Genomic DNA, 72089 nt, shown 5'->3' with positions numbered 1-72089 from the left:
CAATAAATCATAAAGGTGTGTCAAGAGAATAGCCAATAAATACCTCGTTTAATTTGTCGAGGGTTGTTACAGCGCTAGCGTTAGCTTCTTGCTTAGGTTTCCCAAACATTCGCGAAAACATTTTCACCTGATGCGATCCGATCAAAAGCAAGACACTTTAAATCGATTTGAGAGAAGGATACCTGCTTGTGAGACAAAATAAATAATAGAAAAGAGATTGAAAAGGGAGGGGTTTTTGATGAACGAACGATGGAATCCGATTATTATTATTATTATTATTATTATTATTATTATTATTATTGATGATAGGGAGGGGGGTGGGTTTGCTTAGGCGTATTTGTTGGTTCTCTCTAAAGTCCACACACGCTTTACTCAATAGCGTTTTTCTCTTTCTAGGTAATTTCCTTACTATACACACAAAATCTAACAAAATAAATATAAATACTATGATGATATGATATTATCTAAACCCACGTATAGGTGTTTTCTAATAAAAGACAACTAGACAATGAAAAGTTATACATGAAGAATAATAAACATTATCAAAGTACGAAACACAATAAAACAAACTCTCACTTAATATCAACGGAATCACATTTTACATTGCAGTGTTATATATGAAATATTACACTAATAAGTCACATATAAGTAGCCTATTGGTAAAGATAAAGCCTTTAAAATGTCAAACAGTTGAGAGATTTTGGATTCAAATTTCCTGTCAATTAAACACAATAAAATAACTGCATATAAGTTAAAATTTCTTATTAGTGATGTTAGACTTTTGATAATATTGCGAATGCACCGATGATCCCTTTCTCATTGATTTTTGTAAATAAATACAATGTTTACAATCTCCTATATTAGGATGAAGATATACAATGAATGATACAGGTCTATTACACCTCCGCAGTAGAAGCTGAAGGAGAACAGATGCTGAGGCTGGTAAAATCTTCAAACAAGCATGTGGGAGACATTTGGTGAAGATATCCGCAATCTGATATGGAAAAGGGACATGAAGTATGCGTACTGCACCCCGCTGAACTTGTTCACGAACAAAGTGAATGCCAAGGTCAGTGTTTTTCATCTGTTGATGTTGAACAGGAGTTCTAGGGAGATTTATGGCACTAACGTTATCACAATAAACAAGACTGGCCTGAGACAAAAAGCGATGAAGTTCGAAAAGAAGATTACGAAGCCAATATATTTCAGCAACCGCATTGGCTACCCCTCTATATTTTGCTTTGGTGCTCGATCTAGAAATAGTTGGTTGTCATTTGGATCACCAAGAGATGAGGTTGGACCCACAGTAAATACAATACCCCGATGTTGAACGACATGCATCCGGGCAACCCGCCCAGTCGGCATCAGTTTATGCAAGGATAGCCAGGTTAACTGATTTACCGAGTCTAAGACCAGGAAGCATTGTACCTTTAATGCAACGTATGATGCCTTTCAAAGCATCCCAATGTGTAGTCATTAGGGTATGCATAATATTATCAAATGTCTAACATGGTAAAATCCAAACATTTCTTTGTATACCACTCGGTTGTATACTCATACGTTTGAAATACATCACCCCCTCTCTAATACTTATTAGCCACCAAGTTTATAGTTGAATTGAGTAGCGCGGTTGTAGCAAGGGTCAAGTGTCTTCTCAAGTGTACATAATTTTACGTTTCAAAAATGTCGTGTGACTGTCCCTAAGGGAATTGGCCTTTCGTCTGGGGGCTAAAGTTGTTAACTTCTATGGTATTCGTTGAGCGATTACGAGTGAGCAAGGGTTTGATCCAAACTTCGATCTTTGAGAAGCGCAACACGTTCACAACCAATTAAACATCCAAAACCTTTTGATTTTGAGATTTCGTACTATTACACTTGCCAGAATTTCAGGTCAACTTGAATATTTATAAACTAGAGGTATTTAGTTGTAAGTAAGCCAAATTACAAGTTCATGGGTTAAAGGTGAAAATATTGAATGATATAGCAATTATCCCAAGCCTTGATGTTAGAGCATGCAATGCAACATGACAATATAGTTGAGAAAGACCCAAAAATTAATATAGGCATATATTAGGAAATGAGTTATGGGGTATAATAAATGAATTTGGATGTCTCGGCGAATTATAATCCAAAAAAAGGGCTTAAAGAACCGCTAGCTCTAAGCCTAGAAGTTTGCTAGGGGTGGATAAGGACGAAACGAGGTGCTAACATGCGTTATATGATTCAGCATTGCTAAGTGTCTGCTAGCGCTTAACTTAGTGGTTTTCTATGCCCATACCTCAACATGTGTCCAGATTTTGATGCCCATAGGTTGGAAACCGTCATCCTTAATCTTAGGATAGTCTGTGTGGTTGGTGCCACGTTTATCATTATTATCATCATTATCATGTTAGGCTTGATTTTATACTTAAAACATGCTTGATACTAGCTTTGTATGTTTATAATACCTTATCTTGATATGGGGAAACGTATAATATTTTCAAAATCGTTTTGAAAACCTATGTTTTTCACCACCTTTTTAGTTGACCCGTTTAACAACATATTTAATGAAATTGAGTATACTCGAAGTTGGATTAGTCTTAGGGATGGACCTAGTCAAGCCAATAAAAATATTATTATGCTACTTTTGCCATGTGTGGCGTATTTTTTATATGAAAACAATGTAATCGTATGATATAAGGCTAAATATATATAAATCCCTTGTATATTTAATATAACATTTTATTAGTTTTCGTTCAGTTTTTATTAGAATTTGTATATTACTAATTTATTTGAATATTTTAGGTTCCGTGTTTCAATCATGTCGAAATGAGGGCGAAAACAAGCAAAATGGGAGAAGGCCCGTCTGGCGGCACTTTGGGCTCAGTTTTCTAGAATCTTCTACAAATATTAAGTCTATGGGCTCAAATTTCTAGAATCTTCTACCAATATTAAGTTTATGGGCTCAGATTTCCAGAATCTTCTACTAATTTTAAGTTTATGGGCCTTGAAAGTCTATATAAACACCCATAAACTTAACCCTAATCATAACCTTAAGAGCCATACAAATTTTGGGAGTTGCAAGGCTTAGGATTGCTACTTTTGAAGGCTTTGGAGTTGAAGAATCATTCGGTGGTGCGCGTATTGGTTGAAGACGAAGAACACAGGTTTTATCTTCTATTTTCTTTCGTTTTCTTTTATATCCGCCACGAATTCTTATTTGATTGTTTTGTTTAAACCTAAGATGTTAGGCTATTATAGACTGCCTAGGCTTATGATGAACCTACTTTGACGTTGTGTTTTGATTTGGGATTTATTTATCGTTATGGTTTTATGATTTAGTAAAAGGTTTTATTATATTAAATTTATGCGTATGGATATTTAGGATTGTTTGACTAATTGTTATTATTCCATAGTTGCCTTGATTATTGTTTGTCATTATGATAAGTTGCTATTAGGTCATCTACTTTGTGTTTATGACTATTTTATGATTGATTCGTGATTAGATCATATGAATAATAGTTATTAATTAAATAAACCTAAGTGTACTGCTAACCTAAATCTGTAAAGTGCTAGATTACTGATAGATCTTTATTATTTGATATTGCTAGATTTAGTTTTTCTTAAGGAGTCCGTCTAGGTTTGATTATTTAATTATTGTCTATTGAATCAATTAAATATATTAAACTGCCTTTGATTTCCGCGCTGTAAGGTAGGATTTCGTATAAAGGAACTAAGTCATAAATAATTAGGTGATCGTAAGGAAACTTGATTTTTAATACTGGTGTGCGTTAAAACTTATTAGAAACCCATAGGTGACTCTTGAGAAGGGTCAGGGGTCATGTTCGGGTTTTCTCTTAGATATCTATTTTATGATCCCAGTCCATAACTAAATATTTTCCCGATTACTTAACAACTGAAATTTAGAGGATTCTAGCCTAGGTAGTTATCTCATCATCATCTGAATTAAGTCCAAATTCTAAGTTTAGTCGTCTTTAGTTTTCTTAATTAGTTTAAATTAGTTTATTAGTAAAAAAACCCCCCTTAAACAAATAATAAATAAATAGTCGTGTCTATAGTTGAGTCTAATTTAGCTAGTTTACGTAATTAAAAGAGTCTCGTGGGTTCGATATCCGGACTTATTTAGCTGTACTAGAGTCGACCGGTTCACTTGCCGGTTAGTAGTTTTAGTTTAGTTAAGTGTCAAGAATTTATTACTTAGTGTCTAGTTAGCATGTTTTTATTAGACTACTTTTAGCACATCAAGTTTTTGGCGCTGTTGCTAGGGACTCTTGGCGATTGCGTTATTAGCTTTGATTAGACTTGCTTGTTATATACGTGCTATTTGCTTTATTTATAGCTTTGAGACGTATGAGTTTAATTTTAAGTGTTAGTTATTTTATTCTATTTTCAGTTTTTTTTTATTTTCGAGTCTACCAATTTTGTTTTGTGTGTTTTTCAGGTACATGCCACATCTTCGTTCGCACGGACCGCCGTTGGATTGCTTTGGACCTACTTCGTTGAAGTCCGAGGCAAGTTCGTCAGAAAAGCAACCAATCACCATAGATAGTTCACCAAAATCATCACCCACCAATTCACCCACAAATTCACCACCACCAAGTCCCAGACCCATCCCAATGGCCGAGAATAACCGCACCGTGTACCAGCAAGCTTTTGAGGGGTTCCATGGAGATCACTCACCCATTGTCGCTCCCGAGATTGATAACCCTAACTCATGGCAGATTCCATCCTACGTTATGACCAATATCACCCAACACCACCAGTTTCATGGCCGTGAAGATGAAGATGCACCGGCACACATCAACCGTTTGACTCGTGTGTTCAAAATGTTCAATCTGCAAGGTGCTAATGCGGATGTGATCTTCCTTCACTTGTTCTCGTTTACACTTTCGGGTCGTGCCGCTACTTGGCTCGACTCGCAACCCGCTGGAGCATTCACTACTTGGGAGGCGCTTCGTAATGCATTCATTAAGAAGTACTTTCCACTTGCTAAGGCCTCTCGCCTACGTGATCAGATCCACTCCTTTCACATGGAGCCGGATGAGCCATACTACCAAGCTTGGGAGCGCTTTCAGAATCTGCTTTCTCGTTGTTCACAACATGGGCTCACACCTTGGGCCCTTGTTGAGAAGTTTAACAATGGGCTTACGTATGAAGCTCAAGTGAGGTTTGACACAGCTTCTGGGGGTAATTTGATGGACAAGAAGAATGTGACCGAGTGTAACGAGATGTTTGAAAGTTTCGTGCAATCTAAGTACGCGAAGAAGCCACGAGGCGGGAATTCCAATCCCGTCACCAGTGCATCCTAATCTGCTCGAGGTGTACACAAGGTTAATCTGGATACTGGTATGGCTTCTGCATTGGAGAATCTCACTCGAGAGATAAAAGAGTTAAAGGCTAAGGTAGATAAGTGTGAGATGTGTAGGGGAGGTCATGGTACGTTGGAGTGTCCGTTGATGAACAATCAAGATGTTGATTTTGTGGCTGGTCAAAACAGGTTCCCTAATGCTTACAACAACAGCAATCAAAACTGGAACAACTACAAGTATCAGAATCAGAATCAGAATCAGAATCAAGGTCAAAGTAACTCGAATTGGCGTTCATCCAGTGGGCCACCTGGTTTCCAAGCCCCCTATAACCGAAATCAGGGACAGTACACCAATGAAGGTTCCAATGGTCAAAGTTCGAATAATGTGCCGGATCTGAGTAAGAAGTTGGACGAGATGATGCAGCAAATTGTTATTAGAGATCAAGCCACTCAAAAGACCCTTGCCAAGCATGATCTGCTTTTCAAGAATCAATAATTAGCTATGCTCGATATGCAACGAACCATTGGTGATATTGCCCGACAATTGAATGAAAGACCCCCGGGACAGTTTTCAGGATCTACTCAACAGAATTCGGCCGCTCAAATAAAGGCAATTACTACTCGTAGCGGCAGGGTTTTGGGTCCCGAGGTGCGAATGAATGAGGTTGAAGTAGAAGATGAGGAGGTGATGGATGAATAAATCGAGATGGAAGTACCGGGTAAAGTGCAGAACACCGCACCAGTTGCACCGCCAGTAGAGAAGAAGCCGGTTGAAGTCCGGCCATCACCTTTGATTGATCACTCTCGCAACCCGTATACCGCTCGCGGGAAACATCAGAAATATACGCAGGAGTATGGGCATTTTCTTGATATGTTCCGACAATTGAAGATTAATCTCCCGTTCATTGAAGCCCTCCAACACATGCCGAAGTACGCAAAGTTTCTGAAAGACATGTTGAAGAGAAAGGATAGGTTGGCGGAGATGTCATCAATTCCCCTTATGGGAGATTGTTCGGCGGTAGTGTTGAACCGCGTGACCGAGAAGTGGTCGGATCCGGGTGTGTTTACGATTCCGTGTTTGTTTGGTAGTGATGCGATGAGCCATGCATTGGCGGATTTGGGTGCGAGTATAAATTTGATGCCGTATTTTTTATACGAGAAGTTGGAGTTAGGCGAGCTTACACCGACTTGCATGTCTTTATTGTTGTCCGATCGTTCGGTTTAGTATTCGCGAGGTGTTATCGAGAATTTGTTAGTGAAGGTGGATAAGTTTGTGTTCCCGGTTAATTTTGTGGTGCTTGACATGGAGGCCAACGAGAAGGTTCCCATTATTCTGGGTCGTCCGTTCTTACGTACCGCAAAGGCGCTTATCGATGTGTATGATGAGAAGATCACGCTTTGGGTTGGTGATGAGAATGTTACTTATGATGTCGCGAGGTCGATGAAGCATCCAAGTGATCAAGATGATTTCAGTGGTTCATGCCACTTGGTTTATTTTAATAACTCGTTTATTGCAGGTATTGATAGCTGCTTCGATTATATTTGTGGTGCGGATCTCGTGGGGAGTAATGGGTTGGTTGGTTGTGATGATTTGGGTGAGGATGAGTCGTGTGAGAACGATTCGGTTTGTGATGAGTTGGGTGAGATTTTGGGTTTGCCCGAGATGATAGAGGTTAATGAGATTAGTTGTGAAAATGAGGCGGGTTCTATTGAGAACCCCACCCCGTTGGAATTGAAGGTACTCCCGTCACACTTGGAATATGCGTATCTTGATGAGGGCTCGAACTTGCCCGTTATTGTGTCATCCAAGCTAACGAAAGAACAAAAGACGAAGCCGATTGAAGTGTTGAAACTACATAAGGGGGAGATTGCATGGAGATTGTCTGATATTCAAGGTATTAGCCCGGCTTATTGCACACACCGGATTTTAATGAAGGATAAGTACAAACCGGTGGTGCAACCACAAAGACGTCTCAATCCGAATATGCAAGATGTGGTAAAGAAGGAGGTATTGAAGTTGATGGATGCCAGGATGATTTACCCGACTTCTGACTCTCCATGGGTGAGCCCGACCCAAGTTGTCCCGAAGAAAGGTGGAATGGATGTTGTGATGAATTAGAAGAATGAGCTTATCCCTACACGTACGGTTACCGGTTGGAGAGTATGTATTGATTATTAGCGATTAAATGATGCCACCCGGAAGGACCACTTCCCATTGCTGTTTATTGATCAGATGTTGGAGCGTTTGGCAGGTCAGCAGTTTTATTGTTTTCTTGACGGTTTTTCGGGTTATTTTCAGATTCCCATTGCACCAGAAGACCAAGAAAACCCGACTTTTACATGTCCGTATGGCACGTTTGCGTACCGTCGCATGTCGTTTGGACTGTGTAACGCTCCGGCTACATTTCAGCGTTATATGGTGGCCATATTTCAAGATATGATAGAGACGTCCATGGAGGTGTTCATGGACGATTTTTCGGTTTACGGTAATTCTTTCGATCATTGTTTGGCTAATCTTGAGAAGATGTTGAAGTGGTGTATTGAGACAAAGTTGATGTTGAAGTGGTGTATTGAGACAAAGTTGATGTTGAATTGGGAAAAATGTCATTTTATGGTGACGGAAGAGATCGTGTTAGGTCATAAGATCTCGAGAGATGGTATTGAGGTGGATCGAGCAAAGATTGACACTATAAGTAGACTTCCTCCTCCGACGAATGTAAAGGCGGTTAGGAGTTTCTTGGGCCATGCGGGATTTTATCGGCGATTTATCAAATATTTTTCAAAAATTACCCGCCTGATGACCCGACTCCTTGAGAAAGACGTACCGTTTGTTTTTTATGATGAATGTGTGAAGGCGTTCACGTTTTTAAAAGAGAAGCTTGTAAGTGCTCCCATTCTTTGTTCTCCCGATTGGAGCTTGCCGTTTGAGCTCATGTGTGATGCTAGTGACTATGCGGTTGGAGCGGTTTTGGGGCAAAAGCGAGATAAGCATTTTCACCCTATCTATTATGCTAGCAAGACGTTGAATGATGCACAAGAGAACTACACCACCACCGAGAAGGAGCTTTTAGCCGTTGTGTTCGCATTTGATAAGTTCCGCTCATATCTCATTCTTTCAAAGACCACCGTTTTTACCGATCATGCAGCCTTGCGTTTTCTCTTTCACAAGAAAGACGCGAAGCCTCGTCTTATACGATGGATTCTTCTACTTTACGAGTTTGACATCGAGATTAAAGATAAGAGTGGTGCGGAGAACGTAGCGGCTGATCATCTATCCCGCCTAGAAGACCTGAGGAGAGAAGAGTTGCGTGAGGAGGAGATTGGAGATACATTCCCTCATGAGTCGATCGATTTTGTTGCGGCTGAGAAGCAAGGTATGCCATGGTTCACTGATTTTGCTAATTATTTGGCTAATGGTTTTGTTTTGGAGGGTATGACTACGCAACAAAAGAGGAAGTTCTTCCGGGATGTTAATCGGTATGTGTGGGATGACCCGTTTTTTTCAAGATTGGTGGTGATCGAATTTTGAGGAGATGTGTGACGAAAGAGGAAGGTTGGGATATTCTCAAGCATGTTCATTAAAGGTTGACTGGGGGTCATCATGGTGCGCATGCTACCGCGCAGAAGGTGTTTGATAGTGGGTTCTATTGGCCGACAGTTATGAAAGATGCTGAAGAGTTTGTGAAGCTTTGTGATGCGTGCCAAAGAACAGGTAATATTTCTTCCAAGAATGAGATGCCTCAAAACCCCATTCAAATTCTTGAAATCTATGATGTTTATGGCATCGACTTCATGGGACCGTTTCCCACGTCGAATGGTAATAAGTATATTTTGGTGGTGATTGATTATGTGTCGAAATGGGTGGAAGCCCAAGCGTTGGCCACGAATGATGCACGAGTTGTTGTGAGGTTTCTTAAGAAGTTGTTTACTTGTTTCGGTACTCCGAGAGCTATTATTAGTGATCGGGGAACCCATTTTTGTAATACCGTCATGGAGAAAGCGTTGGCTCGTTATGAGGTTACTCATCGTACCTCTACTGCCTAACACCCTCAAACGAATGGTCAAGTCGAGAATGCAAATCGAGGAGGATTTTGGAGAAGACGGTTGGGGCAAGTCGGAAGGATTGGTCGGAGAAGTTAGATGATGCATTGTGGGCATTCCGGACCGCGTACAAGACTCCATTGGGTACTACACTGTTTATGCTTGTTTATAGTAAGTCTTGTCATTTGCCGGTTGAGTTGGAGCATCGTGCTTATTGGGCATTGAAGACGGTTAACATCGATCTTACCGAGGCCGCGAGGAAAAGATACTTTCAGATTCATGAATTGGAAGAGCTTCGGGATGCAGCATATTCCCGATCGTTGAACATCAAAGAAAAGACGAAGCGCTACATGATCGACGGTTAAAAAGTGGCAAGGAGTTCAAGAAAGGCGATAAGGTATTATTATTTAACTCTCGTTTGAAGTTGTTTGCAGGAAAGTTGAGAATGAAGTGGAGGGGACGGTACTTGGTGAATGAAGTTTTCACGTATGGAGTGGTGGAGTTGGAAAATCCAGATAATGGAACATCTTGGAAAGTGAACAGTCATCGCTTAAAGCACTATCTTGGAGGACCGGAGGAATCAATGGAGATGGAGGAAACTCCTCTCGATCCGTCGCACTGATTTGTCACGCGTGGTTCTTGAGTGAAAACTCAAGTGTAGAGTTTGTATATTTGCCGTATCGTTATTTTTGAGTCTTGTCGAGTTACTAACGTATATTTTTGTAGTTCTTCTTTGTTTTTGTTTTTGTTTTTAAGTTTTGCAGGTTTTGAGCTAGAAAAATGACCCCCATGAAGTTTATTGCAAAATTCAAGTGTGGGGATGGAGCAGCCGAACTGTATACTTTTTATTATTTGCTGCTATTTATTCATGTTTTATACATAGGGTGGGTTGGTTGGTCTGGTAAAATATTTAAGTGCTTAACATATATCAAATTGATAAGATATTTTTATATATTGTTTGTTGTGTTTGCCGCTCCCGTTCGAGTGTGAGAGAAGGAGATATTGTTTGCTGAGCACGTTCGGAATTGGAGGGCATTCATGGAAGAAGAGTCAGAAGACTTTGGCATCAAACTTCATGCGCATATTACCAGCTAAGTCTTTTCCATTATCTATCTTGCCTGTTTATTTTTATTTTAATTTTATTTTTTTTTTAATTTTTAGGTTTTTAGTTTTTTGTATTCCGAATTTATTTTTAGTTTTAGTCCTTATCCTTGCATTGAGGACAATGCAAATTTTAAGTGTGGGTATAGGAACACATGTCTTTAGTTTGCTTTGTGGTTTTTATTAAAAAAAAAAAAGTTTTGAAAAATGTCCCTTGACTTTGTTTCTTTTTGCGTATAAATGAGAGATGAGGATACTTATCGGGAATCGGTTTTTCAAACTACTAATAATATGATATAATTAAAGAACATGCACTTAACTTGGGATGTGTCGGTAGGCTCAGCCTTGAGAATGAAAGGGCAGTTTGATAGTTGGTTTTAAACGATAAAATATGATCTTTAGTGGGATACATGTTAAGTCTGTATAAAATACGAGATGAAAGGTCGGCCATACTAAAGCCTTGTTTTTAGTTTGATTGTAGAAAATTATGAATTTTAAAGAAATATGAATACATTATCATACGATGCTTGTGTAGGTTTAAACGTTAAAGTATACCGTGTAGCCTGTGATATAAATTAAAAATCTTGCACTTCTAGTTTTAGTGGTTAACACTACATTGGCGTATGGTTTTATAGCCTTAAATCCTGTATTGATAGGATACTCTGGGATTCAGAGACCATGGGTCTGTATGCAGTTATTCATCTGGGTATTCATATTTCCTAAGTGGATTTATGGATATTTCAAAAAGCCTAAAAAGAGAAAACCCGCGGTTTATCTGCGAAATTACAAGTCATTAAACATGATCACAAAGTGCTTTAAAAGTACATATTCACTACTGACGTAATCATACACGCTGTTAGTCATATGGGGTCCCCGTGCTCGCGTCTCATTACCATTAAGAAACGGACCACACGGGACACGTCATATGTAAGCCCTACAGATGAAATGGACTTTGGGATATTGCTTGATAACGGGTGTATGTCATGTAGTGGGGATCACTAGCTAGTTAGTTGAATAATTGAACCTTAATCGTATCTAATGGCTGCTTGGTAGACTTTGATGCTTAAACTTAGGTGGATAAACAATATCCTTGATCGTTTTAGCTATTAATGAAAAATGTACAACAACGTTTTAATCTGCTTTTTATGAGGTTTAAGTCAAGTTGGGGTGGTTTGACCCGGTAAAATCTAAAATAAAACAAGCCTTGACTATGGGTTCCACTAGATTATATACAAAATAATAATAATAATAATAATAGTTGGATCTTACTTGTTCAGGTAAAGACAGAGGCATGGGTTTAAGTGGACAACAATATTGGTGATCGCAATTATTGTGTTGTTCTAAATTTTAAGATAACCTAATATGTTTTTAAGACCGTATTTCTCCGATTCTGATCCCATTGCAATTAGAGTTTTTCAGGGACGAAAAAAGATAGGTGTGAGGATATTTGATATAAGGTTAAATATATATAAATCCCTTGTATATTTAATATAACATTTTATTAGTTTTCGTTTGGTTTTTATTAGAATTTGTATATTACTAATTTATTTGAATATTTTAGGTTCCGTGTTTCAATCATGTCAAAATGAGGGCGAAAACAAGCAAAATGGGAGAAGACCCGTCTGGCGGCACTTTGGGCTCAGTTTTCTAGAATCTTCTACAAATATTAAGTCTATGGGCTCAGATTTCTAGAATCTTCTACAAATAAGTTTATGGGCTCAGATTTCCAGAATCTTCTACTAATTTTAAGTTTATGGGCCTTGAAAGTCTACATAAACACCCATAAACTTAACCCTAATCATAACCTGAAGAGTCATACAAATTTTGGGAGTTGCAAGGCTTAGGATTGCTACTTTTGAAGGCTTTGGAGTTGAAGAATCATCCGGTGGTGCGCGTATGGTTGAAGACGAAGAACACAGATTTTATCTTCTGTTTTCTTTTATATCCGCCACGAATTCTTATTTGATTGTTTTGTTTAAACCTAAGATGTTAGGCTAAACATTATAGACTGCCTAGGCTTTTGATGAACCTACTTTGACGTTGTGTTTTGATTTGGGATTTATTTATCGTTATGGTTTTATGATTTAGTAAAAGGTTTTATTATATTAAATTTATGCGTATGGATATTTAGGATTGTTTGACTAATTGTTATTATTCCATAGTTGCCTTGATTATTGTTTATTATTATGATAGGTTGCTATTAGGTCATCTACTTTGTGTTTTTGACTATTTTATGATTGATTCGTGATTAGATCATAGGAATAATAATTATTAATTAAATAAACCTAAGTGTACTGCTAACCTAAATCTGTAACGTGCTAGATTACTGATAGACCTTTATTATTTGATCTTCCTAGATTTAGTTCTTCGTAAGGAGTCCGTCTAGGTTTGATTATTTAATTATTGTCTATTGAATCAATTAAATATATTAAACTGCCTTTGATTTCCGTGCTGTATGGTAGGATTTCGTATAAAGGAACTAAGTCATAAATAATTAGGTGACCGTAAGGAAACTTGATTTTTAATACTGGTGTGCGTTAAAATTTATTAGAAACCCATAGGTGTCTTTTGAGAAGGGTCAGGGGTCATGTTCGGGTTTTCTCTTAGGTGTCTATTTTTTGATCCCAGTCCATAACTAAATATTTTCCCGATTAATTAACAACTGAAATTTAGAGGATTCTAGCCTAGGTAGTTATCTCATCATCATCTGAATTAAGTCAAAATTCTAAGTTTAGTCATCTTTAGTTTTCTTAACTAGTTTAAATTAGTTTATTAGTAAAAAACCCCTCCTTAAACAAATAATAAATAAATAGTCGTGTCTGTAGTTGAGTCTAATTTAGCTAGTTTACGTAATTAAAAGAGTCTCATGGGTTCGATATCCGGACTTATTTAGCTGTACTAGAGTTGACCGGTTCACTTGCGGGTTAGTAGTTTTAGTTTAGTTAAAAGTCTAGAATTTATTACTTAGTGTCTAGTTAGCGTGTTTTTATTAGACTACTTTTAGCACGTCATCGTATTATTTCAGCTTGGTAATTATTATTGTGGTTATCTTTATTTGCTTGGAACGTTATCAATCATGACGTCATGCACCATGGTTTCCGCACGCAATGTCGGGTGTGAGGGCTGCGATTTTAAAGATATACTAAAAAGGTGAGTACGTCTAACTCTTTTTTATTAACCTTTTAAATATCTCTTATATTTTGGAAAAAGTATTTATTGATTTGATTGCATATATATAGCAAACACTTAGACTGTGCTCAAATTCGGTGATCTAGTGTGTATATATAATTTGATTAAGCATTGGCTTATGTAGCCCTACTAAGATTATTGAACTGACATAATAGATATTTGTAATGTAGTAAAAATGAAAAAAAAACAATAACAAGGATAGTAAGTGACTCGATGTTGGCATTTATATGAAGGGTGACCTAGCTATTAAAGAAAAAAAAAAGATGATAGGACAAGTGAGCAGATATGACTAACAAAAAAACTAGTTATACGTACATGTGTATAAGGTTTTCTTGGTGACATAGTGCTTATCATAAAACTAGACCGCATGGGTCTGGTAGTGCAAAACTAAACCTCGATGGTTTAGTAGCATTGATCATGTGGAATCCATAAAATCAAACACAGTAAACAATAACGAATAAATAGTATCCAATGTCTTTTGAGTTATGAATGAAACATCTAGCATACTATAAGGGAATGCAGTTCGCAGAATGTCGTGAATAAAGACTAGATCAGGAATGGTTGGCAACATAAGCCTAGGTCTGTAAAGATATAAAAATAAGAAACTGAATTAAATAGTGAAATATTCAATACCTAGGATAGTGTAATCGTATGAAATCATCAAGAATATAAAGGACAAGTTAATCCCATTAGAAGTATCATTCAAAAATATGTTTAAATAATTTTATACAATGATATAAAGATATTTTAGTGTCAACTGACGTGTTCACCAGCACTGTGCTGACGTATGTTTTCAAGAGCATTTTTAGGTTATTATATGTGAGGATGTCATACTTAGCCAAAATAGATTGCTAATGGATGTAAATCCTTAAGCAACATTGAGACATTATGGCTACATGATTTTGTAGCATGATTTTGTACAACTAGACAACGAAAATGTAAACATCAATAATTGTTGCATCATCCAGAGTAAAAAGCAGGGACAACCTAAAACTCTTAACTTTAGATAAAGATGGAAAAATTACGGATAAAACTGTAGGTCCCTGGAATGGATCGATTATGAGACGGTCGTAATATTTAAGGCTGCGGAATCCCCTTAGTATTCGTTTACGTGTGTGAGTAAGCATAGAGCGAGTATGAAACAAGGTTATTGATCAAATGCTTCTTGTATTTATTATTAGCTCGGTAAACTATTAGCACACAAACAAAAACACGGCTAGAGACGAACTTGCTGAACAACCAAAACCATAAGTCGAAGATATGCTTATATAACACACAACTTCGCCCTTGGTAAGTTTACATGGTAAGATATATGTTGCTTTCTATCCAATTATTTTCTAGCATGAATCCTTGTGGTTGGGTTAGCCTTTTCAAATACCCTTGTATATCATGATAGGTTTCGAGTGTTCGTGTAGATAGATGCGCCATTGTGCTCGGTTATGTCCATCGCTGCAATGGAGTTTTTATACATTGCTACCCTCTAAAAAAGTCAGTCAGTTACGTTTATAATTTTGAATAATATCGTATAGTGTTTTTAAAAAGTGAAGCATACTGTAGACACTTGAGATTAAAAACATGATGAAAACCATCTTTCAACTATATTTTGGGAGTACCTATTGATGGAAGAGGGCCTCTAGAGCTTTTTTTCCCTTGAGCGGAAAAGTACCACTTTAGTTATCATATATATATATATATATAGGCCTGTAAAGAACCGAATGAACATGAGCATGTTTGTGTTCGTTCATTTAATTTTTAATTGAACATGAACATATATTCGAACAAATTTTTATGCTCGTGTTCGTCCATTAAGATAACGGGCTTGCTCGTGCTTGTTCAGGTTCGTTGTTTAAACCTAAACAAGCACAACAGAATAAACACTGACAAACTTAAAAAAACGCAAATGTGCATAATTGATCAAATACATATAATTTGACCAATCCCCTCTAATGTTTATAATTATATAAATATAACTACTTACGTATTTATTAAAATTTAAACGAATGAACATAAACGGACGTTCATGAAAATGCATGAACAAACAAAACGTGTGCTCGTGTTTGTTCATTTAATCAAATGAACAATTTTTTTTTGCTCATGTTCTTTTATTAAATAAACGAACATAAAGGAACTTCCCAATAAACAGTTAAGGAGCATTCGGTTCGTTTACATGTCTATACATGTATATATGTGTGTGTATACATACAAAGTGGTACGTTTAAGACAGAACCAAATTTGAGTACAACGCCAAAAAAATTTATCACAATTAAAACAACATATACATGTATTTATGCAGGTTTTACAACTATCTACTTAATTTCACACATTTACATTCGAAACATGCATTCTGAATGAAAAATAGTTGCTTGCCCCGCTGGTTGCAGCATGAGACCTGTTTAGGTAGGAAAAAAAATTGTTAACAAAAAAACATTGTGTGAACAGTATATGCAGTAAGAACACTGCAAATGACTAAAATCTTGTTCTGTATTTGACATGAAAGTTTTCGGCTAGCAATGCAGGGCTAATATCTAGTCAAACTAAGATTAGTTGCTTGGCATATATAAAGAAGAAAATTACATCATACAGTTGTATTGTTCAAGTTTAGGTTATGCCCATAACATTTCAAAATGATGCTATCTAGTTTATGCTGCAATTGGCAAGTATGCTAGTATATGTTTTGTTGACTACGGAACTAATACTTGCCTTGTAGTTTTGGTTCGCAACTACTGAATCATATCAAAATCCGAACCAAATACAAACACTTGCACAAAATAGAGTTTGTTTCTCTATTTCAGTGCCACTTCGCTAAACCTCTTTGACCAATATTACAATATATTTCCTTTACAAATGTAAAACGTATTGTACAAGCGGGTTAGTTGATGAAGAGCATCTCACATCTCATTCAAACTCTAAATTAACTGCATTGTGGCAGTAGATAATGATGTACACCTGATGCCACATCAGCTTCGATTTTATTGTTTAAAGGGAATTTTTAGATTATTAAAAAGAATGAAAGACAGTGTGTGTTTATGTCTTAAAATCATGGCTGTGCTTTTGTCTTTTGAGTGACCACTTTCCCCATTGCTAATTTTCAAGTTTAGCAAACTTGAATGGTGTTCTTTTAGTGATAAATGAGTGAATAATCACCTTTTTCCAATCAGGAATCCAATGATATTTGTTGCATAATTTTTAGTTTCCTGCAATCTTGCTGAAACTGATATTATAGACAAGGTAGTAAAAGTGGCTAGTCGGGTGGTGGGGTAAGGACTAGCGATTAATCGGATCAGACTTTTATGTATAATTTTCTATTTTATATATACACATGCACATTTTTGTATGTTATTTTTAATTTTATGTATGCACGTACACATTTTGGCCGGAATCTTGTTGGAAGCCGTCGATTTTGGTCGGAACCTCGTCAGGAAACCCCGACTAAGTTCAATTAATCCCGATTTTAGCTAGATTTGACTATTGACTGATTAGTCCAAAATTAATCAGTGGGGTGGAGACTACCAATTAATCGGCACCTAGGTCTGAATTTTTACAACACTTATTATTGGTGTTTTTGGTCCATCTTTAACTAACTCTTGCTAAAATCGAGAATCGTATAACTAAATGATTAAATAATTTGTCTTTGGTCCATCTTTAACTAAATCGTGCTAAAATCAAGAATCGTGTAACTAAATGATTAAATAATTTGTTGTGTTTGTCTATAATATTATTTGGGTCGAACTCAAAGTGATGCTAGGTAGAACCCATTGGGCTTAAGTCATGCTAGCCATTCGAATTCTGTAGCAGGCCTTAAGTCGGGTTACGCGATTTCTAGCACGTATCATAATCGAGCCATTTTTATGAGAATATCAAGTATTACTATGTATTATCCGTAACTAAAAAAAAATTTATCGGGCCTACAAATGTTATGGTTGTCATGTAGAGAGTATTATTAACTTGTACACAGTATGCTTTAGTGACTTGTTTATTGCTATACCAGCTTTGCTCGTTCACAACACAAGCCCTTTGAGGGTTTATCCTTGGAGAGATGAGTCAATGAATAGGAATGGGTTGGGCCACGTAAGTTTCTGTTTTCTATTTTGTTGGCTTTAAGTTGTTTTTGGGTGTATTATCAATTTGTACACGTGTTTTAGTGACTTGTAAATCACTATATTTTTAATTTTAATAATTTTAAATGTAGTAATTGAGTAAAATATCAATAACATATTATACTTTTATGTCAAAAACATTAATAACGTTTTATACTCATTTTATTACTTTTATCCAATCATTTAATTCACATAAATTATTTTTCAAACAAAGTATTTACCTTTTTACATTATATAATTTTTTATAAATAATTTAATTTTGTATAAAAGTAATTTGATCAAGTAAATGAAATATAAAAACCTAGTGATGATACGAAAATGTAAGAATTCGTAAGAATATCTATAAGAATTATAGTTTTTTTCTAAACAATATTTGGAACTATTCCTAATACTCGAGTGAGTCTTCTTGAGATGAGATGCTAACCATTCGTACTGATTTTGACGCTTCAGACATAACTCACTCAATCAATGTGGGAAAAATCCTACTGAGTCAGGTTTCGAACCTGAGACCATAAAAATCTCAAGTCTTAACCATCACCTTCATGCCATAAATTCACAGTCACTTTTTCCTGGCCAAAATCCAAACAACCCGAAGAACTAGATGAAAATGCGTGACAATTAAGTAGACACGATCATAAGTTTAACGAGAGCTTATATCGATATAAAGATGGTTTTGTATAATTCTGATTTTAGAATTTTAGATTAGTATTAAAAAGGAATAATAAATTGTAGAAAAGGAAGAGGAATAAGTGAATTAACGAGAGAGCAGATGAGAAAAGCACATGCTTTGTGCTTCAATTACAAAATTACTCTACTTATATATATAACTAGCTTCTGAATCCGTGTATTATACGGGATTTATCAAACGAAAAAAATTAAAAAAAAGTCCATTATTTCAATTATGATTCTCAAATTACCTATGAATTAATTTAATGTAGACTTAAAAGAAAAACAAACGGGTTAACGAAAATTACTAAAATAGCATGGTTTTGAAAATGTCGGGTGTGGATTTGCAAGAAATTTAAAAAATGTGTTAAAGTTGCGTAGTTGGTCAAACTTTAGGTACGAACATGACACTATATTATAAAATCCACACCATGTTATAACCCGCTTGACAAAATGATTTTGACCTGTTACCCATGAATAGATAGAATAAATGAGAAGAAAGATTAGAAATTAGGAAAAATGTAGGCTTAACACCTAAGCTTTAACATTTTCTTTTATTAGTATTGTAAGATAAAATAAAATTACTCTATTTAATTATCACAATTAACACACTAATTTTATTACCAAAGGAATTCTAGTCCAATGGTATCTTGGTTGTGGGATAAGACTTAGTGACTATAAGGTCTTGGGTTCGAATCTCACAAGAGAGGGTTTTTTTCAAATATTAAGTTTCCTCCTGAATTAGTGACTTGGTAATGGATATAATCACGTGGTACCACTAGTGACACGATGATACTCAAAATTAGTGATGAAAAAAAAAAAACAATAATTTTATTTAGACATAAACTTTCCCAGCACCAGTATAATCTCTCCAATCAAGATTCTGTTCTATCTATACCCAAAATAAATCTTGGGGCCACTTTACTTTGCAATTTTTTAATTTGGAAAAAATAGGACATTCGATCCAATAAAATCCTACACCACATCTTTTGCTTTCTATTCTAGAATCATCCTCCTTTTTTTAATCGCTTATCCTTCTTGGGTGTTCTCGATTCTGCTAACTAGAACCGGATGATCCAATAAAATCCGAAGGAGATTGTGGTTTTAGATTTGGGGGGAATCAATGCTTTGTTAAGTTAGTTAATACTGGGGATCTGTAAGGTATGTCTGATTTAAGATATTATTTGTTTCCTTTGTTGTTCTGTTTTACTATATTTAGCAAAGCATGTCTGGATAAGTTTAGAATCAATGTTAATTTTGGGATTTGAAAAGCTTTCACTCTGATTTTGATTGGTATAGGAAGGGTACTAGAAGATGAAAAGAGGAAAAGATGAAGACAAAACCATGGGCCCAATGTTTCCGAGGCTTCATGTCAATGATACCGAAAAGGGAGGCCCAAGAGCACCTCCGAGGAACAAAATGGCTCTCTATGAGCAGCTTGGTATTCCTTCACAGAGGTTTAATGGTGGGGTCGCCTCATCTTCGACTCGGGTGAGTCTAATTTGAGTGATGCATAATAATAATGTATATATAGATTACCGTTTTAAAACGGTTTTTAAAGGAATCTTGTGGACTTAAATTGATGCTAACTTCTTTGTAAGGGTAATAATGAGAAAGTTGTTATTTTTTAGATGTGAACTTTGTGAAAAATGTGATTTGTGAACATTGCGAGAGCCATTCAGACAGGTCAAAATGAGTCATTTTTCTAGTACGGGTTAGTTTTGATTGACCCAAGAACAGCTTTGTCCATTTATAGAACTTTAAGTTAGTAGTTAATGCATTAACATGCTACTTTTTAGTTGACTCATTTGAGATTAAAACACAACCTTAACATTTTCACATGATTTTTAGGCAAACGTGAACGAAAGGAGTACGTTTTCGCCACGTCAGCAATCTTCTATTCAGCCAACTAGGAGGCTCCCCGATACACGCCACTCTGACTTCAACAACCAACGTGTGCAACAAGAACATAAAAAGAGACAAGAAGAAGACGACTTTAGGGTCCCAATATTCGACCAGCAATCGGGAACAAATCAAAACCAGAGTGTAAATCATCAAAATAGAGAAAACGAACGTGCCACTTCTATCGGTGCACCCTTCTCGACCCGTTTAGCAAACGTTCATAATGTTAAACCGCACAATAACAAATTTCAAAAAGAAAACTCGCAAGGTTATGCTCGATCCGCTTCAAATCAATCGTCTAGACAAAACGTTAAAGCTCCATTGAAGGAGACTAACAAATCTTCAAGTTATAACGTTAGAAACGGTTCAAATAGCAGGATATTAAGGGATTGTAGAGCTGAGCCGCAAGTGGATAACACTACTAGTGGTTATGGGAATAATTCAGTGATGTTAAGGGAAATTCAAGAAGGTTTACGAAGCCCTAATGATGCAGCCAATGGTGATGCGGTTTCAGAGAATTCAATGGTGGATTCGATTTGTGGAGTTGATATTTCACCTGATGATGTTGTTGGGATTATTGGTCAAAAACATTTTTGGAAAGCGAGACGAGCTATTGTTAAGTAAGTTGTTTTATTAATAGAATGTTTGGATTGGAGTTAACTGTGTAACTTACATAGTTACCCTTGTTTGCTTTTCTTTGTTTATAGCCAACAAAGAGTGTTTGCTGTTCAAGTGTTTGAGCTCCATAGATTGATTAAGGTTAGCTGAGTTAACTGCCTGCACGGTCCTGTGTTGTCTTTAACTAACATCCCCACTTATCATCGTTTTTTGCCTTCGCTTCTTAAAGTCAATTTTGCTGTAACAAGTCAAATGGGTAGGGTGCTGGGTCGGTTTTGGGCTCAAACCAAACAAGGCAACTGAAAATTTGGTTTTTGAGTTTTTTAAAATCGTTCGCTTTTGTTTTTTTTTTCTTTTTTTCGGTTTTGAAATTTTTGGGCCGAAAAAAAATTGGCCCAAAATAATGAATTTGAGTCTAAACCTTTTGGTTGATTAATAATTAATTGATTTTTATGCATTTGGGCTAAAAAAGTTTAGGTTACACTATTTATTAAATTCTTATAATTTCTTAACATTTCAAAATTAAAAGTGAAAATCCATAAATTCGATTCGTTGCATTTTTGTCAGTTTTAATTACATGCAAAACCGAATCGAAAGTTTGGTTGTTATGTAAACATAAAACCAAACCGCCAGTTTTTGTTTGGGTTCGGTTATTTCGGCTTTTTTGGCTTCATGCGCACCCTGAGTCTTTCATCTTTGGTTCTTGAAGTAAATTTTGTTTTATAAGGTCAAGCGGGTCTGGTTGGGTTGACTTGAAACACTTATATATTGTTTTGGTAAATTTAACATTTTGAAGTGAATTAAATAGGTTCAGAGATTAATTGCGGGGTCACCACAGATTTTGGCCGACGAACATGGGTATTTAGCAAAACCGCCAAAAGTTTCTCCAATCAAGAAACCGCTTCTCGAGTATGTTATGAAACCTACTGTTAATATTAATATTCCTAAGCACAAAAACGAAGTTGAGAAACCGAATGATGACATGGAGTTCTCATCCGAGAATGCTGCTGGGAAGGCGTCTCTATCTACCGTACAAAACTGCAGTCAACCGTTTGGCGGGACCCCATTGCCACCGTCTGATCAAAACATGGGATCTTGGAATTTTAACGCGCCACCTGGACACCAATGGTTGATTCCCGTCATGTCGTCGTCTGAAGGACTTGTTTACAAACCCTACCCGGCTCCCGGGTTCATGAGCACTGTTTATGGCGGTTGTGGACCGCCTGGTGCCATGCCCGTGATTGGTAAGTCCTCTTTTGACATTTGCATACTATTATTTGATATGGTGTTGACAGCACTTTTGGATGTTAATAAACAGGACATAATTTTGCAAACTATGGCGCGCCACCTCATCACTATCATCAATATGAAGGGTTCAGTGGGGTTAACCCCTTTACCCCTTCACTTCCCTCTAGCCATGGCTACTTCCCTGCTTACGGTATGCAAATGGCTGACCTGTCCGTCACTAGCTCCACCCGGTTCGAACCATCCAACCTTTACAACCAAGGCTCGACTAACGTTCCAGTTGAGAAACAAGGTCCTGTGGTTCCAAAGGTGGTCAAGCTTAAGAACTATAATAATAACAATAACAACAACAATAATAATGTTAATAATAATAACAATAATGCTTCTAAAGATACCGAGGTGCAGGCCAGTACGGCTAGCAGTCGAAGTGATGAAACAAAAGATCGAAATGCTCTTCCTCTTTTTCCAACCGCCCCCGCCCCTGCCCCTGCCCCTGCCCCTGCCCCTGCCCCTGCTCCTGCTCCTGCTCTTGAACCTGAACCGGCTCGAGTTGAAGAAGCAGGTCCTGCTCGTGTTATTAAAGTTATACCTCATAACGCATGGTCAGCGACTGCGTCTGTAGCGCGGATTTTTAAGTCTATACAAGAAGAAAGGAAGCAGTATGGTTCGGGTTAGCTTGCCTTTGTGTCTGTGACGTCTGCTCTGTGATTGTAACTTTTGCCTGTATGCCTTGATTTGTTGAATACATTAGGAAGTGTATATATATATACATATATATCTCCAAAGGTTATAATGTAATGCAAATCAACGCTTAACTATAGAAACTAGTCATTTTTGTATTATCAACTCGTTTACATTTTAATAATCGTCTTTGTTAAACAATGCACGATTGTGGTAACGTGTGGCGCAGGTAATTGTACAATCTGTTATCGTTAGAAAGATGGGAGTGCTGCATGAATGCATGTTAGTACGCTACAGACATACTCAAGTGCGGTCCTACCTGAAGGCTAAGTTCTGGGAATGGCGAGACGATGTCAAAAATGACCTCTATCTCGAGAGAGAAAGATGTCGCGTCCAAAAGAAACAGCCAACTCAGCAAGTGCGTTTTTGGCCAAGCGAAGTATTATTGATGGTCCGCTTATCATTAATGAAGTGATGTTGTAGCTTCGGAGGACGGAAAGACGGGGTATGTTGTTTAAGGTTGATGTTGAAAAAGCTTATGGCTCACTTAATTGGGAATTTTTGGGTACAATTCTAGAACAAATGAATTTTCTCGATCGGTGGATTCGGCAATTTTGCTGACTGGACAACAATCGGTCCTTGTAAATGGGTCGCCGACTCATGAGTTCGCGTGTTCCCAGGGTCTCCGTCAAGGGGATCCAATCTCCCCGTTTCTGTTTATAATTGCTATGGAGGCTTTGACGGGGGTAATGAAACGAGCGAGCAACAGGGGGTTGTACCGTGGACTTAGGTGTGGGTTGATGGCCCGCTACTAACTTGTTCAAATGAAAACATGAATGATATGATAAACCTGATAAGATGTGCGCATATGCTACAGAGAGAGTAGTCATAGCAGATGAGAGACCTCCATACATGACTGTGAGCTTGATCAAGTTCCTCTTTAAGATGAATTGTTAAGGATGGGGATTAGGGTTCTTGAGAGAACCGAATACGGAGAGAAAGAGGGTTACGAATTCTTATGTTGTATGCTTGTGTCCTCTTTGATGCTAATTAGTCTCCCTTAAATACATCTAAGGGGAAATCCTTTATTAGCTAATGACGGTAATACGGCATCAAAAATTACCAAGCTAATATAGTAATAAGGTATAATTATTTATTACTTTGATCTATTTATAATATGAAAGATTATAATGGCCATATAATAAATTTCTTCATCATCATCATCGTACTCAGTATATCCCACCAATAGCAATGCTATGGTAGGGTCTGAGGAGGGTAAGATGTAGACAGCCTTACCTCTATCCCATAGGGATAGAGAGGCTGCTTCCGGTGAGACCCCCGGCTCGATAGTAGTTTTGAATCAAGCCTTGGACATAAGACACATAACACTCAATCATCGGGACACCGGCTGATTGGTGCATGTGCCCTTGTCTTTCGGCTATCAACGCCACCACATGATGCCTGATTAACCTTCCGCCACTTTTAATGTTATTTTCACGTGATTAGTAAAATAACGTCAAAATTAGTGCAATTTTACTTTTGCCCACCCAAGGGTTCACACATATATACATTATATGTGCGCACCGCAAGCAGGGCGTATATAATAAATTTATTAATATATATTTATTCTTACATAACTCACTTCATTAATGCTGACAACGTGGTATTTTTAGGCCAGTGGGAAGAAAGTAATGTGCTGAATCTGAGACAAATTCTAAGGTGTTTTTATATGGTCTTAGGTTTGAAAATTAATCTCTCTAAAAGTTGGTAATATGGCACTAAAGAAGAAGAACATGAGAGGATGGAAATGACGAATTTATTAAGGTGCAAAACTGGAGATTTTTCGTTATGGCATTAGTGATTGCAAATGGAAGGGAACATGAACCTAATTAGATCATGGGATCCGGTGGTAGATATGTTCCGTAAACGGCTCTCGTTATGGAAAGCGAAAAATTATCGTTTGGAGGTTGGGTAACGGTGTAAAAATCGTTGTTGAATTCGCTTCTAACTTATTATTTTTCATTGTATAAAGCCCCGGATGGGATGTTGGAGAAGTTGGAACGGTTGAGACGAGTGTTTTTTTGGGGACGATCCGATGATAATTATAAAATAACTGGGTGGCATGGGAAAAGGTTATTGCACCAATTGAGTTTGGTGGGTTGGGTTTCGGTTCGTTATGGGAGGCAAACTTGGCTATGTTAGCTAAGTGGTGGCGGAGGTTCAAAATAGAAAAACACAGACTTTGGAGGAGGGTGGTTTTGGCTTTCCATCATACATCTAGGTTGTGGTTACCCCTTCCGGGGAGAATGACGTTGAAACAAATAGTTGGTGTTCAAGCCAAATTCGAAGGCTTAGGCGTCAACCTTGGGAAAGCGTTTAAGTGCGAAGTTCGGAAAGGACAGAACACGATGTTCTGGCTTGAGACTTGGAATGGTGACAAACCGCTGTTCACTCAATTTCCTTTATTGTTCCAGCTTGAGGTATCTAAAAATTGTCTAGTTTCGGACCGGTTGACTATGTATGGTGGTGAGATCTGTGGAACCTGGAAGTGATCTAGAGAACCATCCTCTAGTGAGGAAATCATGAAGTTGAGAAACCTACTGTTAATTTGCCAAAATGTTAAACTTGGGGTGGGTGAGGACCAATGGGTATAGTTATTGGATGAGTCAAATGAGATTTCTGTTAGAAGTTTAAAGAAGGCAATGAATAAGGAGATAGGGGTTTTTTGAGACTACTTGATTGGGTGGAATAATTGGGTTTATAAAAAAGTTTATATCCTTCCTTGGAGGGCTGAAATGGAGAGATTACCGACCCTTGTCTCGTTAGCTAAACGTAATGTGTCGGTAACATCAATCGTTTGTCCGATTTGTGGGGAAATTGAGGAATCGGCGGAGCATATTTTTGTGTCGTGTTCTTTCGCACAAGCAACGTGGCAAGTAATCTCCTAGTTGTGGAAGGTCCCGTCCTTTTTTGCTTTTAGCAACCGAGATATCTTGGAGATGTATAAACATACGAGGCTCCCGAAGAAGAAAGTAAAAGGTTTTCGTGCTATTTGTCTTATTATGATGTGGTGTATTTGGATGGTTCGCAATGATGTGTTGTTCAACCGAAAACCAATTCAATTAAGTAATGTGGTGGGAAATATTAAAGTATGGTTACTTGTGGGTGCGGTCGAGATCGAACATGTTGGCGTTAACATGGGAAAGATGGTGTTCTTTTTATGTTAATGTATAAATGTAATCTTTGTTTTTTGGTGTTTTGTTATGGTGGATTTAGTGGTGCCTTTTTGTTTTGGGTCGGCTAGCTTCTTTTTATTCCATGTCTTGGTGTTGAATAAAAACTTTTTGTTGGTCGTTCAAAAAATTATTAAAAAGAACACATCCCAAAAAATGTGTACCATCCCGTTGTCACATCATCCACATCATATGATGTTATACAAGGATTATGATTGCGTGAAAAATGGTTATATGGAATATGGATCATATGACTTAACGATCAAATCAATTATTTATGTGCTAAGTCAGAAAAAAAATGAGCCGAATGATTTGACAAACACATCATATGATTGTTAACGAGCCATGTAACCATTTTTCGCCAACTATTTAACAAATTTATGTTTGCCGTGGCTTGTATAGCATTGCTTTATATGACTAATAAGTTGTTAAATAAGTTACTTGTGAGATGTAAATGAGTCGGGCTGAGTGGAATTTAACTAAGCTTCAACTTGACTTGTTTAATTATAACAAATATATATTGTGTTATATTATTATTACTTTTTACCATAGTATGCATCTACTATTATCTATTATGTAATTAACATTATATTGCATTAAACTCTAAATATTTATATAAGTAACAAATCTATAGGAATTGTGAATCTGATGAGCATCAGATCAAACTCATTTCTGAAATGAAAAGAATGTCAATTGGATGATTTAGAAGGTGAATCATGCAAAACTACACATAACACCACTTTATAGTTTTATCCATTTCATTTCCTTCACAAAACAAAACTCCTAGAGTCCTTGTCTTTACTAAAACCCACCGAAGCTATATAGTAAATGGGATTAAAGTGGAGGGTACTTTTGACATTTGGAATATGCTTACGTTGCTCCATAATTTGTGGTGGAATGGAGGACACGTCAACATCAAGAAGCAACCCTTTGAATAGGACTACCACAACCACAAAAACAATATATTCCATAAATCATAAAGTGAAAAGTATTTTGGTAAACTTCTAAACTTCTGTACCATCTTTTTATAAGGGAAGTTGTATTTTATTAAGGGGTTTTAAACTCAACTTTTTATAAAACACCCATCAATTACGTCTCGTATAGAGTTATATGGGACGTATTAGGTCCCCATGTACCCCCAGAATAGTGTTATACGGGACGTATTGATGGGTGTATGGGTGTCCCCAATAGAACGCCTATTTTTTCTATTAGATCGGTTAATAATAATAATATCTTTGGAAATTACTCTTGAGTGGTTTCACCTTTCACGCCATTTTACTTCTTAGGACCGGTTAATAAAAACCTAACCCCGCTAATTGTTTTCTGAATTTTATATTGATGCCTTAGAGGTTTTGATCAGAAACAGAATACGAGACGAAAGATGTGAAATTTATCTCGAAATGATGCTCAAAACGAAACGACGGTTTAATTCAGGTGTTTAAACTTTCAATCAACAAAAATCAAGCCGTTTAGAAGACTGCTTCGAGATAAGTTTTGTGTCAATCGATTTGTATCATTCTTCCAATAAAAAAAAACCTAAAACATTAGTTTGAAATTTGGAATTTTAGCAGGGTCCAATAAAAGTGGAAAACTGTTTCGAGAAAAGTTTTTATATCAATCGATTTGTATCATTCTCCCGATTAAAAACCCTAAAAGTCTAAAACATTAGTTTGAAATTTGAAAGACAGGGTTTAATAAAAAAAATTATGAAAGGTGGTAATTTTTTAAAATGTGATTATTATTGGCCGCTTCACAAAGGTGAGATCAATAAAATCCCATTCTTCTTTTTAAATTGCATTTGGTAAAAATTAACGATTGCATGATCTATTTAAAATTGAAATACCATATGTTTATAGATTGTTTTCAAGTGTTTGTATTATATGCTTTATGTATTAGAAGAATAGAAGTATTAAAAAAGTATAATATAATGTTATCTTTTTTAAAAGTGTTTGTGTTAGTATTATTTTGAAGAAAACTAAAATAAACACAGTGGGTATACATATAGAGTGAAGATGGAGACGTAATTGATTGTGTTGACATCTACAAGCAACCATCTTTTAACCATCCGGCTCTAAAGAATCATAAAATCCAGGTTTGTATTCTTCCTTTCTTATGAATTTTCTATAATGAATAGTTTTCTTTATTAGTTCATTAAAAGTTACAAAAACGAAACCAACAATAGTAAACATAAAAATAAACAGATAACAGGAAGATACCGCAAACAATCGAATAAGATGTTATGAATGATCATAATGGACAGACATAACGTACTATAATTCTCCTATTTACGATTCAACGTTAGTTACACATAACTATATAAATGTGTGTAATATATGATTGATATGATATGACTAAAACATCTTTCTCATCTCTATTATCGCTAAAAAAATTTGTTCCTAAAAATAGTTATGCCTTGCAGTCAAACGTAGTTTATGTGGTAAACACCACCAATCTAAATTTCACAATGAACTAAGAGTTGAAAGTATTAAATGACTAAGAACATTCGATACGTATTCTATTGCAAAGCCTTTAGCTTTTATTTAAACTTCATGTATTTACAAGCTAAAAATCACTACACTTTACGAGTTTATGGTTTTACTGATCAATGGGTGGGTCGTCTAAAGTATGAAGACTCAAGTTTTAAAAGATGGCCGAAGATATCATGACCGAAAACTGTCATCACATAAAGCACTAAAGTCGACCAGTGGCGTACCCACTCTTCCTCAAAATAAATTTTCTGTATTATATTCCCATAATATCTCGATCGCACCCCCTAATTTTCATGATCCCCCCCCCCCCTCCCCCACACACACACAACAAATATCTTTATGTATTGTCCTTTACGCTGATATTTTAATAACTATGCCCGTCTTTGTTATACCCGGTGATTTATTTAAGCCCATTGTTAATTTTGAACACAATAAAAACAATGAAAAAAAATTTAAATTGCAATCAACACTTAGCCAAACCACGCCAGCCAAGCCGACTCTCCGGCCTTCGCCTTCTACCGTGCAAGTAGCGACTGTCGACCAACTCTTTTCATCAGTTGTTCTGTAGACGATTTCCTATTGTACCCCCTAGACTCCGGTTCTATTCATCACTTATCAAGCATTATATATGAACTATTAAATTCTGAATTTCCGATATCTGATTTTCGATTGACTGATTCTCTCACTCTCCACTTTGATGAAATATGAATTCATAGTTAATAGTTTAGCTTATTTCAATATTTTATTAGGGAATAGCGACTAGCCAATAAAGTTTGTTTTAGTTTAGTCCAACCGGCTCTTATGTTACTAATCGCAACCGCAAAAGGTATTTTGTATGTGAAGTTTGATTTACGTAATTGGATTGCTGATGAGAATTCAAAAGATAGTTGTATTTGTTACATCAAAAAAGATTTGCTTATAATGTCTCCATAGATGATTCCATGGTTAGAATTCAAACAAATTAAAAGCCAGAGAAAACAACTTTAGATGTATTATACTTTCATTTTACATTTATGATGACGTTCTGTTTACTTATTTTGGCTTTATAAAATTTAGTTTTATCATCAGCTTTTTATATGATCTAACCTAACCCGACCCAAATGGGTTTGAAAAATTATTATATAGCGATAGTAAACTCACTTATTTTTAAAAATGAAATACCTAAATGGAGAGTCTTATTTCAAATGTATTTATAATTTTTCAATACTCTAAACCATGTTGGAAGTTATCTTCTTATGGAATTCCAACAATATATGTTTTATACTTTCACATATAAAGTATATATGTTTTGAAACTAGTCTAGTAGCAAAGAAATAAGAGAAAGAAATATAGGAAGAAATAGAGATATTTCATTAATCATGTGTAGAATACAATAAGATACAATATGATATTATATAGGGATGGAAATGGGGCCTGGGAGTTTTACAGACAAACTGGTACCAGGTGTAAGCAGCGGAATATTATTGATAAAAATAAGTTATAACGTTCGCACCAAGTATTATGGCGTGGTGTAACTACACAACTATCTCTTCTCTGACACTGTTGCAATCCCGCGGTAGGTTCTACTAATCTTCTTGGTATCTAATCTTCCTTGTTCATGTTCGGTATACGCCTCTATCCTTAGGCATTTTCATTACAAAGCTAATCCAAATTCCTATCCACATGGTATCTAAATGCATGCTAAAAAGTGTCAACTAAAAAGTTCGTGAGTTCGTGGGTTTAGCTCACATACACATAAAGAGTTAATTTATAAAAGCGTGCAAATTTGCGTGCATGTAAGTATAAAGCATGGTGCACATCAATCAAGTCCACAATCAATCCTGCATTCGATCATAAATCTCCCCTAGACTTACAATCGAATGGCGCCCGTCCCCGATTATTACTCTGCCAAGCAATAATCCAAACGTTTAGGTCATATGCTGCAACGGCCTGTATACCTCAGTGTGGTTTACCCGCCATAGGGTCACTGTGCGTGGGTGTAACACCCTAGGCAAATCCCACATTGGCCGTGGACAGAATAGATCCTTGGTTCATAAGTAAATGTCCCGCCTCTTAAATCACCAACGGGTTTTGGGCTTAATGGTAGTGGACGAGAGGAGAGCTTCACAGTTAAGCGTGCTCAGGTGGGAATAGTAGCAGGATGGATGACCTCCTGGGAAGTCTTCACCTGGACAACCAAAAACAAACCCGTGAGCTCTTCGTGGGCAAAGCGGACAATATTGGTGGTGCGAGGGGCCGGATGTTACAAGTGGTATCAAAGTCACTCTTGTGCCTTTTGGGATGGTGGGGCAAACCTCATCTGAGACGGTGAGTCCCCGGGGGTGTCGCGAGGTACACCTTAGGCGAATCCCACATCCTGGATTGGATGGTGGGACAAACCTCATCGAGGACGATGAGTCCAAAGGGGGCGGGTGTTTGTAACACCCTAGGCAAATCCCACATTGGCCGTGGACAGGAGAGATCCTTGGTTCATAAGTAAATGTCCCACATCTTAAATCACCAATGCGTTTTGGGCTTAATGGTAATGGACAAGAGGAGAGCTCTACAGTTAAGCGTGCTCAGGTGGGAGTAGTAGCAGGATAGGTGACCTCCTGGCCACGTGGGCAACCAAAAACAAATCCGTGAGCTCTTCGTGGGCAAAATGGACAATATTGGTGGTGCAAGGGGCCGGATGTTATCGGGGGGTCTCCCAAATAGTACTACCCATACGAGCCTTACGCTCACTCCCTGAGTTAATAATTGTGCAAGTTAAAGTGGGACAAAAATATGGCAGATACAATTTTTGATAAAAATCATACCATAAATAAATCACAGCATGTATTCAGCCTAAAAAGTTTAAGTAAAACGGGCAACACGAAACTCACCTCGGTCCGTATGCAATATGTGTAAATGAAAGACAATCTATGAGCTTGAAAATATGCTAAGAATCACCAAGTACGCCTAGTATATACATTTTCAAGAATAAGTTATTGGACAACAATATAAAATTCGTTATAGATATTGTGTACTAGTTAATTCTAAGTGCTGGCCAATGTGTTTGGTTCCCGGTGAATAAAGTTTCCTTTTATGGAAATTTTTTACTTAAATAATTTTATAATACTAGTGTTGTGTGTTTAAGTATTATACTTCAACTTCTGAGAGCTTTAGTTACCTCAATTCACTTATCAGATTTCAATAAAGTTTTCATTTTTGAAAAGTTCGGGCTTTTGGTTAGGTTCTAGGCCACTGTATGACCATAGAAGCTATATAGTTTATTTATATTAGTAAAATAATGATTTTTGTTTGAAACATTAGGTCATGGGATTACAAAAGTCAATAATACCGGTTATCACCGGTGTTGTCGGTTTTAATGAATACTTTGGTAATCGAAACTTCTCATTTTTCAGAATTATATATATATATATACACACACACATACTAGGTTTTATCCCCCGTATTACGAAGGTTGCTTTACATATTCGTTTTTAATATTTATGTTTTGGATTTTAATTTTTATTTTTGTAAGAAAGTTAATAATTTACTTAAGGTTTGATGATGAAAGGCTTTCACAAATAAATAATATGTTATAACCCGTTTAAAAGCTATCTGGATTTGGTGACCCTTGACCTGCTTATTTTTTTTTACTATAAAATTGTTTCTTAATTATAGATAATATCTTTTTTTTAAAACGGATATTAATTTTTAGTATATCCCTATTTTATAAGATTTTCATATCAAATATTTGGTAAGATTAATTTTTAATTTAATGAGATGTTATAACTCGTTTAAGAGCTATATAGGTTTGGTGAGACCCATACCCGTGAATTCGGGTCAAATGCATGGGAAGCCTCCATTTACCAATAAAGCAATCTGGTGGCTTAAGAGAATTTAGGAAGCAACCAGAGAGCTTTTAATGGTTTCATATATATATATATATATATATATATATATATTATAAAAGTAAGTTATTTGCAGGTCTGATATTCCAGAAAGAAAGTCTGGGGTTGTACGGCTTTAGTCCCCGCAACTTCGTTTATTGTTTATTTTAGTAAAAACCGAGGTCTGATATTCCAGAAAGAAAGTCTGGGGTTGTACGGCTTTAGTCCCGGCAACTTCGTTTATTGTTTATTTTAGTAAAAACTGAGTTAAGGACCAATTTAATTTTTGTAAAACAAATAAAAACTCAATTATGATTTCATTGACTTATACATACTGCTAGAATCAGAAACTTCATAACTTTATATTTTTCAAAAAAACTCGTTTGGGTTACGTCGGTTTTACCGGAAAAAGTCGTGTTTAAACGCTAATTCTTTACAAAAAGAGCGTTGTGTGTATTGAAATGGTTTATAAAATTATAGTAAAGTATTTCAAATACAAATTTCTGAAAAAACAAATGCTTTTATATTTTTGAAGTATTGTAGTCTTTATAAACTGGCATATTCGCCAGTTTTTAAGGAAACGACACTTTTAAACTTACAAACGGGCCATTTTTCTAAATCCACTTACCCTTAACATTTTATAACTAATTCATGGCCATTTTAACTCAAAAGTTTCTGTTCTAAAAACATATTTTTGCATTCTCAGTTTTTAAGAAATAACCGGTTTTTCTTTTGTTCCAAAAATGCCCTTAGCTACATCTATTGATTCAAATCCGGTTTGTCACAACAAAAAAAGTTTTGTGTCTGTTTTAATACATAATAATGACTTATTAAAAGTCTATATTGGTATTAAGGTGCTTAGAACCCAAACAATGACTTTAGTTCAGTTTGGGCCCGCTAGCACCTTTATGTTATATTTCTAACAAAACTCATTTTTGGTTATCAAACAAGTTTGGACCTTCTATAATGCATAAAATAAGTTTGGTTTAACATTATATGAATTTTAAAAGTGTTACTTAGGGCTACTGTTGCGGGTACGGGCCCGGTTTCGGCACGTTCGTGTTCTAGTTCGGTTTTAAAAACGAAGATTCATATAAGAAGGTTTCGGGTCAGATTATATACCATCAAAACATTATGTTTTGTTCTGAAAAAACATGTTATAATAATATTTAGGTTGCAGGGATCATTTCGTAGTTTACGAGTTACCAAAGTGTCGATTCACAAGACTTTTTAACACCCAGTTTTGATATTATGTTTTGGGGCTGGGTTGCACATATAAATGACTTTATATAAGTAGGTTTAACTTCTGTAAATCTTGTTAAATATTCAGAAGTAAATAAGGTCATCTATCGGGTTTGTTTTCAAACCATTTTTCGCTTAAATGAGTTATCGGATGACTATAAATTGGCCACGATTTTGGGGGCTGCACATTGTGTAGTTTTAAGAGTTTCATGATCATGTTAATTTTGTTCCTTGTTATAAAATGACTGAGGATAAGTTGACTTCATGGTCTTTATCAATTTTACACGTGAACATGGTGGTTAAGGTAATGCGGAACCACCAGTTCTGGTTCGTTTTGGGTTTTAAAAACTGGTCAGGCTCTGAATGTATTCTTGTAACTTTATAAGATAAAAAGAATGGTTTGGCTTTGTATCTCGAATGTTTAGTTTTCTAGTTACGTTTATGAGTTAATAAAAGTAGTTTCAAGGGGTTTAACATACAGTCATAAGTAAGGATTCGTGACCGATGTTACTGCCTGCACATGAATGTGTTTATTCATGTGTAGGTCTGGTCATTTATAGGGTTAAGGAAAGGGGTTATGATACGAAGTGAAAACAAACAGATTGATAAATATACGATTGTAGATACCGTAGGCGACTTAAGGGTTCACAGAGAGTAGTTCATCAGTTTCTTAGAAGAAATTCGTAAGCAACAGTGGGTAGATTAGGGCTGGATTTCCATATAAACAATGGAATTAGAAGAAGGATTACAATCGAATTGAATAGAGACTGATCGGAACAAATTACATTGCCCGATTCTCTTGTTCTTGTGCTGCAACTTCAGTTTCTTCAATAGGGGAGAAGAGAATGACTTTTGTAGATAATTGCATGTTTGTCTTATGATCAGAGTTGAAGGAGATTAAATCAAGTTGCAGGAGATTTCTTGGAAGATGAAGATATGCATGAAAACTGATTGGGACAGAGAATGATCGGTGGTGAATGGAGGCAGAGGATGTTGATGGTTTTGATAAGGTGGTGGGAAGGTTGTGAGATTTTCCAGGATATTAATATTTATATTAGAAGATTTGACAAGAATTCTCAAAATATTATGTGATGTTCAAAGAAAAATAATTAGGCAGAGTTAGATTGAAAAAGAAATACCGATGGTTACCATGGTGCATGTTGAAGAATAGAACTTTTAATTGCAATGTGATTTTTATAGAATGATATGATGGTGTTTTATAATATGTCACAATCTCTTGTTATTTTGTTCACATTTTGTTTAGTTCGGTGACTAGATGTTAATATAACAGGTCGTTTGATATTTAGGTTATAAATTTTGGATATCAATAAAATTAAATAATTATTAAATGGTTTATATAATTTTTGAAGTTATCTGGTTTGGGTTTGTTTGGGTTAAACAAGTCTCGGTTCCGTTTGATGTAATTGCGTCGAGCCAACGTTTTCAAATAAAGAGTTATTGCCGGGCATATCCCTAATTCTAGCAGGTTCTACCAAGTCATTGGGCCGAACCCATTAACTATGATCTCGGTTTGGGCCAAGCCCGTCGACGTATAATTCACTTCAACTATTCGACCAACATTTTACTCGATCTCTAACGATGAGTTTAAAAAGAAATTTCAAGCCCTATTTTTGGGGTTGTTACAGGAAAACTTGGAGAAGAAACCAAATCTATTTTAGGTGTTGATAACCATAATATTAATTACTCATAACACACCCCATTGGTTATCAACTTCATACGTTTGGAGATGCTGCCTCATTAAAAACCTTGCTAAGAAAATCCAGTGTGACAAAACTATAGCTAAGGGAAAAAGAGTAGCACATATTGTCTCCCCCTGATTTATATATCCCTTAAAATGGTAAATATCGATCTTCTGTAAAAGTTGCCCAAAACTTGCGTAGTCAATCATTTGCGTCTTCGTCCCTAGACAAGTGAATCCTTAATTTGAACAATGTTGCATGATCTTCACGTGAAAATTTCTATTGCTTCATCTGGTAAATATATTAGTTGTATCCATAACCCTATTTTGTTTCTCTGCATCAATAAGACTAACCAAACTTGTTTTGATGGGCTAGTAAAATAAAGTCTCATATCTTTCATACCTAAAATATATGTTTTAACCCATATCGATGTCTCGTAGCTGGACACATGTCGATAAATATATAAAAATCATGTATTGTTAGCAATAAATAATAATGCACATATACATTTAATTATGGTACTTCTGAACCCATAATGTTACATCTTCTAGATGTACTTTGATGGATTGATAAATATATAATTACACATATACTCGAACTACGAGTCGAGCAATAATCACACCATGTTAACGTCTTTCAAAATTTCTCCCTTTAAAAGCTCGACAGTTTCTCTCGATGATGTGCACATCGTCACTGTAAACTATGATTATAGTGAACTTTTAAGAGTAAAATTTTGATCAAAACATGAAAAACTTTTATCGAATTCATATGCCTCTTTATCAGAATATCTTCTGATTTATGCTTGACCGGATATATTGGTTCATACGCATTTTGATAACTTCATAGAACATTTATTGAGGTTTTCACGTCAATGCTTCAGCATTTTCAATCCATTAGGTGCTTCTTTCCATCTTGACAAATTATGCACACACATTCACTCTTTTTAAGAGTTTTGCTACATCTATTAGCCTAATAGCAAAGAAATAAGAGAAAGAAAAGCCAAATCTATTTCATTAGTCATGTAGAATACAATGAGATACAATATGATATTATGTATGGATGGGAAAACTTGAGAAAAAAGCCAAATCTATTTTAGGTGTTGATAATCATAAGAATACCATCATTTATAAAAATTAATAAGGTCTATAGACACTCTAAATATATTTGAATTCTTTTATAGTAACTCTGTTCTTAATTTACTCTCTTGGTTTTCTTACAAAACTTGTTGCACTTTTAACTAAGAATTTCTATGTCGTAGCTCATCAACCGAAACTTTTATAAACATTGATTTACTGTTTAAAGCTTTGGTTTACTTTATAACGATCTTATGTTTTTATAGTCATCAAAATAAGAAGTGTGTTTATTTAATGCACCAACAGAAGCATCATATATTACTTGGTATTGTAGTTTGTACTTTGTATGGAACGGAATTTGTGAAAAACTATTTCGAGTGCTATTGCGAATCGTTATTGACACAACCAACACTAATCAAATTAGAAACAATAGATTAGATTTCTAGTACTTTCTGAAAGGATTACAACTGATAATTGAAACAACAAAACGAGTAACATAGAAGATGTGGAGAATAACATGTTTATCAAATTCATTCACGCCCTCGCTCTCCCTATCGTCATGCTTATATATTGAGCGATCCAATCAATTAGGCACAAATTGGGTCGTTTCACTTGTTGGCCTCTTGAACTGGGCTGATTGGGTCCGTATGACCTCCTTAGAAGACATGTTAATGTGTGTTTTAGTGGGCCTAGAGAATGAATTAAGCACTAAGTAGGCATCTTAATTTGACATACATACATACACACACACAGGTATACACAACTAGTGAAAAGCCATAATTTTCCCTAACCCGACTAAAAACACACATACTAGAAAGTTACAAATCTAGTACAAACAATGAAAAAGTGTTTACTTCTATTAACTAATGTACCATTGCCATTTCATTAGATGGCACCTACAAAGGTTTTGAAGAGAAATGAGACTATTTTGAAAGAAGAGCTCGATATTAAAAAAATGAAAGACGTGACAATACCGATAACATCACAATTGTGGCAAAGAAGTGGAAATTGTCCCGAAGGAACAATCCTTATTCGACGAATCCAAAACAAGTTTTTAAACAATAACGATCATGCCTATGGGAGAAAGAAACCTAGTGAACCAAGGTATCAAGAGACAACATTGGAGAACGCCACAAACTCCCCGGTGAATCATTCGGTTGGTAATCAAACTTTAATCGATCACTTCCATTAGTTATCATTGTTACTTAATATTTTTTTGAATCTCAAAAGTCTAATTTTTGCTTTGTTTTGTCAAATTCTTTTTGCATTGTTGTTTCTCTTACATACTATGTATTAATTCTCACTTGTATTTAAAAAATAATGTTATATTTATGAAGAAACGTGGATCGGCTCACTGGTAGACGATCAACTTTCCTCGGGTATGAGTATGCTATTTCACCGATGGTTCTCCGGAGTATGAATTCTTCCACCTACAAAACGAGCAGCACCGTGAACTTACCCCTCAGAAAGGGACAGAGGGGTCCTCTTTGGGGTAACCCTCCGGTGTGAGAATAAGAGATTGTAGGAGAATATAATAATAATCTGAGAGTGAGTAAGGAATTGAAATGTATTTTCTTGCTTACCTCCCCTTGTGGAGGTGGTGTGGTATTTATAATGTTAGGGTTTCCAATGATTGGGCTCAGATCCCATTAGGGCCTTTTTGGCCTTCTCCTATTGCTTTGCGCCACGTGTCCTTAGGACACCTGGTGCTTTTTCATTGATTATTCTCTGACCCAGGTATTTCACCTGACCCATGTGCAATCACGTGGTAGCACATGGGTTTTGCTGAGTTGTCCACCTTTCATTGGCAGCTATCAACATCAGCATATTCTTATTCCTTAAAGGATACCTTCTGGAAGGTTGTCTGACGAGCACAATCAAGGTTGTCCTTATCCTGATTTGGATAAGGACGAGGTTGATTATGTGCATGTGTGATATGCGCCTATCCTGAGGATGCGCGAGGTCTTCTCTTTATTCTCACGCGCAGATGTTTCATGCGCAGATGTGATATGCGCAAGCATATGTAATATGCGCCACGCGCAGATGCGCCACGCGCAGATGTGATATGCGTGAGCATATATGATGCGTGAGCATGTGATATGCGCCACGCGCAGATGTGATATGCATGAGCATATATGGTGCGTGAGCATGTGATACGCGTGAGCATATGTGATGCGTGAGCATATGTGATATGCGTGAGCATATGTGATGCGTGAGCATATGTGATATGCGCCATGCGCATAGGTTTTGGTTTTATGCCTTCATGATATCTTGATTTCAAGCCTCTTGTCTATATCTTGTGGGTTGACCCGCCCCGCTCGATGTTAAGGCGGGTACATACCTCTTCAAGCCCCCCCAGTCTAATGTGTGTCTTGTTTCGCGCGAGCGAGGTAAGATAGATATTAGACTTAATAGTTCTTTTAATAGGGTTTGTCTTTTCCTTTTTTATTTCTCATCGTTGCGCGAAATTCTACCCTTTTGGTTGAAATGAATCGTCCATGTACGTGGTTGGTTGGTGCTGACATGCGTCAGAGATGGAGACATGTGTCAGACTTTTCGTGTGCTCGAGGTGCTACAGTTGCCTTTCCTATCCCCTCACACAGTGTCAGGAACACGTGTCGCGCTCGTGTTGGCCTGCACCTGCGAGTGGGGGCGCGTGAACTCTGATCAGTACCTGTTTCGTTCCCTTTTATATCCCCTCACACAGTGTCAGGAACACGTGTCGCGCTCGCGTTGGCCTGCACCTGCGAGTGGGGGCGCGTGAACTCTGATCAGTACCTGTTTCTCTCTCTCCTGGGCCTATAAAAGCAAGCCTTTTGAGTTGTTATTCTTCATCTTCATTGTTATTTCAGAGCTTTTTCTTTCCTTCCATTTTTATTCCGATTAAGAGCCTGTCTTTTGCTTCCAGATTTCCGTTCTTGAAGTAACCTCTGTTTGATTCACAGTTGTATGTCTGATAACCCAGACGCCACAATCTCCCCCAGCAAACGCCGTGTAAAATCATTAGTCATGTCCACTTTGAAGAAGACCGGCAAGGGAAAACGAGCTGCCGAGGCCTCGTCGGAGGAGGTGGGGAAGGGCAAGACAGTGAAGAGGTGGGATGAGATTCCCTGCAAATTGAGACAGTCTGATTTCGACAGTCTCATCGCCTCTCAGGGTTTTCTCCCTGAGTACGGCTGTCTGCTCCCGGCGGCCGGGCAAACGGCGGCAGATCCGCCCACCGGCTATATCTCCTTATACTGCCATTTTTTCACTCACTGCAACCTTCGTCTCCCGATGACAAGGTTTATGGGTGCGCTGCTTCAATTTCATGGGATTCACATATCCCAAGTCCATCCTTTTGGACTTGTGCGCATGACTCATTTTGAGTTCATGTGCAAAGCTCAGCGCGAGGAGCCCACCCCTCGGCGCTTTCAATATTTTTATAAGCCAAAAATCCAAGATTCTTGGTTCTCGTTCATTCCTCGCAGTCAGAAGGTCAAGTGCTGCACTGTTTCCTTCAAAAGCCTTCATGACTGGTCTGAGAAATTTTTTTATATTAAGGCTGGTGTGGTTCCCATCCGCATTTAAATTTTTTTACCTCAAGTTCCTCGCATATTGTCCGTTAAGTAAAAATGTACCATTAACCACGTCATTATTCGCTTGCGCTTGGTGCGCGGTTATATTAAAAGCTCGGCCGCGCGTCACTTGGTTCGAAATTTGGTTAACTGGGTTCGCTTGCGTAATCTGAACTTGTAGTCTCGGGCACGCGTTCCGGAAATGACTGGGATCACCGCAGTTATAGCACGACCTGGGTCGTGGATTAGGGTATGTTGGTTGTGGGTTCTGCAGGTAGGTTGGTGGTGTTTGTGCAATTGGGTTGGAGGGAAGGACTCTACAGTTTTCAGCAGTGTGACCAGTACGGCCACATCGGTTACATTGTCGACACGGAACTTGAGGTGGGTGGTGAAGTCTACAGGTTGGGCAAAAGGGTTGGTTTCCTGTGTAGGGTTTCTTAGTTGACGGTGCAGGGAGTGTTGGATTGGTTAAGGCATAGTTGTGGACTACAGGAGGTGTTGGGTAGGTCGACAGTGGGTTAGGCGCGTAAACTGGAGGTTGGTAGGTGGGTTGCTGGACAATGGGCGGGCTGGTAAGCGCATAGGCTTTGCGCCTGCGCTTGAGGTTGTTACGGTTTGAGGGTTCTGGCTTGGTTTCTGTTGGTTCTGGGACAGTCTTGGTGGGTTTGGTCTTCTCAGCTCCCCGCAGGAACAGGGTTCCTGCCCTGACATGGTTGTCGCTGAGCACAGCGGCCAACTCGATGGCGTCAGAGAGGGTTAGTGGGTTCCTGGCCCATACAGAATCTTGGATTTCCATGGGGAGACCCCCAAGGAACTTCTCGATGGCTCGGCGGGAAGGGGTAACTAGGTGCGGGACAAGCAAACTTAATTCATGGAAGCGCGTCGCGTACTCGCGCGCTTCGCCACTGTACTGTTTCAGGTTCCAAAACTCTTCCTCCAGGCGCTTTACTTCGTTGGGAGGGCAGAACTCTCTTGTCAAAAGTTCCTTGAATTCCTCCCAGAGCATGCTAGAAGCAGCCTCTGCGCCACGCGCATGAGCTACTCCGTTCCACCAAGTAAGCGCCCTTGATTCCAGGACACTAGAGGCATATAAGGTTCGTCGGTCTGGAGGGCATTGGGTATGGAGAAAGGTGTTCTCAATTTTCTCGAGCCATTGGAGCATTACGGTGGCTCCTTCAAGTCCTGTGAATTTCGGAGGGTTACCCGCATTAAAGGATTTAATATTGTATCCGGAGGGGTTGGTATTAGTTTGGTTTAAGGCTTGGGCTATCGCGGCGGCCATTTCCTGGGAACGTTGCTTCCTACGCCTGCGCGAGGCTTCTCTCCTCTGATAACGAGCTGATAGCGGAGGCATTCTATAAAAGTTTTAGTTTTTGTTAATATCTTGGTATAGGAAATCGTTTTAGCGCATAGTATACCGTCGTAAAGCTTGTTTCGCGAAGTTAAATGCTGTCAAATTTTGAAGTAAAATTTAAATGCAAACTTAATACAGGTAATGAATTCGAATTGGAAATCGACAATTCATGCATCACCATGACTTTCCGAATTCTCAATTTAAAAATATCGAGTAAATGAATGTTGGAGATTGACAATTCATGTATCACCATGACTTTTCAAATCTTCAATTTAAAATATCGAGTAAATGAATATTGGAGATTGACAATTCATGTATCACCATGACTTTTCAAATCTTCAATTTAAAACATAAAGTTAATGGTAATTGAAAATCAACTATTCATGTACCACCATGACTTCTCGGATTTTCAATCCCCACAACAAACGAATATGTAAGTAAAGAAATAAATTGAAATTTAATAAAAATCGAAAGATCGCGAATAAAACATGAAATCAAGTGCTGCGTATACGCAAGCATATTTTATAAATATCGAGTAATTAACAATTAGCGCGCAAACATGAGATATTTCTCATGCGCGAAAAGGGACTCTTAGGTATTCTAGGTCGTTACGTCTAACCACCTATCCTAAAGTCACGGAGCTCTGATACCAATCTGTAACACCCCGACCGAAGGCGGATTATACATCGGGGCGCCACGTATTGTTTCATTACTCGCGACACTATTTGGGTGTCAATATTTAATAAATACATTTCATTGCGCACGCGCAGAACATGACATAAAGTAACTTAAATCATATCATAACTCAAAATATTCAATTAACATAAACTTGTCTTGTTACATTTTAAACTAGGTCCAAAAGAAAAGAAAACATCCTATGTGTCCTCAAGCTTCCAGCTACAGCAAACCTGAACATGTGTTAAAATAAAACGTCAACACTTGCGTGTCGGTGAGAAATCAAGTTTAATAGATATAAATAGATAACAATATCTGCGCGCATCATGTGTATAACTGGTGTTCAACAAGGGTGTAATCAGATTGTGATCAAGCCTTAGATCATAGCTCATAGTTCAATCCGTGCTCCCAATTGAGCACAAAAACAAGAAAACTGTGCAAGTGTAAACAAAAGAGAAATCATAAACGATAGTTCTCCCGTGTTCATCTAATGGATCCATGAAAACTGCGGAATAGGCCGACAAGACGGTTGATGATCCACACATACAAATAAACAGCCAAGTCTACGTCCATAACACATGGGGTTTTGCGCGACAAAAGTTCATAAACAAGTTTAAGACTCAAGTTTGTACGAACACATGAACATCCCAAAACATTAAAAATAAAAAGGGATTAGGTACGAGATTACTCACATGTAAACGGTGCGTTGAAAGGTAATGCAAGAGCCAACTTTTAAATAAGCACAAGTTAACCTATAAATAAGAGGTTATTGGTTTAACGATTGGTTTTTATTTCTTAAGTATCGATTAGTTAAACAAAAACAAAATATATATTTATAATTACCGAGATCTGGGCAGAACAGAAGAGAAGACGGAGGCAAAGAGAGTGGAGGCGGCTGAGGAATTAGGGCAGAGAGCAAAGGGAGAAAGATATGGGGAGTGATTAAGTGTAGTGTGTGAAGTGTTAAGAAAGTAGCTATATTTATAGGCAAACCCTAGGGAACACAATCCCTAGAAAAGAGGAAAAGATCTTATCAAATCAAGCAAAAGATATTAAAAAGCATAAGAATCCAAAAGCAAAAGATATGGAAAGATATGCCGGCAGCTGCAGGGGAACAGGAAAAAGGGCTGACAGGTTACAGAATAAAGCATGGGAGGAGTCAGATAAAACACTGTTCAAGGCATGCAAAAGAAGATTTCAAAAGATTATGTCAGTCACTTTTTCTGTCAACCAATAGGATTGGTGCGCATGCTGCGCCGAAAGTGGCTTTTCGGACAGATGTCGGAACTGACCTAAAGAGCTCAAACAAAAGATATCAAAAGAATACAGGCAGACCTAAGCAGAAGAAAAGACTTAAGGTTTAGCGCGAGAAGATACGAGCGCACGCGCGAGGGCGAAGGCAGACAGAACAAACCTTAGCGCGTCGCGGGAAGAACTAAAATCCTTAGCGCGCCGCGGGAAGAACTACCATTCTTAGCGCGCCGCGGGAAGAACTACTAATCCTTAGCGCGTCGCGGGAAGAACTACCGTTCTTAGCGCGCTGCGAGAAGAACTACCATTCTTAGCGCGCTGCGAGAACAGTTCGCCTCGCGTATCGCAGGAACAACAGGTCATCACGCAGGCTTCCTTGTAAGGAGTCTGGCGCGTGGAGCTGCGCAGACGTCCTTAGGCGGGAAGAACCAAAGGACAAGCAAAGAGGTTAAGAGAAAAAGGGGTTCAAGGCTCAAGGGTTAAGCAAAGGGGCGGGACGGCGACAAAGGAGAAAAGAGGCGGGATGGCGACAAGAAAGACAAGGGGGCGGGATGGCGACAAGAAAGAGAAAGAGGCGGGAAGGAATTATTATTATTAGTAGGTAATATAAAAATATATATAATTTATTTAATGTTAAATTTACAAAGATTAATAATCAACTTTTAAACCATAAAAAGAATCGGATTCGAAAACGGGTACCTGGGTCGGGTCGGATAGGGCAGATGTCACAGTCTCCCCTACTTTAAGAAATTTCGTCCCGAAATTTATCTCGAAGTAGGTTGCGCAGAGAAAAGGTACGGGTACTTGATCTTCATCTGATCTTCCCTTTCCCAAGTGAACTCGGCTCCGCGCTTGGACTGCCAACGAACTTTAACAATAGGGATGCGACTGCGCTTGGTTTGCTTTACCTCGCGATCCATAATCTCAACAGGCTTCTCAACGAAATGCATAGACTCATCAACTTGAACTTCATCAAGTGGTATGTGGAGGTTCTCGTCAGCTAAACATTTCTTGAGATTGGATACATGGAAAGTTGGATGCACATTGCTGAGCGCGGGCGGCAGGTCTAGCTTGTAGGCAACTTTTCCCACCCTCGCGAGAATCTTGAACGGACCAACATAACGAGGTGCAAGCTTACCTTTCTTCCCAAAGCGGACAACACCCTTCCAGGGCGACACTTTGAGGAGAACAAGATCACCAACTAGAAATTCGAGAGGCTTCCGCCTGCGATCTGCGTAACTCTTCTGTCGGCTTCTGGCAGTCAGCAGATGATCACGGATCTTGGCGATTTTATCGGTTGTCTCTTGAACTAGTTCGGGTCCTGTGATTTGAACTTCACCCACTTCGTTCCAACAAATCGGTGAACGGCACTTTCGACCGTAAAGTGCTTCAAATGGGGCCATACCGATGCTGGAATGATAGCTGTTATTATAAGAGAACTCGACCAGAGGTAGGTGTGAATCCCAATTACCTCCAAAATCAAGAACACAAGATCGAAGCATATCCTCAAGGGTTTGGATGGTTCGCTCAGACTGTCCGTCAGTTTGAGGATGATATGCAGTACTTATGTCCAAACGAGTTCCTAGCGCAGATTGGAGAGATTTCCAAAAGCGAGATATAAAACGGCCATCGCGATCGGATATGATGCTCAAGGGAGTACCATGACGGCAGGCAATTTCCTTGACATAAAGATGCGCAAGTTGTTCAACACGGTAGGTTTCACGAATGGGCAGAAAGTGGGCAGATTTGGTCAATCGATCCACTATTACCCAAATACTATCATGTTTGCTTGCGGTCAAGGGTAACTTGGTGATAAAGTCCATTTCTATACATTCCCATTTCCACGTAGGAATTTCAGGTTGTTCGAGCAAACCAGATGGGCGTTGATGTTCAGCTTTTACCTTAGAACAAGTTAGGCATTTAGCTACGAACACAGCAATATCCTTTTTCATACCAGGCCACCAAAAAGAAAGGCGCAAATCTTTGTACATTTTGTCAGCACCAGGATGAACTGAATACCGAGATTTGTGCGCTTCACTCAGTATGACAGAGCGAAGATTCTCATCATTCGGGATCCAGATGCGATTGAGATAGCAGAGAATTCCACTCAGATTAGGGACAAAATGCGCTTCCGCGCCACACGATAACTCGGCGCGAAGGTTGCCATTGCTGATGGATGCGCGCTGCGCGTCGCGAATGCGTGATTCAAGGTTGCTTTGAATCGGCGCGAAGTGAAGCTGCGTGCGCGGCAAGATACAGTTAAGCTGGCTGGGTTTTCGGCTGAGCGCATCAGCTACCACATTAGCCTTTCCAGGGTGATATCGGATCTCACAATCGTAATCGCTGATGAGTTCGTTCCATCGACGTTGTCTCATGTTAAGTTCCTTTTGATCAAAAATATGCTGAAGGCTTTTATGGTCGGTGTAAAGGATAAACTTAGTACCATAGAGGTAGTGTCTCCAGATTTTCAAGGCAAATACAACTGCACCAAGTTCGAGATCGTGAGTTGTATAATTCTTTTCATGAATTTTAAGTTGCCTAGACGCGTAAGCGATAACCTTGCCTCGTTGCATAAGTACACAACCGAGACCTTGGTTGGAGGCATCACAATACACGACAAAATCATCATTACCCTCAGGTAATGCTAGAACAGGAGCTTCACACAACAATCGCTTGAGCTTCAGAAAGGCTTCTTCTTGCTTCGAGCCCCAAATATACGGTTTGCCTTTGTGCGTTAAAGCTGTTAAAGGCAAAGCGATCTTTGAGAAGTTCGAAATGAATCGCCGGTAGTAACCAGCTAAGCCCAAAAAGGAACGGATTTCGGTAGGAGTGGATAGCGTAATCCAGTTCTTGATTGCTTCAATCTTGGATGGGTCGACATGAATACCCATCTTGTTTACAACATGACCAAGGAACTGTACTTCATCCGACCAAAACTCACACTTGGAGAGTTTGGCAAAGAGTTGCTCGGTTCGAAGCTTTTGCAACACCGACCGAAGATGTTGCTCATGCTCGGCCTTGGTTTTAGAATACTCCAGAACATCATCGATAAACACAATCACAAATTTATCCAAGAAAGGCCTACACACCCGATTCATTAGATCCATGAAAACGGCGGGTGCGTTGGTTAAACCGAAGGACATGACCAAGAATTCAAAATGGCCATAGCGGGTTCGAAAAGCAGTCTTGGGAATATCCTCTTCGCGGATACGCAACTGGTGATAGCCAGAACGGAGATCGATCTTGGAGAAACAAGAGGCACCTTGGAGTTGATCAAAGAGGTCGTCAATACGCGGTAAGGGATACCGGTTCTTAATGGTGAGCTTGTTCAGCTCGCGGTAATTAATACACATGCGAAACGTACCATCTTTCTTTTTAACGAACAACACCGGAGCACCCCAGGGCGAAGAGCTAGGGCGAATGAATCCTTTAGCGGTCAACTCTTGGAGTTGACTTGCTAATTCTTGCATTTCAGCGGGCGCAAGACGATAAGGAGATTTGGCTACGGGGGATGCACCAGGGACAAGATCAACACGAAACTCGACTTCCCGAGCGGGAGGTAAACCAGAAAGATCATCGGGAAAGACTTCAGGAAAGTCACGCACGATGGGGATTTCAGAGAGTTTCTTCTTTCCTTCATCGGGTTTGACCACATGGGCTAAGAATGCAACACATTTCTTCCGCAAAAGTCTTCGGGCTTCAGTGCATGACATTAGTTTAAGACCGTTAGATGGTTTCTCGCCGTAGATATGCAGATCACCATTTTCTCGAGGAATGCGAATCATCTTTTTGGCGCAAACAACTTCGGCGCGATTTTGCGAGAGCCAGTCCATACCGATAATAACATCAAAGCTTCCAAGCGGCATAGGAATGAGGTCGATTAGAAAATCGTTTTCGTTAAGGTTAAGCGTGCAATCTTTGATCACGGAGTTTATTAAAATAGTTTCACCATTAGCCAATTCAACTGAAAAGTTTTCGCTTAAGTTTATGCGCGGTCGCGCAAGTTTCTGCTCAAATGCGCGAGAAATAAAACTTCTATCGGCGCCAGTATCAAAAAGTATGGATGCATATTGTCCGTTAAGTAAAAATGTACCATTAACCACGTCATTATTCGCTTGCGCTTGGTGCGCGGTTATATTAAAAGCTCGGCCGCGCGTCACTTGGTTCGAAATTTGGTTAACTGGGTTCGCTTGCGTAATCTGAACTTGTAGTCTCGGGCACGCGTTCCGGAAATGACTGGGATCACCGCAGTTATAGCACGACCTGGGTCGTGGATTAGGGTATGTTGGTTGTGGGTTCTGCAGGTAGGTTGGTGGTGTTTGTGCAATTGGGTTGGAGGGAAGGACTCTACAGTTTTCAGCAGTGTGACCAGTACGGCCACATCGGTTACATTGTCGACACGGAACTTGAGGTGGGTGGTGAAGTCTACAGGTTGGGCAAAAGGGTTGGTTTCCTGTGTAGGGTTTCTTAGTTGACGGTGCAGGGAGTGCTGGATTGGTTAAGGCATAGTTGTGGACTACAGGAGGTGTTGGGTAGGTCGACAGTGGGTTAGGCGCGTAAACTGGAGGTTGGTAGGTGGGTTGCTGGACAATGGGCGGGCTGGTAAGCGCATAGGCTTTGCGCCTGCGCTTGAGGTTGTTACGGTTTGAGGGTTCTGGCTTGGTTTCTGTTGGTTCTGGGACAGTCTTGGTGGGTTTGGTCTTCTCAGCTCCCCGCAGGAACAGGGTTCCTGCCCTGACATGGTTGTCGCTGAGCACAGCGGCCAACTCGATGGCGTCAGAGAGGGTTAGTGGGTTCCTGGCCCATACAGAATCTTGGATTTCCATGGGGAGACCCCCAAGGAACTTCTCGATGGCTCGGCGGGAAGGGGTAACTAGGTGCGGGACAAGCAAACTTAATTCATGGAAGCGCGTCGCGTACTCGCGCGCTTCGCCACTGTACTGTTTCAGGTTCCAAAACTCTTCCTCCAGGCGCTTTACTTTGTTGGGAGGGCAGAACTCTCTTGTCAAAAGTTCCTTGAATTCCTCCCAGAGCATGCTAGAAGCAGCCTCTGCGCCACGCGCATGAGCTACTCCGTTCCACCAAGTAAGCGCCCTTGATTCCAGGACACTAGAGGCATATAAGGTTCGTCGGTCTGGAGGGCATTGGGTATGGAGAAAGGTGTTCTCAATTTTCTCGAGCCATTGGAGCATTACGGTGGCTCCTTCAAGTCCTGTGAATTTCGGAGGGTTACCCGCATTAAAGGATTTAATATTGTATCCGGAGGGGTTGGTATTAGTTTGGTTTAAGGCTTGGGCTATCGCGGCGGCCATTTCCTGGGAACGTTGCTTCCTACGCCTGCGCGAGGCTTCTCTCCTCTGATAACGAGCTGATAGCGGAGGCATTCTATAAAAGTTTTAGTTTTTGTTAATATCTTGGTATAGGAAATCGTTTTAGCGCATAGTATACCGTCGTAAAGCTTGTTTCGCGAAGTTAAATGCTGTCAAATTTTGAAGTAAAATTTAAATGCAAACTTAATACAGGTAATGAATTCGAATTGGAAATCGACAATTCATGCATCACCATGACTTTCCGAATTCTCAATTTAAAAATATCGAGTAAATGAATGTTGGAGATTGACAATTCATGTATCACCATGACTTTTCAAATCTTCAATTTAAAATATCGAGTAAATGAATATTGGAGATTGACAATTCATGTATCACCATGACTTTTCAAATCTTCAATTTAAAACATAAAGTTAATGGTAATTGAAAATCAACTATTCATGTACCACCATGACTTCTCGGATTTTCAATCCCCACAACAAACGAATATGTAAGTAAAGAAATAAATTGAAATTTAATAAAAATCGAAAGATCGCGAATAAAACATGAAATCAAGTGCTGCGTATACGCAAGCATATTTTATAAATATCGAGTAATTAACAATTAGCGCGCAAACATGAGATATTTCTCATGCGCGAAAAGGGACTCTTAGGTATTCTAGGTCGTTACGTCTAACCACCTATCCTAAAGTCACGGAGCTCTGATACCAATCTGTAACACCCCGACCGAAGGCGGATTATACATCGGGGCGCCACGTATTGTTTCATTACTCGCGACACTATTTGGGTGTCAATATTTAATAAATACATTTCATTGCGCACGCGCAGAACATGACATAAAGTAACTTAAATCATATCATAACTCAAAATATTCAATTAACATAAACTTGTCTTGTTACATTTTAAACTAGGTCCAAAAGAAAAGAAAACATCCTATGTGTCCTCAAGCTTCCAGCTACAGCAAACCTGAACATGTGTTAAAATAAAACGTCAACACTTGCGTGTCGGTGAGAAATCAAGTTTAATAGATATAAATAGATAACAATATCTGCGCGCATCATGTGTATAACTGGTGTTCAACAAGGGTGTAATCAGATTGTGATCAAGCCTTAGATCATAGCTCATAGTTCAATCCGTGCTCCCAATTGAGCACAAAAACAAGAAAACTGTGCAAGTGTAAACAAAAGAGAAATCATAAACGATAGTTCTCCCGTGTTCATCTAATGGATCCATGAAAACTGCGGAATAGGCCGACAAGACGGTTGATGATCCACACATACAAATAAACAGCCAAGTCTACGTCCATAACACATGGGGTTTTGCGCGACAAAAGTTCATAAACAAGTTTAAGACTCAAGTTTGTACGAACACATGAACATCCCAAAACATTAAAAATAAAAAGGGATTAGGTACGAGATTACTCACATGTAAACGGTGCGTTGAAAGGTAATGCAAGAGCCAACTTTTAAATAAGCACAAGTTAACCTATAAATAAGAGGTTATTGGTTTAACGATTGGTTTTTATTTCTTAAGTATCGATTAGTTAAACAAAAACAAAATATATATTTATAATTACCGAGATCTGGGCAGAACAGAAGAGAAGACGGAGGCAAAGAGAGTGGAGGCGGCTGAGGAATTAGGGCAGAGAGCAAAGGGAGAAAGATATGGGGAGTGATTAAGTGTAGTGTGTGAAGTGTTAAGAAAGTAGCTATATTTATAGGCAAACCCTAGGGAACACAATCCCTAGAAAAGAGGAAAAGATCTTATCAAATCAAGCAAAAGATATTAAAAAGCATAAGAATCCAAAAGCAAAAGATATGGAAAGATATGCCGGCAGCTGCAGGGGAACAGGAAAAAGGGCTGACAGGTTACAGAATAAAGCATGGGAGGAGTCAGATAAAACACTGTTCAAGGCATGCAAAAGAAGATTTCAAAAGATTATGTCAGTCACTTTTTCTGTCAACCAATAGGATTGGTGCGCATGCTGCGCCGAAAGTGGCTTTTCGGACAGATGTCGGAACTGACCTAAAGAGCTCAAACAAAAGATATCAAAAGAATACAGGCAGACCTAAGCAGAAGAAAAGACTTAAGGTTTAGCGCGAGAAGATACGAGCGCACGCGCGAGGGCGAAGGCAGACAGAACAAACCTTAGCGCGTCGCGGGAAGAACTAAAATCCTTAGCGCGCCGCGGGAAGAACTACCATTCTTAGCGCGCCGCGGGAAGAACTACTAATCCTTAGCGCGTCGCGGGAAGAACTACCGTTCTTAGCGCGCTGCGAGAAGAACTACCATTCTTAGCGCGCTGCGAGAACAGTTCGCCTCGCGTATCGCAGGAACAACAGGTCATCACGCAGGCTTCCTTGTAAGGAGTCTGGCGCGTGGAGCTGCGCAGACGTCCTTAGGCGGGAAGAACCAAAGGACAAGCAAAGAGGTTAAGAGAAAAAGGGGTTCAAGGCTCAAGGGTTAAGCAAAGGGGCGGGACGGCGACAAAGGAGAAAAGAGGCGGGATGGCGACAAGAAAGACAAGGGGGCGGGATGGCGACAAGAAAGAGAAAGAGGCGGGAAGGAATTATTATTATTAGTAGGTAATATAAAAATATATATAATTTATTTAATGTTAAATTTACAAAGATTAATAATCAACTTTTAAACCATAAAAAGAATCGGATTCGAAAACGGGTACCTGGGTCGGGTCGGATAGGGCAGATGTCACATTCATGGCGATGTTTAACTCGCGAACGGCGGTGCGCCAAGGTATATATTGCGCTTTTATTTTCTGACTTTTTTCTTTTAGATCAAGTCATGAATCATTTCTCTTTGTTGGTTTTTTCATAGGAATTATAGCTGGCACACAAGCTGCTGGCGGCACTGCTGGCGCCGGCGCCAGCGCCGTTGGTTCTGCTCCTGCTCCTGCAAGCACTGAATCTCCCCTCATTGGGATTACTAAGGAGCAGGAGGCTGTTTTACGCGCTAATCTAGCGACGTCGAGACCTCCCTCACCTCCTCCTGCGCGCAGCCCTCCTCGCGAGACTGGTTTTGATTTTTCCAAGTCGTAGGAGAAAAGACCTGTTACAGAGGATGATGAGGAGGTCAATTTTGAAGACTCCGATGGTGGCCGCGCAAGCCCTGTAGCGCCACGAGATTTCGTGGCGCAGCCTTCTCGTGGGGCTGGCGCTGACTTTTCTGCTTGCTCTCCGCAGGTATAAGTTCGTTTTTGCTCCGCGGCGCGGACTTCCATATTAGTGTTTAGATGACTAGAACGTTGCTTTGTGTTTGCAGGAAGTCGATCACATATACCGCCCGAGATGGAATATTACTGAGGATAGCTCATTTCAGTCCATGGGTGTGTGTGAAGACTTCTGGGCTCACTCTGTACTTCTCTTTTGGGTTGGTTTCATTTCAAAACCTTAAAAAAGTTAAGAACTTTAAGAACTTTTAACAACCAATTTTTTTAACTTTTTATATATTAACATTATTTTAGAGTAGTTTTATCATTTTTAAAATAAATTTTTAATTACATATATAAATCACAAGTTCACATGTATAAAATCTATTTAATAACAAATTTACGTATGTGTAAAAAAACATGGATATATGTAAAAACTAATTTTCATAATTGTAATCGTAAATATAGATATAAAAATGATAAAACTACAATAAGATAATGTTAACATACAATTTTTTTATAAAAAAAGTTAGCTATTAAGAGTTCTTTAAAGTTTTTAAATAAATTAAGAGTTCTATAATAAAACTCATCAGTTTTTTACACAAGGAAACCCTAATATCACTGTATACTTATTTTTATCCATCATTTAGCAATTTAATAAATCATAAGTTTTCTACAATAGACCAACTCATCAACTTTTCCCATGTGAAAGCATCAGTTATCTCTATTCATACTTATTATCTAATAATAATAATTAAGAACTTTGATGCCATAAAGTTCCTATTGGGCCATTTTGCACCACCTTTTGATCCTAGGATTTTTGTTTTTTTTTTAATTTTGTTTTTGTTTTAGTTCTTCTACCGGAACGATCGTAATAACAACCAATTGAATGCCAATTATGTTCATTTTATATATTTTAGTTCCGATACCGTAACGAAGTTAACGAAAACCAATCGAATTTGCGTAGACTAGTATACCACACTTTGTTTTAGTTATGGTACCCTAACGAACGCAACGAAATCAACGAAATGTCAATTATTTTTATGTTTTCTTTTCTTCTTTCTTGTTTCTTTTAGTGCTGGTACTATAACAAACATGATGTTAATTGGCTGAATTTGCGTTGACTCACCGCCTTAATGACCAAGATCGACAACGCTCGGGTTTTACTAACGCTTCAGTTTTACTAAAAACTGATTGACATCACCCCACTGGTCTACCTCAATTTTTATAATTATTTGATTTTGTATTTTGTTTTAGTTTCGGTACCATAACAAACGTAACCGAAACCCACCGAATTATCTAATAATATAATAAATAATTAAGAACTTTGGTTTCCCAAAGTCTCTATTGGGTCAATTTGCGGCACCCTATTGATCCTAGGATTTTAGTTTTTTTTTATTTTGTTTTTTTTTTAAGTTTTTAGTTCTTCTACCATAAAGAACGTAATAACAACCAATTGAATGCCAATTTTGTTTGTTTTTATATGTTTTAGTTTTGATACCGTAATAAAGTTAACGTAGACCGACTGAATTTGCATAGACTGGCATACCACATTTTGTTTTAGTTATGGTATCGTAACGCAACGAAACCAACCAAATGTCAAGTTTCTTCTTCTTCTTCTTAGCATTGGTACTATAACAAATATGACGTTAACTGACTGAATTTGCGTAGACTCACCGCCTCAATGACCGGGATCGACAACGCTCGGGTTTTACTAACGCTTGAGTTTTACTAAAAACTGACTGACATCACCCCATTGGTCTACCTCAATTTTTATAATTATTTGGTTTTGTATTTTGTTTTAGTTTCAGTACCATAACAAACGTAACCGAAACGAATTATCTAATAATATAATCAATAATTAAGAACTTTGGTGCCCCAAAGCCCCTATTGGGTCAATTTACGGCACCCTATTGATCCTAGGGTTTTAGTTTTTTTTTTTATTTTTTAATTTTGTTTTTTTTGTTAGTTTTTTAGTTCTTTTACCATAAAGAAAGTAATAACAACCAATTGAATGTCAATTTTGTTTGTTTTCATATGTTTTAGTTTTGATACAGTAACAAAGTTAACGGAGACCGACCGAATTTGCATAGACTAGCATACCGCATTTTGTTTTAGTTATGGTATTGTAACACAACGAAACCAACCAAATGTCAATTTTCTTCTTCTTCTTCTTCTTCTTCTTCTTCTTCTTAGCATTGGTACTATAACAAACATGACGTTAACTGACTGAATTTGCGTAGACTTACCGCCTCAATGACCGGGATTGATAACTCTCGGGTTTTACTAACGCTTGAGTTTTACTACAAACTGACTGACATCACCCCATTGCTTTACCTCAATTTTATAATTATTTGGTTTTGTATTTTGTTTTAGTTTCGGTACCATAACAAACGTAACCGAAACCCACCGAATTATCTAATAATATAATAAATAATTAAGAACTTTGGTGCCCCAAAGTCCCTATTGGGTCAATTTGCGGCAACCTATTGATCCTAGGATTTTAGGTTTTTTTTTTAATTTTGTTTTTTTTTAGTTTTTCTACCATAAAGAACGTAATAACAATCAATTGAATGTCAATTTTGTTTGTTTTTATATGTTTTAGTTTTGATACCGTAACAAAGTTAGCGGAGACCGACCGAATTTGCATAGACCGGCATACCGCATTTTGTTTTAGTTATGGTATCGTAACGTAACGAAACCAACCAAATGTCAATATTCTTCTTCTTCTTCTTCTTCTTCTTCTTCTTCTTCTTCTTAGCATTGGTACTATAACAAACATGATGTTAACTGAGTGAATTTGCGTAGACTTGCCGCCTCAATGATCGGGATCGACAACGCTCGGGTTTTACTAACGCATGAGTTTTACTAAAAACTGACTGACATCACACCATTGGTCTACCTCAGTTTTTATAATTTTTTCGTTTTATATTTTGTTTTAGTTCCGGTACCTTAATAAACATAACTAAAACTCACCGAATTTGTGTCAACTTACCGCCTTTAACACCCGGGACCAACAACACTTGGGCTACCACTACCCGGGTTTTACCAACCTGCCCGTTGCGCCGGGAAAAACCCTAGTTCGCACTACTTACCATGTTACCATTCGATCTCCCCCTCTTCATACCCCATGACATCAACGATTGGATTGCATCGACTAGCTTACAATCCCTTGTGTCCAATGGCTTTATTTTACACCCCAAATTATGTCAAATACATAAACATATGGTTAGTGGCACATAATACATATGTACCAAAAAGAAAAAAAAAATTGATTACCTGATAGTGGTTCTCACGGTCCTTACACGAAGGAGTACTTATTTGATCTTCATCCTACATATAGGCGTGTGTACTAGGTTTCAATATGTTTTAGTGATACTGAAGTGAAAATTTGATCACCATAAATATTAGAATCTTAGATACCAGACAAAAGTGTTATGTTGTTTTATCGTCTTTAGTGCATGAAGAAGGACTAGATTAATTTATATATCAGCATGCATTTGCTACAGGAGGAATTTAATATGTGTACGTTTTGATATCTACTTATTATTTAATTTGGTGATGATGCATAGGTGTCTGAGGTAATAACAGAGGGATACAGCTATTCGGGGGCTCAAGTCGACATGAAAGTATGGACTCCTTACGTTGAGAAGGAAGACGAGTATAGCACCTCTCGTGTTGTCATTAAGAATGGTGGTGCTTATGATTTCGAACTTGTTGAAACCGGATGGGCGGTAAGTCTTTCTTTCATATAGTTACACCAATCGGGCTATATTAGCCTTTTAATTGGACTTCCGAACGTATAGCTTGATTGGTGTTTTCATAAGTTACCTGTTTTAACCATTTATATCGTGTAGCAGTAACTAGATTAGAATAATGTCACAGTAGGCTGTTTTGTTTTTTGGTCCTAACAAGAATATGCGGTCTACGTTTTTTTAGGTAAATCCAAGCGTTTACAACGATCATGAAACTCGTTTATATGTTTATTGGACGGTATTAAATAACTTTTTACTCTCATCCATTCCATTTATTCTTTAAACCTAGCTATAAGTATGTGCAGGCTGATGGTTCAAGAACAACAGGATGCTTTGACCTCACCTGTCCCGGGTTCGTTCAAGTGAACCACAAGATAGCCCTTGGTGCAGCCATTTATCCGGTAACTAAGCCCTATGGTTTACCCTACGTAATCACCGTCCACATTTACAAGGACCCGGAGACAAACAACTGGTGGGTTCGATATGGCAACTACATCGACATAGGGTACTGGCCGAGTGAGCTCTTTGAGTTGTTAAAGTTCCAAGGGGTCGAGGTCAAGTGGGGTGGCGAGGTCTACAGCACCAGGGTCAAGACACACCCCCACACGGCCACGGCCATGGGCAATGGTCAAACTCCCCCGGCAATCTTTGACAATTGTGGGACCATGTCACGCATGCGGGTGGAACAAAACCATGGGCCTTTGATGATGCCCGAATGGACTGATGTCAATGTAGACGAGTATCGTTGCTACGATATTTTATATATCGTGGATTATGTTGCTGATCCTGTGTTTTTTTATGGTGGCCCGGGTAGAAGTCCATGGTGCCCATAAGGTTTAGTGGTGGATTTTGTTAGTGTTGTAATGTTTCTCTAGTTCTTGCATTTGGGGGTGGTTTAATGAACGAATGGTGGGTGAAACATCATATAATGTTTTGACTTTATTCATTAATAATATTTTTAGTAATTTGGATGGCTTAATTAACTTGTTAGGAAACTGTGTTGACCCTACAATTTAGAGTTATTTCTATTCAGCTGATAATTCCTAATCTTTTTTAGAATTTAAAAAAAAAACAAAAACAAAACAAAAAAAAAATGTCATCAGATCAGCTCAAAATTGTTGAAAATGCACAAGTGCATTTTTTAGAGCATGCATATATGTAGGCTACTGTTTAATATTTGTGCACTAATGTTAGTTAATCAGAATCCAACTAAGTTTATACATTAATGACCGATTAAAGGTTAGTGTGTGTGGAGAGTTGATGAATAACTCAAGTGACTATGCACATATGAAAATCATTGCCTAAATGTTACGTACATTGATCACTCAATTCTTCTAATGTATGATGTATGATGTGGAGTAGGGGTGTAAACGAGTTGAGTCGCTCGCGAGCTAGGTTCATTTGAAAAAAACTCAATCGAGTCAGGCTTAATCGAGCTCGAGCCTACAAGAAAGCTCGTTTCCCGAGATATACTTATCGAGTTTGAGCTGGCTCGCGAGCTTCAATGAGCATGCCATTTATATAAATTTTTAATATAAATATATTTAATAATTATTAATTAATATATATAATGTTATAAAGATATAACTAAAAATAACTAAATAACATATATTGTTTTTTACATGAATTATAATTGAAAAAGTATATATATAAAATTAATTGTAAATATATAAAAATTAATTAATAAATAGTAAATGAATCGAGTTCGAGCTTGAAAATCTACTCACGAGCCGAGCTTTGAAAATAGAGCTCAAAATGAGCCGAGCTCAATCTCGAGCTTCGTGTAAGTTAAATGAGCCGAACTCGAGCTTAGTCAAGCTCGGGCTCGGCTCGGCTCGGCTCGCTTGCACCTCTAATATTGTGGAGAAGAGATGAGAGAGAGTTTTTTTTTTCCGGAAGGATGCCCTCTAACATGTTTATGCGAGTTAAAAAAGAGAGAGACGAGTAGAAGAGTGTTTGTGGACTTAATTAGTTCGAAACCCAACAAGTGCTCCTAGTGTTTTGGTATAAATAAACGCGGCTTACCTCTTCACATTAGTCACTACAACTTTCAAGCGGTTCAATCAAAACCAATGGTCATTTTTGATAAATAATGATAAAGTGTAATTTGCATCCATTTAACTAAAAGTAAAGAACGAGGAGGATACTAGATTTTGGGAGAATTTTTGTCCAAGTGATTATTGTTTGGTTCCGAGTATTATAGATTGTATCGGCTAGAAACGGATGCGAGATATTCTATAGCGTCTAAACGTGGATGGTTAGTTGGAGCTGGCCTTGGCGGAGATTAATTAGGGGAGGAGTTGAAAAGGAGCAACTTGATCTTTTATTGACGGAGATTTCCCATATTTAGATTAAGAATTACTGGGATTCGTGTCTTTGGGATTTTGATTTTGACAACACGTTTTCAGTTAAAAACATTAGGAAGCATACTGACTGAAGAGGTATGTACCCGCCTCAACATCGAGCGGGGCGGGTCAACCCACAAGATATATACAAGACATTAGAAATCAAAGATATTATCAAGGCACAAAGCCAAAACTTATGCTCAAGCATCCCATGCTTGCACATATCACATATGCTCAAGCATCACATATGCTCACGCATCACATGTGCTCATGCATCACATATGCTCGCGCGTATCACATGCTCACGCATCATATATGCTTATGCATATCACATCGTGCGTGGCGCATCCGCGCGCGGCGCATATCACATGCTCGCGCATCATACATGCCCACCCATATCACAGTTGCGCATGGCGCAGCTGCGCGTGGGGCATCCGCGCGTGACGCGTATTACATGCTTGTGCGTATCGCATCTGCGCATGAAATATCTGCGCGTGAGAATAAAGAGAAGACCTCGCGCATCCTCAGGATGGGCGCATATCACACATGCACATAGTCAACCTCGTCCTTATCCAAATCAGGATTAGGGCAACTTTGATTGTGCACGTCAGACAACCTTCCAGAAGGTATCTTTTTAAGGAATGAGAATATGCTGATGTTGACAGCTGCCAAATGAAAGGTCGACAACTCAGCATGACACATGTGCTACCACGTAATTACAACCAACGAGAAAGCGCCAGGTGTCCCAGAAGACACGTGGCGCAGTGCGATTGGAGGAGGCCAACGAGGCTGAGCCCAATCAGTGGAAACCCTAGCACTATAAATACAGTATCAACTCCACTTTGATGGACACATTCATACTCAATCATTGACAGTTACAAGCAGTGATATCACATTCAATCATATTGAATTACATTCATTCACAGTCAGTTACAGAAAACACACAGTCACACAATCATACAGTATTCAGCTATTAAGCAATACTCTCTCAATTCCCTTACTCTCACATTATTATCTTCTCCTACACATACTTATTCTCACGCCGGAGGGTTACCCCAAAGAGGACCCCTCTGTCCCTTTCTGAGGGGTAAGTAACGGCGCTGTTCGTTTTGTAGGTGGAAGAACATTGATCCAGACGAACCATCGGTGAAATAGTATAATCACACCCGAGGAAAGTAGATCTGCTACCAGTGAGTAGATCCACGTTTCTTCATTGGTGCCATCCACTGTTACAAACGGCAATCAGATCTCATCAGATCTACAAAAAAAAAAAAAAAAAAAAATTAATTACCATGGTTTCTGGCGTTCATAACGTTGATCAAGTTCTGGAGGATATTGAACGTGGGGATGTTAATGAGGGACAGCAGTTCCTGAGGGGGCCGCGTAATTCCACGCGCCCCACCAGTAGCCGTCCCTTCATCACAACTCCTCACGGGCAGACTGAAACTCCTCCAGACGATCTCACGTTACAAAATCTTGCCGGCGCAAAACAAAAAGGACCAATGGGTCCAGAAGATGAAGCTAATGATCCTAAAGAATGGCTCATAAGCGAGCAGCGGCGTCTAATGGAAAAGTATAATGAGATGGTCAAACAGAAAAAGCTAGCCGACCAAACACAAAGGCAAGCGTTTGATAAGCAGACTACAAAAAGGCCGCGCGCCCCGGAAGAGGGACATTCTGTTCACACTGCACAGACTGAGTTCAGTGATGAAGTAGTGCATAGCATGAGGAAGACACGGGATACTCATGCAGGAGGCTCACAGCTCCGCGCGCCTGTGAACATGGCGCCTGGAGCCAGAGCAGATCTGGATCTGCACATGCCGTACAGCCCACCGGTCAGAGGGCAAGTGGACGTAACCACACCCTACAGACCAGCCATCTTGGTAAAACACTCAAAGTTTACTGCGCGCATCGCGCAGGCTCCCATCCAGCACAAGACCAAGATGCCAAGTGGTCTGGGCAAATATGATGGCACAACAGATCCAGATGACTTTTTGCAAGGTTTCTATAACACGGGAAACCTAGAGAGCTGGACGATGCCAACATGGTGTCATATGTTTGCTCGCTGCCTCACGGGCGCAGCGCGGGTATGGTTCGAGAGCTTGCCGACTGGGCAAATTGATGGGTTCGAGGAACTATTAGAAAAGTTCCAAGCCCACTTCGTACAGCAGCGCAGGCACACGCGCGATCCTGATGACATCATGCACTGCGTACGCAGGAATGATGAAACGATTGAAGATTACATCACTCGTTTCAATCAGGAGTCCCTGGCAATCGGGGGTATAACTGAGCAGCTCCTGCGCGTGGCCTTTATACAAGGCGCGCGCAGTGATCAACTCCGCCGAGCTCTCGTAAGCAAAGATGGTATGCCCACCACTTGGGCAAAACTAATGGAAGCATCGCGAGTCTTCGCGAGAAATGAAAAACAGATTGCCCAAGATAGGGCAAGAGAAAGAGCGCATCAGGCTGAATCACCGCGCAGCAAAGAGAAGAGGGCCAAACAGAACTTTGTATGGTCCAGGTTGCAGCCAACAAGTTTTTCTTCCGCAGAAAAGCAAGCGCAACCAAGCTCACCCCAGCCCCAAAAAGATGTTCGTAGTCGCGGGGAGAGTGACAAGAGGGAGGGCGGCAGAGATCCTAGCAGACCTCTGCCAAGAATATGGACTTCCCTCACTAAAACACCTTCACAGGTGTTAAGTACTGAGAATGTCCAATTCAAGCCCCCCAAGCAACTACACTACAAGGGACCGCAAAACAGTGGCAAATATTGTGAATTTCACAAGTCCCCGGGCCACAACACCGACGCATGCCATCATTTAAAGGATGCGATCGAAAAGGATGTAAAGTCAGGCAGGCTGGCTCACTTGGTGAAAAACCCAAGAATAGAAGATGAGCAACCGGAAGGAGCCTCTGCCAGCAAGAAATACAAAAGAATCTGTGTGGCTGAGGGGGGACGACAAGGGCAGACGTCAAAAAAGAGAAGCGCGCAAATCAACGGAGATTGGCGCGAGCAGCAAGTTATCTTCCCAAGAATCAGGGGAGGCCCTTCAATAAGCAGTCCTCTCGTCATCACCACACACATTGCTCATTACGAAGTGTCAAAAGTCCTGGTGGACACTGGAAGTGAATCTGACATTATGTATGAGCAGTGTTTCAGAAAGTTAGACCCGGCAGACCAAGCGCGGCTCGAAATTGTGAACGCACCAATCTGTGGTGTTTCAAATGAAATCATCCATCCCCTTGGTCAGATTCAGTTTGAACTAACTATGGGGGATGATGAGCACAAGCGAGCCGAAGTTGTCAACTTCTTGGTCTTGCCCACCACGTCATGCCACAATATGATCCTGGGTAGGGGAACGATTGCCCAATTTAATGCTATACCGTCGCCAGCGCACGGCGCATTGGGGTTCCCTACACCAACAGGCGTAACATTTGTTTACCGCAATCATTTGTGCGCAGTGACAAGTACGCCGCGGGAAGGGAGAATGAAACTTCCAATGGCGGACAATGCGCCAGAGAAGTGGATTTTAAACCCAAAATTCCCAGAGCAAACGGTCACAATTGGCGCTACCATTTCAGACGAAACGAGATTGAGAATGAAAAGGTTGCTCACAAAATACACGTCGGTCTTCGCGTGGCAACACTCCGATATGACTGGGGTCCCGCGAGACTTGGCGCAACATTCTCTTAACACGTTCAAGTCGGTGGAGCCAATTGCTCAGAAAAAGAGAATCATGGGGGATGAAAAGGCGAAGGCCATGAATGAGCAAGTTGAGGACCTGTTGCGCGCAAACATCATCCGCCCGATCCGATACCAGACGTGGGTAGCCAATCCTGTGATGGTAAAGAAAAGCAACGGGTCATGGAGGATGTGTATTGACTTCAAGGACCTCAACAAAGCATGTCCGAAAGACTGTTACCCCCTCCCAAACATCGACGCAAAGGTGGATTCCGTGGCGCCATTCAAGCTCAAATGTTTCCTGGATGCCTACAAAGGCTATCACCAGATTCAAATGGCGCCACAAGACGAAGACAAGACTGCCTTCAGAACCGACAAGGGTGTTTTTTGTTACACAAAAATGCCCTTTGGTTTAAAGAATGCGGGCGCCACTTATCAGAGACTTATGGATTCGGTTTTCACTGAACAAATCGGAAGAAATCTAGAAGTCTACGTTGATGATTTGGTGATCAAGAGCAGGGAGGAGACACAAATGCTCAAAGACATCGAGGAAACTCTTCAGCGCTTAACGGAAGTCAACATGAAGCTCAACCCGAGCAAATGTACTTTCGGCGCGGAAGAGGGGAAATTTCTTGGTGTAATGGTCACTAAGGATGGTTTCAAGGTGAACCCTGAAAAGGTGGAAGCCATCCTTGACATGCCTTCACCATCCACCATGAAAGAGGTTCAGAAGCTGAATGGTAGATTGGTGTCAATCAACAGGTTCCTAGCGAACCACGCCAGCAAATCTACTCCATTCGTTAACACTTTGAGGAATTGCTTGAAGAAGAGCCAATTCAAGTGGACGCCTGAGGCTGAGCAAGCTTTCAGTGAGATAAAAGAATGTCTCATAAAGCTGCCCGCGCTCACAGCTCCACTTCCTGGCGAAACCCTTACATTGTACTTGTCAGCTGGAGACCGCGCCATCGGCGCAGTATTATTGGTGGATCGCAAGGGGATCCAAACGCCAATATACTATGTGAGTCGGGTGCTGACAGACCCTGAGACGCGCTATTCCATCATGGAAAAGTTAGTTTTGTCACTAACACACGCGTCACGCAAGCTTCATAGATACTTCAATGGTCATCCTATTGAAGTTCTGACAGGTTACAACATCCAGCAAGTCTTGCGACGCCCCGCGCTCTCCGGAAGGCTGACAAAGTGGGCGCTGGAATTGGGTGAACACACGATCACCTATAAGCCCCGTCCAGCAATAAAGGGTCAAGTTTTAGCGGATTTCATTACGGAAATCCCAGAGGGAAAGATTGAAGAAGCTCAGCGCGAGGTAGACCCTCCGCGAGCAAATGATGAAGAAGATGTTTGGAGGCTATTCACTGATGGAGCCTCCAACAGCGAAGGGTCCGGCGCAGGCCTCAAACTGGTGGACCCTGATAATCATGAATATACTTATGCTATTAGGTTGGACTTCAAGAGTACCAACAATGAGGCTGAGTATGAAGCCCTGCTGGCTGGTCTGCGCATTGCGCGCAAGTTTGGAGTTAAAAGGCTAGAGGCCCATGTTGATTCTTACTTGGTAGCTGCACAGGTCAATGGCTTTTATGATGCCAAGGAGAACACCATGCCTCTATATCTAGAGCAGGCAAAAAAGCTCGTTGAGCAGTTTGACTTCTTCAAAATCATACACATCCCGCGCAGCGAAAACAAGTCCGCTGACGCGTTGAGTAAGATGGCATTAACTAATTTTGATCACTTTCGCAAAGATGTCAGGGTGGAAGTGATGAGCAACCCGTCAGTGCAAACGCAATCTGTCCTTGTAATTCATACAACCCCTTCATCCTGGATAACTCCAATAATGGAATTCCTGAAGGAGGGGAAGTTACCGGACGATCGCGCACAGGCGAGAAAGATAAGACACAAGGCGCAGAACTATGAACTACTTGATGGTACATTATATCGACGCTCTTATCTTGGACCACTCATGAAATGCCTGGATGCTGAAGAAGCAAGCTATGTGATTAGGGAGATTCACGAAGGAATCTGCGGAATACACGCTGGCCCGCGCATGGTGGTTGCCAAGGCAATGAGCTCAGGCTACTATTGGCCAGGCATGTACTTGGATGCGCTAAAAGAAATCCAAAAATGCAAGGCATGTCAGAGCTACGCGCCAAACACCACGCGGCCAAAGAACAACTTGATTCCAGTGACCTCCGCATGGCCTTTCCACAAATGGGCCATTGATATTGTGGGGCCCCTGCCGCAAGCGCAAGGACGAGTGAAATTTTTGGTAGTGGCGGTAGACTATTTCACAAAATGGGTTGAGGCCAAGCCACTAGCAAAAATCACAGCTGAGGCGATGAAGCAATTTATCTGGAGCCACATCATTTGCCGTTTTGGCCTTCCTATGGAAATTGTGAGCGACAATGGCAAACAATTCACTGACAGGAAGATATCCAGCTGGCTCAAAGAATTGCACATCAACCAAATCTTCACTTCGGTCTACCACCCTCAGGGGAATGGCCAAGTAGAGCGCGCGAATCAAAGTTTGTTAAATGGGCTGAAGAAAAGGTTGGAGGGAGAATCCCATTCTTGGGTCGAAGAATTACCTAATGTCCTGTGGGCGCACAGGACATTAAGCAAAACTAGCAATGGCGAATCCCCGTTCAGCCTAACCTATGGGACAGAGGCTATGATCCCAGCAGAAATTGGATGCCCATCCCATAGGGTACTCATGATGAGCAAGACTGATAACGAGCGCGAAAGAAAATTGGACCTCAACTTGCTTGAAGGGCGCAGAGAAGCGGCTATCATCAATGAAGCCAAATACAAGAAAAAGCTGGAAAAATATTATAATCAGCGCGTTAAAGAATGCCACTTCAAGAAAAATGATTTTGTCCTTCGAAACAATGAAGCTAGCCGCGCAATAGCCCCAGGAAAAATGTCCCCCAATTGGGAAGGACCTTATCAAATCTTAGAAGAATTGGGGAAAGGCGCGTACACTTTAAAAGATTTGAATGGAAAAAAGATACCGCGCGCGTGGAACGCAGCACAGCTTAGAAAATGCTTCATGTAAAAATTCAAATATGTAATCAAGGCTTTTAAGCCATCATGAATGATGATTCGCGCTATCTTTCAATATTTGTTCTATTACCTTTGCATACATGTTTCACACTTCCTTTATTAATTTGGAGCAATATGACAACACTATATTGACTTCAAAACAAAATAAAACGGAGTAAAACATACATGCGCGAGCCTTAGCTCAAACGCGTTAACGAGTCTTAACTCTAAAACGTCAGGGCTTTAGCCCAAACCTACGAGCCTTAGCTCAAACACGTTAACGAGTCTTAACTCTAAAAACGTCAGGGCCTTAGCCCAAAACAAGGAGCCTTAGCTCAAAACACTCACAAACATCCATCTTACATCCCGCGCAGCCTGATCATAAAAATCCCTAAACACAACTAAGGCAAAGTACATGCCAAATCATAGTTGTTAAGGTCTCAGGTCGAGGTCGCGCGCGGAATCATAGTGGATATCTGAGTAACACATGCTGACATGTAATGACTAAAACTCACAATTCCATATAAAAAACGCGCGACAAAGACGCGCAAAAAAGGAATAGTGAAAAGTCATCGCGTGTGTCAGCATAAACAAGATACTGCGAAACCACTTACAAAATAGGACTATGGTTAAGTAAATAATTTCCTTACAACCTTGTTCTTATTTTAACGTGCAAGCATATCTTATATCTATACAAGCAAACATGAAGAGATGAATGGAAATGCGCAAGAAGTGAAAAAGGAAAAACAAATTTCATTCCGTAGCATTGAAATTTACAAGTATGATAAGTTACAAATTACAAGTATAACAAAAAACAAAAAAAATTTAGAAAGATGAAGGGCTTCTCAAGTCTCCACGTCGACGTCAGCCACTTCATCACCCTCATCATCTCCCGCAGCATCTGGCGCGGCCCGCTCCTCATCTCCAAACTGACCATAGTCAAGTTCTTCCTCCTCAATGGAGTCTTCTATCACGACGGTCTCAGGAGCATATTCTTTCGCCGCCCCAGAACCGCTGGCAGGGGCAACATCCCCCGCGCCACCATCATCGCCACCAGCCCCCTCGCATTCATCGAGCAACTTCTTTAGCGCGCCGAGGTCGGGCTGGTCAGCAAGCGCAGCAATCTGCAAATCAATAGAAAAGTATTGAGTACAAAACACTTGGAAAATTAATCAAGAAAAACTCATTAAGGTCAAGGTACCTACACAAGGATGGGGATGGGAGTACTCATATACTTCTCCCCCACCGCGGCCATGTCCGCGCAGGCCGCGTCGCTCTTGTAAGGGTACTCGGATGGGTTCTTCTTCAACATACCATATTCGTACCCATCCGTAAACCCTTCAGCTCGACCCACCAAGCGCGCGGCAGCATTGCAGTCCATCACAAGGGCCTGAAACTCGCCAGAATATTTCATCGCCAAAGCGCAACGAGTCATGCCCTGTGACACCAGCCATTGGCGATCCTGCGCAAGGCCAGCAACAGACGTCTCGAGGGCAGGAACCTGGGAGTTTAATAACTCCACAGTTTCCTTGGTCTTTTTTAGCTCCTCTCTATCAGACGCTGCTGCCGCCAAAATTTCTTCTTTCTCCGTCTGCGCAGCATCAAGTGCTTCCTGGCTAGACGCTGCCGTCGCCAGGGCCTCATCTCTATCGGCCTGCGCGGCCGCCAAATACTTCTTCAGGCGCGCAACCTCACTCTCCAGTGATGATTTCTCAGTGATACTCTGGACGATAGCTTGGTCACGCGCCTCCGCCTGCTGTTCCAAGACACGCACTCTCCGCGCGTACTTGGCAACTTCAGCCTCCGCCACCTGCTGCTTCTCCCGCGCAGCTTGGAGCTCATGCCCGCGCTTAATAAAGGCGGTGTTGGAACTTGCTCGGTTTTCGCTGAGCTCCGCCTGGAGTTTCTCAGCTCGTGCGCGAGCATCAGAAAGGTTCCAGGCAGCCACCTTAGCCTCTTGCTGGGCTGCCACAAGAGCATCGCGAACTTTAATATAATCACGATGAAGCTCTTGGGAGGCAGCAAAGAAAGCCGACCCAGCGAAAATGTGATCGTTGAGCAAGTCAGCGCGGGTGCGCCCCTCCTGATACCTCCTTTCAGTAGGAGGCACGGCATGAGCCCAGAAGTCCTCGCATACGCCCATGGATTGGAAGGAACTGTCTTCATTAATATTCCATCTCGGGCGGTAAACGTGGTCACCTTCCTGAAAAACACAAGAAATGTTCTAAGTCATAAAACATACTTATATGGAGGTACGCGCAGCGGAGCAACAAATTAAAACATACCTGCGGGGATGAAGCAGAAAAGTCAGCGCCAGCCCCACCAGAAGTCTGCGCTGCGAAGTCTTGTGGCATCGCAGGGCCGGCGCGGTCTCCCAAGGAGTCTTCAGCTTGAGCCCCCTCACCCTCCTCATCTTCTTCAATAGGCCTCTTCTCCTGCGACCTGGAGGGCTCCAAACCAGTCTCGCGGGGAGGGCTGCGTGTAGGAGGAGGCGAGGGAGGTCTCGACGCCGCCAGTTCGGCGCGCAATACGGTTTCCTGCTCCTTTGTAATCCCAATAAGGGGAGACTCAACACTAGCAGGAGCAGGAGCAGAACCAGCGGCGCCGGCAACGGCGCCAGGAGTATCACCAGCAGCTTGTACGCCAGCTACAACTCCTATGAACAAATCAACAACAAAAAATGGTTTAGATCAAAACAAAAACTTCAGAAGACAATGGCGCAAAACATACCTTGCCGCAATTCTGTTCGCGCGGCGAACATCGCCATAAAGTTCATTCTACCCTTTTCTGAGGGTAGAACAGGGGACTTCGAGGCAGTCCCCGGCGCAGCCTCAGCACCTTGTTGCGCCTGAGGCTGATCTGCTACCATCGCCGGTCCTGCAAACATTCAAATGCGAAAAGATGTAATAAAAATTCAATCAGAATTATGGGTAAGCAAAGTATACCTTTCGCAGGCGCGACACTGCTTCTCTCTTCAGCCGCGCGAAGGGAGGAGGGCACGCCACCATACCTCAAGTGGACAGGAGGTCTGCCCACTTTCACAGGCAGGGAAGCTAAAGAAACCTTGGTGGTAAACACCTGGGTTTCCTCAGGTCCCTTCGTTTGAGCATGGGGATGAGCGACAGGGGTGTCATCTTTCTTCTGTCTCTTACTGCCCCCTGCGCCAGATTTTCCCTTAGCTTTGCGCTTCAGTACGGGCGCCTCCTCTTCCTCCTCCTCCTCTTCCGCGAGCTCCAGCTCGTAGTTTTCGAGCGCATCTGCAAATACAAACAACAGAACTGTTAATAAACTTTGGTATTCTAAAGGAATGAGCATAAGTGCGAAGGCTTACCAGGCGCGTCGCTATCAAAGTCAAATTCCAGATCCACTGGGATGAACATGTCATCGAAGCGATCTGGGAAACCAACCTCCCCAGCGCCAAGCGCGACGGAGCCACCCTCCACTTGATCATCATAAGCGGCGTGGATATAATCCTTGGTGACTGCGCAAAAACAAGTCAAGTGATATCAGCAAAAGAATTATGTTCGCGCAGAAAAAGAAATAAAGCAATGAAATAAACTTACACAACCCGTCGACTTGGATAACGGGCTCAAGCGCGCTGTCGGCCCATAGCTTACTCATGCCGACCCCCACCAGCGCCTCCTCGCGAATTTTCTTCGCGGGGGATGGTTCGGCGGTCAGTTTCTTAACCCAGGCGCCGGTTGGGTTCTTAATAACAACCGCATCCGCGGGCGCAGAATCGATTGCGCGCATCGTCATACGGATGGGTATCACACCAGCCCTAATGTAGAAGAACCTCTCAGACCAGTCATGAAGGCTCTTGAATGAAACAGTGGAGCACTTCACCTTCTGACTGCGAGGAATAAAAGAGAACCAATTGTCTTGGATCTTGGGCTTGTAAAAATACTGAAAGCGCCGAGGGGTAGGCTCCTCGCGCTGGGATTTGCACATGAACTCAAAGTGAGTCATGCGCACAAGTCCAAAAGGATGGACTTGGGATATATGAATCCCATAGAACTGCAGCAGTGCACCCACAAACCTTGTCATCGGGAGACGAAGGTTGCAGTGGGTGAAAAAATGGCTATATAAGGATATATAACCGGCAGGCGGGTCCGCCGCCGATTGCCCGGCCTCAGGCAACATGCAGCCAAACAGGGTGGGAAAGCCCTGAGAGGCGATAAGGCTGTCAAGATCAGCCTGCCTCAATTTGCAGGGGATTTCATTCCACCTCCTCACCACCTTGGTCCTCCTTACTTCCTCCGATGTGGTCTCAACAACCCTCTTCCCCTTGCCCTTTTGCTTCAATGTCGACATCACCACAGATTTCACACGGCGTCTTCGAGAGGCAATAGAGGTGATTGAGGGGTTAGAGGAGTCTGAACTATCAGACATACAACTACAGCAGCAGATAATCGAGGATTCGAAACGATGAATACACTCAAATCAGAATATGAAAGGCAGAAATTCGAAAATTTGCAACAATGAAGATGAAGATAGAAAATTTCTTAAGGGCCTGCTTTTATAGGCCCAGGAGAGAGAATTTTGGCAACTGATCGGATTTCACGCGCCCCCACTCGCAGCTGTAAGCCAACGTGGTCGCGGCACGTGTCCTTGACACTGTTTGAGGGGACATGAAAACGTAACGGACCTGCCACGGAGCAGAGACGCGCCCCCACTCGCAGGTGCTAACCAATGCGAGCGCGACACGTGTTCAAGACAGCTGTGCGAGGGGACATGAAAGGCAACTGTAGCACCTCGAGCACACGAAACGTCTGACACGTTTATGGCGCACGTCACCAGCAACTAACCACGTGTTTGGACCCTTCGTTTCAACCAAATGGATAGAACTTCGCGCAACGATGGAAACAACCAAGAAAACGACAAAACCCCTTTTAAAAGACCAAATCAGTAAGTCTAATATCTATCTTACCGCTCTCGCGCGAGATAAGACACACATTAGACTGGGGGGGCTTGAAGAGGTATGTACCCGCCTCAACATCGAGCGGGGCGGGTCAACCCACAAGATATATACAAGACATTAGAAATCAAAGATATTATCAAGGCACAAAGCCAAAACTTATGCTCAAGCATCACATGCTTGCACATATCACATATGCTCAAGCATCACATATGCTCACGCATCACATGTGCTCATGCATCACATATGCTCGCGCGTATCACATGCTCACGCATCATATATGCTTATGCATATCACATCGTGCGTGGCGCATCCGCGCGCGGCGCATATCACATGCTCGCGCATCATACATGCCCACCCATATCACAGTTGCGCATGGCGCAGCTGCGCGTGGGGCATCCGCGCGTGACGCGTATTACATGCTTGTGCGTATCGCATCTGCGCATGAAATATCTGCGCGTGAGAATAAAGAGAAGACCTCGCGCATCCTCAGGATGGGCGCATATCACACATGCACATAGTCAACCTCGTCCTTATCCAAATCAGGATTAGGGCAACTTTGATTGTGCACGTCAGACAACCTTCCAGAAGGTATCTTTTTAAGGAATGAGAATATGCTGATGTTGACAGCTGCCAAATGAAAGGTCGACAACTCAGCATGACACATGTGCTACCACGTGATTACAACCAACGAGAAAGCGCCAGGTGTCCCAGAAGACACGTGGCGCAGTGCGATTGGAGGAGGCCAACGAGGCTGAGCCCAATCAGTGGAAACCCTAGCACTATAAATACAGCATCAACTCCACTTTGATGGACACATTCATACTCAATCATTGACAGTTACAAGCAGTGATATCACATTCAATCATATTGAATTACATTCACTCACAGTCAGTTACAGAAAACACACAGTCACACAATCATACAGTATTCAGCTATTAAGCAATACTCTCCCAATTCCCTTACTCTCACATTATTATCTTCTCCTACACATACTTATTCTCACGCCGGAGGGTTACCCCAAAGAGGACCCCTCTGTCCCTTTCTGAGGGGTAAGTAACGGCGCTGTTCGTTTTGTAGGTGGAAGAACATTGATCCAGACGAACCATCGGTGAAATAGTATAATCACACCCGAGGAAAGTAGATCTGCTACCAGTGAGTAGATCCACGTTTCTTCACTGACATTATGACCTTATGCGACTGAGGCTCTATTACTAGTTGAAATAGTTTGGTTCCCATAAACCTTAACATTTTGAGATGTCATATATATCATAATCGGTTGCCTTTAATATCCAGGCAACCGATTTACTAAAGGCTTGATCATGAATCTAGAGCTATAAATATATTTGGTTAAACCATGTTTTCCATACTCTTGTTTCTTCTGTTTATGAGTCACAACTCCATTAATCAAACTACTTTCATCCCTCATTATGCGAATGCATCAATCAGTATTGTATTGTATTCTTTTTTATGTTTGTTAATAAATTATTGTAAAGCTTTTGTTTTCATTCTTCTGTCTTTTTTATTGCACGATTAAAACTAAAACCCATTTCAGTTTATTCTATATTTTCAAATTCTTTAGAAATTTGGGTTCTAATCTCCGGCTTTGATGGCGGGTTTCTTTCTAAAAAGGAGAATTTTCATCACTTGGTTTTACGTGCAAAAAGTATTGATTTTTATGTTGACTTGACTAAAGTCAACACTCCCATATTATGAAAGTTTGATCTTTTTTGACATTCTTGTAGGCTGCAAACAAACTATAATTCAGCATACCCACAATCAGGCAAATTCTCATCTTTTTGTGATTTTCTAAAAAGTCTTCATTTTTGTTGTTATTTCTTATTACTTGGTTTATGGCCTTTATGGTGTCTCATCAAAGAGTCTTGATATTTATTTAGGTTGACTTCACACTTCCTTATTGAATCTTTATAACAGAAAAAAACTGAACTTCTTGAAATTATTATTATATCATTTCAGGCAAATTCTGGTCTTTTTGCATTATCAAGATCCAATTTGTGATTAATGGAGGAAGGTAAAGACCCAACTGTCATAACTGTAAACAGGCCAAACCAATCAAGGGTTTTACCACAAAGGCTGATTCAACTACCCTTCTTGTTTCTGGTCTTCTGCTTTACAATCTGTTTATTTATTACATACACGATTCGAAAAACCCAAGTTACAACCACATTGGCTTCATCAGTTCCAATTTTACAACCATGTGTTGCACAACATGTGTTGCATACAATGAGTGATGAAGAGTTGTTTTGGAGGGCTTCTTTTGTGCCACAGTTGAAGACGTATCCATTTACAAGAGTCCCAAAGATTGCTTTTATGTTCTTGACTAAAGGTCCATTGCCACTGGCTCCTTTGTGGGAGAGGTTCTTTAAAGGCCATGAGGGTTTATATTCAGTTTACATTCACTCACTTCCTTCATATGAAGCTAAATTTTCACCCGAATCCGTGTTTTACGGGAGGCAAATCCCGAGTCAGGTACCTTATTTGCTTCCTGCTTTGATTATTAGTGGTGTGAATTTCTGACACGCCACGTACCTAACATGAAACTC

The 72089-nt window shown here is 39.9% G+C and overlaps 4 protein-coding genes and 1 pseudogene across 5 annotated transcripts in view; 4 read left to right on the top strand and 1 right to left on the bottom strand.

Moving 5' to 3' along the window:
- The window catches only part of LOC143586034 (vacuolar protein sorting-associated protein 32 homolog 1-like), a 2382-nt gene extending 2260 nt beyond the window's left edge, over nucleotides 1-122 (bottom strand). Inside the window, exon 1 of the mRNA XM_077067678.1 lies at nucleotides 44-122. Coding sequence (XP_076923793.1) covers nucleotides 44-121 — 78 coding nt within the window. The 5' untranslated portion in view covers nucleotide 122. The remainder of the gene's footprint in view (nucleotides 1-43) is intronic.
- A 9385-nt stretch (nucleotides 123-9507) lies between these two features.
- Nucleotides 9508-9971, top strand: LOC143586031 (uncharacterized). Its single transcript, XM_077067676.1, has 2 exons — nucleotides 9508-9709; nucleotides 9784-9971. The coding sequence occupies exons 1-2, from the start codon at nucleotides 9508-9510 to the stop codon at nucleotides 9969-9971; spliced, it is 390 nt and encodes a 129-aa protein (XP_076923791.1).
- A 9569-nt stretch (nucleotides 9972-19540) lies between these two features.
- On the top strand, nucleotides 19541-22981 carry LOC143586029 (protein EARLY FLOWERING 3-like). Its single transcript, XM_077067674.1, has 6 exons — nucleotides 19541-19563; nucleotides 19706-19893; nucleotides 20254-20924; nucleotides 21012-21063; nucleotides 21731-22166; nucleotides 22241-22981. Exons 2-6 carry the CDS (start codon nucleotides 19717-19719, stop codon nucleotides 22840-22842), a joined length of 1938 nt encoding a protein of 645 aa, XP_076923789.1. The 5' UTR covers nucleotides 19541-19563; nucleotides 19706-19716; the 3' UTR covers nucleotides 22843-22981.
- A 14350-nt stretch (nucleotides 22982-37331) lies between these two features.
- On the top strand, nucleotides 37332-56359 carry LOC143586030 (protein neprosin-like). Its single transcript, XM_077067675.1, has 3 exons — nucleotides 37332-37598; nucleotides 55344-55505; nucleotides 55832-56359. Exons 1-3 carry the CDS (start codon nucleotides 37332-37334, stop codon nucleotides 56357-56359), a joined length of 957 nt encoding a protein of 318 aa, XP_076923790.1.
- A 15146-nt stretch (nucleotides 56360-71505) lies between these two features.
- The window catches only part of LOC143586033 (glycosyltransferase BC10-like), a 2039-nt pseudogene continuing 1455 nt past the window's right edge, over nucleotides 71506-72089 (top strand). Inside the window, exon 1 of the transcript XR_013144640.1 lies at nucleotides 71506-72015. The product of XR_013144640.1 is annotated as a glycosyltransferase BC10-like (transcript). The remainder of the gene's footprint in view (nucleotides 72016-72089) is intronic.

Source organism: Bidens hawaiensis, unplaced genomic scaffold (genome assembly GCF_021521415.1).
Source record: "Bidens hawaiensis isolate Kalapana, Puna unplaced genomic scaffold, B.hawaiensis_p1.1 tig00034277_1, whole genome shotgun sequence".
Taxonomy (NCBI): Eukaryota; Viridiplantae; Streptophyta; class Magnoliopsida; order Asterales; family Asteraceae; genus Bidens; species Bidens hawaiensis.
The sequence above is the reverse complement of the archived record's forward strand: the minus strand, read 5'-3'. Positions and strand labels throughout refer to the sequence as shown.

What these genes read in the sequence shown, in the direction of transcription:
- LOC143586031 (XM_077067676.1), top strand. Translation starts at nt 9,508, where the DNA reads ATGCTTGTTTATAGTAAGTCTTGTCATTTGCCGGTTGAGTTGGAGCAT. An exon ending in GAAGCGCTACATGATCGACG is followed by an intron (nt 9,710 to 9,783) that starts GTTAAAAAGTGG and finishes AGTTGTTTGCAG; the next exon opens with GAAAGTTGAGAATGAAGTGG.
- LOC143586029 (XM_077067674.1), top strand. Translation starts at nt 19,717, where the DNA reads ATGAAAAGAGGAAAAGATGAAGACAAAACCATGGGCCCAATGTTTCCG. An exon ending in GCGAGACGAGCTATTGTTAA is followed by an intron (nt 20,925 to 21,011) that starts GTAAGTTGTTTT and finishes CTTTGTTTATAG; the next exon opens with CCAACAAAGAGTGTTTGCTG. An exon ending in AGCTCCATAGATTGATTAAG is followed by an intron (nt 21,064 to 21,730) that starts GTTAGCTGAGTT and finishes TGAATTAAATAG; the next exon opens with GTTCAGAGATTAATTGCGGG.
- LOC143586030 (XM_077067675.1), top strand. Translation starts at nt 37,332, where the DNA reads ATGGCACCTACAAAGGTTTTGAAGAGAAATGAGACTATTTTGAAAGAA. An exon ending in ACTCCCCGGTGAATCATTCG is followed by an intron (nt 37,599 to 55,343) that starts GTTGGTAATCAA and finishes GATGATGCATAG; the next exon opens with GTGTCTGAGGTAATAACAGA. An exon ending in TTGTTGAAACCGGATGGGCG is followed by an intron (nt 55,506 to 55,831) that starts GTAAGTCTTTCT and finishes AAGTATGTGCAG; the next exon opens with GCTGATGGTTCAAGAACAAC.